We start from the raw sequence: 72,089 nt of genomic DNA, 5'->3' as shown, positions 1-72,089 counted from the left end.
GAACCAGAGGGATGATGCAAAGATCACGAGTCACCTACTAATCGTAATGCAAATAACCACTAAAACTACTGCTGCCATCTTGTTAGCAGAGGCGAATGACATTTTATCATTATACAATGAAGCCATGAACAGCCTTGTCAACGCTATGTTAAATAAATAAATAAATAATTTAGACAAACATAATGTACTAAATCTGTGATAAGTGATGTATAATTTTACAATAAAGTTAATGTTAATCAATTACATTAAACTGACTGTTGACAAATGTCAATATAGGACGTTGAAATTTGTGCTCTGCTGCAAGGTTTGGAGAAGGCGTTTCTCTAAAAGCTGCTTATGACGTCAGAAAGAGAGCAGCCGGTGCAGCAAGCTCTGGGTAACAGAATGCAGCAAGTGAAACATGTATTTTGTGTTAAGTTTCCTTTAAAACCATTATCAAAATATATTATCAGTTCACAAAAAGATCTTCCTCAGACACTTTGCTAGGCTGCAAGTACCATCACTTGATTTAGAAGAAGGGTGTTTGCAGTTGAAAAATGTGTTAACTGTTGTATAAACAAATTACGATAATTGCGGTGTAGAATAAAAGGAAAAGTATTAATACCGTAATTTACCTAAACCGCGGAAAACCGAAAAACCGGTATATCGACCCATCCCTAATGTGAAAAACATTCTCCAGCATCCAGCACTACATTTAAAACAAAGCCGAGCAAGGAATATTTTGATTTTACATATTTGTCAATATCTCTGTCAATAAACAAGCCATATTATAACACGTTGTACATGTTATTGCTTGTGTTTGTTTAGCACTTCCCTTTAATAAGCTGCATGTTGGGATTATAAGTACTGTACAGCATTGTGCAGATATGCTACTGGAGCTGGCTCTTCAGACCAAAAAATAATCTAACTGGGGAGTAAATATACTGACAAATTAAAACATGTTCTCTCTAGGCACATTGGGTGAGATTTATCAAGTTTTCATACTTCAGCATGAAGGACCACTGACTTAACAGACTATCCACAAACTCTCTCTTCAGTTTTCAGCACAGCTACTGACTTGTAGTAGCCTGTAGTAATAAAATGTACTAGAAACCCAACAAACCAAATTGTACTGATTTCAGGTGTCTCTTTCTATTGCTGGTATGGTGTTAATTTGCTATACGCAACTCCCACATGTGTGTGTCTGTGTAAGTGCATGACAAAAGGTCAAGAAGCTATTTTAATGTATTAATGTCAGCTCTCATTCCCGACAGCTTGTTTTCTTCAATGGTATTTATACATTTTAAGGAATCGAGTCATCACTATGTCAGTTATCAAAAGTATATTATTGGCATCCCAGTAAACGTGTCCCTCATGGCTACTTATCTAGTTTGCATTGCATAATTCCACTGCTTTTGAAAAATCACTGCAAAGGAAATTATGAATCTGCACCAGTACTCAACAGTATATGTCTGGCCAACTAAGGCTTTATCCTCTTTCTTACCCTTAATAAAACCTTTTCACTGCCCCCCTAAGATCCGCTTTTGATTTCAAATGTTTTTGTAACTTTTTTTTTTTTTTTTTTTACTTAAATGGAGCAAAACGATAGAGCAGACCTCTCTGTCTTTGCAGGTACCTTATACCCTTTACCTGTCCCAAAGTCACAGTTAATCTCGGAGTAGCGTACAGAATTATGAACCCAGTCCAATAAGCAGACTCTTAAGTAGGCAGTTGCTCAAAGGACACTCAGCAGCACAGAGGCAAAGACAAAAATAGCAAAGATTTTAAAGGAATCATTGCAAAGGGCAATCTGTCTGATTGATCCTTGATGTATTGGTTGTCACTGCGTTTCTAAGGATATTTGTTTTATTAACTAGGAAGGTATAACAGCCACCAATGGGGAATTTGTTGAAGGATCTCGGCTTTTACTTCCTATCCAATATGGGCATAGGTGTAGTTTAGGTGATTAGCAGGGCCGCAAGAGCAATGAAACATGCTATCAGAACGGTGGGTACTGTACTTTGCAGGTAGCAAAAGCATTCAGTAACTAAAACAAAAAAATAATTATAACCAACAAAATAAAAATAATGATGGCAACACCCCCACCCCCCCCCACCAACATTGAGACACCGATATGTAACATCTTTCTTTACCCCATTAAAACTAGAATTTTTTTCAAAAATTTTATATATTAAAAAAAACTATTTAAATGTGATAACTGTCATAAGGATATGTTATTGACAAGACAGCCACACAAAAGTAACAGGCTATATCTGCTGGTGTATTAACCGCGACTGCAGATCTAAAAAATTTATATGAAAGTTACTTTCAGAGTACTCACTTATATCTCCTGAAAATGTTATGATTATGAAACTCGATTCCCATCCAGCTGTTGTCAATGAGTATTTTTGCGGGGCTTATTAATCGCCATGAATTCTTGTATCTGATGAAAATCGAGTTTGAAATATGATTTTATCCTGCAGAAAGGGCAAAGCGGTCAGAATTCTCAGTTAGGAACTGTTGGTTTGAAAATCAACATTCTCAGATCAGAACAAGTGAAGCCTGATTTTTCTGGACCGCTAAACTACATCTATGCCACAATATGACTGCATCTTGAAGAATTTTTATAGTCCAAAATGGCAGATTTATATTTTTATGTTCTTGTGTGGTGAGCTTTCACATGCTGATTTTAGATTTTGAAGATGATCTGATCAAAGGTGGCAACTGGTGGCATTTTTGGCTCTATTTGGCTGACGGGTTCACAGTTTTGTGTCCATGTGTACCAATAAGGTAGGCAGGTGCTGTTTTATAGCGTTTTAACTGAGACATTTCAAAGTGAAGAAAAATCTATTGGAAATTAAAAAGTGAAGCACTAAAATAAGGGTAGCAGTGAAAATAGAACTCAAGCTAATAAAGATTATGAAAATTAATTTTACTTCCAACCAATTAGCAGGGTGTTTCTGGTGCCATGCCGTACAGTATTTATATCATTGTTCCTAATTAAAACCCATTGGTTTTGCACTTTCTGGAAGGTGCAGCTTGGCAACAATTTCCACATGTTGCTATAGCCTAGGCTGTTTTTTGGTTTTCCTGATCTATAGTAAGGATTAATAAAATAAAAGAAAGAACTCTGAACATACCTGTGATTAGTGGTTAATTGAGTCTGTTGGGACTAAGTGCAAAGTATTGTGGCTGTGAAGGCTGTTGCTGTAAACAAAGTAATTGATTAACATACCAATAATATACCAGCTTGTTTACAGGACATTTGAGGTATTATATAATTCATGTTTTTGTAGAAAGTTAAACTTGAACTGTTAGTGGTCATATTTATTAGGAGAATGTGTTGTAAATCTAACATCAAACTCTGGTTCTGAATTGCTTCTGTATAGAGCCATGACAGAACTCCAATGTACAGAAATATCCTCTCCTGCAGGAAATGCAGTGCGCTGATTGGCTAACGGCAACAGTATGATTTATGAAAGTATTTTGCTGCTATGCTGATGTAAAACACCTCATCTGTCTCGGTGGGTTGGCCGACTGCCACCGACCTCTAATTCCCTGGAGAGGAGCGACTAGGGCTCACGGTGATAAATCCTGGTTAAATAGCTAAATAAATAATGATCAGGATAATTCCCTTTTATAGATGGTTACAGCCCCACTACAAAGTTGCAAGGCAAGCATTAAAAGTGTGCAACCTTTTAAGATTAAACAAAAGTGACACAGCAGTTACACTTGATTTCTTATTCTGCTTGATAGGCTTATTTCTGTTCGTTACTCCTACTCTTGTTTTAATAAATTCATCTTTTTAAAAAAAAAACAAGCAAACAAAAAAAAAACACCTAGCTGTTTTCTCTGGGTAAAAGCTAACTGGCAGAAGGAGGGCATTTCTGGACAGTAGCTTATATTGGTTGGATGTTTCCTACAATTGTTTTAAATCTGACCAAAGGTACATAACAGAAAAGGGGCGTTGCCACAAATGACCTTACAAATTTGAAACATTGCTGGACCATAGTTGTAACCTAGCATGTAGTATCTCTTAGATGTGTAAAGCAGAGTTTTGGAGTTCTTTTAGCATGTTCATGTGACAGTTGTTTGTAAGATAACCTTACTCTCAAAATCGTACATACACTTATGAGCGATGCTATAGAAACTGTTATATCTCTAATCAATATCTCTTTCTGCAAATCATACCTTAGAGGCAATAACCTCATTAGCATAAGAACTTTCTTTCAAGTCCTTTCATATTTCTGCTGATGTTTTCATTTTGAATTGGTTGAGTCCTGTTTTTATAATGTAATGACACTGGATTCTCTGCGTATGCAACAGGTTTATGCTTCCTTTGCTGGTCCTAATGAACTTTGCCCGGGGAGCATGTACAAGTCACAATTCTCAATTGCGACACGAAAGTGATCTTGATCGTTTTGTGTTTGGTGCTGTATGTAAGCATTTGAGAAGCAGAGACGCTCACCTGTAGCACTAAATAAATACACATGTGCGCCTGCTGATATCAAACCCCTTATTAAATGACTTCAATAAAGAGAGAATCCATATGGATTTCTCTATTCTGGTCTGCTAATCAGAAAGCAAAGGGGGTAATGAAAGCTATGCAATGACCACACACCCTTGCTGTTAAAGGAATGGTAGTGTGGCTATTGTGGAAGTACTGAATTGGTTATTTTCCTCCCGCTGAGGGGGAGCAGAGGGTATATAATTACTGCTTAACAGGATCGTTAGAGCTTCATGCACAGGCCTGTGAAATCACTAACTCGCTCAGCCCATTTTCCAGCAATCGATCGCAGCCCTGCTCCATTCATTCCTGCAAATATCAGTGCGCTAAATAAAGGCTAGAAATTCCAGGTGTGTGCTGCCCTTTTTTTTCTTATCCGATTTTATAGAGATACAGATGCATTTTTGTGTGATGGGACATCAGTCTAACCTTTTAACTGAGTGCATGTAATACAATCTTTAATAAAATCAGCAGTAAAAAGTGTCCTTCTATTTCATATTGATTGCCACCCTTTCAGGTACTAGATGTATGTATCGACCCAGGGTACTGGAAAACTGAAAATGTTAGCTGCTAATGTGTTTCTACAGTCTGTCCCTAGTCCGAATGACTGCTGTGTATGCTCTCTCTCTCTATCTCTCTCTCTCTCTCTCATATATATATATATATATATATATATATATATATATATATATATATATATATATATATATATATATATATATATATATATATAATATTTTTTTTCAAAATAGCTATTTTTGAAAATGGTGAATGAGTATTCACCATTACTGGTAATCATGATAGAGCAATACTTTAAACTTGCATTTTTAAAGCAATCAGAAACAATGTATTGAGAAACATACAGGACTGAGATATGATTGCATTTTCTTGAAGAGATTTTTGGTCAGTTATAGCGTCTGACTGGTGGCCTTGAGTCCAGGATGAATCTTAATGTATCATCATCTAGAACATTGCTACTCAATTCTGACCTTCAAAATCCATTCCAGTCCAGGTTTTTACTCCCAAGCATGTTCTAAAATAGTCTGCTTAGACTGAATTAACTAATTTTGGACCTGCTTAGAATGAATCTCGAGGGACAGAATTGAGTACCACTGATCTAGAGTAATGCTCATGAGAAGTTCTATTCTCCAAGTGGTCCTCATAATTGTTATTAACAAGGTGCTCCCTTTCAGCTAGTTCAACCAATACACTATAAGATCTAAAGTAAATGCTAGCAGGTTGCATCTGTTTTACAGTTGATCCAATCCTGTTTCGCATTGCAGAACTATTATAGGAACCCTGCAATTCTCATTGCAGGACTGTTAAGTTGGCATAATTCAAATTTTTAATGTACAGTTGGGACCTTCTGCCTAGTTTACAGATAGCTAAGACTAGGGGAATTGGAGGTCACTGTGCTGCTGAGCTAGCATTCTATTGCAGTTCACAGATTGGTAGGTAGTCTGCACTGTTTACCTTACAGCAATAGGGGCTCATATAGGCATCGCCTTATTGTAGTGATTCAATGCCTACGTGTTACTAGTTGACAAGACTAAAAGCTTCTGTTTTTCTTATCATGCTTAAACCTTCCTGCAATTTGTGTTTTTTTTTTTTTTTTTTTTTTTTTTTTTTTTTTCAGCTTCCTTATGAATTACAAGACATGGTTAACAAGCACATGAAGACCAGTCCCCCTGATTCAGGGCAAATCCAGCAAGATTTGTCCCCAAGCCTGGCTCCTACTGACGTGGTACCGACAGCAGTGATTGCCCGGGTGCTGGAGAAGCCAGAGCCTTTGGTGCTGAACTCTGCCCAGTCGAGCAGCAGCGCAGGGCGCCCTATGGCGGAGGACGTTTTTGTGCACGTGGACATGACCGGACAGCAGGCCGACAGGAACAGGCAGAGTCGGGACAACACTGGGCAGGGTTTGGTGAGAGGAACCCACCAGCAGCAACAGAATGGGACCTGCAGCCGGCAGGGCAGCGTAGAGAGTCTGGCAGGAGAGGAAGGAGGGAACGAAGCAATGGCGCCCTCCTTTGAGAAGCTGAACCCGTACCCCACCCCCTCACCCCCCCACCCTCTCTACCCAGGTCGCAAGGTCATTGAGTTCTCCACCGACGACAAGGTGAAGATCCCAAAGAACAGCCCGCTGCCAAACTGTACCTACGCCACCCGGCAGGCCATCTCCCTCAGCCTGGTGCAGGGAGAGGACGAAGAAGAGCGGCAGAGAACGATGCCCAACAGCCCTGCTGTGTCTGAGGGAGGCTGGCAGTCGGGGGCTTCCTCCTCCTCTGGCGTCGGTGGAGGTTGTGGCAGTCACTGCCCTCCACAGCAGGACATGGCTGACCTGCGCTCCAACCAGTCCAGCCCCTTCAGCAGCCCACCACAGGCCCCCAGCGCCCTGGCCAGCTCAGAGGAGGACATTCTGTCCAACTGGCAACGCATGTTTGTGGAGAAGATGGCTCCCACTTCTGAGGGCACTCTGGTCAACCGCACCTCCTTCAGCAGCGAGACTGCCAATGAGCTGCAGAGGAGCTTCCAAGGTAAGACTGTGCCTGGAGATGGGAGGAGGAGGAGGGAGCAGCAGGGCGCCTACTCTGACAAGGAAGAGTCTGTGGCACGCAGCTGGACTGTCAGTCGTGGGTCCAGTCTGGACACAGATAACAGTGTTGCAGAGTCCCGGGTCAAGAAGGGCCACTACAACACTGACTGCTCCCGTGAGGAGAGCGAGAGGCTCCTGATGGCTGTAGACAATCAGGACGATGGTGGCAGCATTGACACCAACATTGCTACCACCCCCGTGACCAAGATCAGCCCTGTGGTGAAGAGGAAAGAATATGTGGACATAGAGTCTGCTGGGAGCTCCACAGAGGAGCAGGATATTCTGCCACAGGAGTTGACAATGGTCACTCCAAGGGCTTTCCCCAGTTTGGAGGAGTTTGGAGAGAAGCCACCGGTACACCATATCACCACAACCTCCTCCAGGCCCCAGAAGAGCCCCAAACGGATGGGGATCCATCACCTGCACCGCAAGGACAGCCTGACCCGGGCACAGGAGCATGGAAACCTTCTGGATTAAACAGGATTAGGGAGCAAGAGTAGGCGATGATCAATCAGCTGATACTCTCTTGGCACCCCTTAGTTTATGAATGAGAGAATCAGTCAGACCAGTTGTGGCGGATTAGGAGAGGTTGTCAGCAGAAGCATGTTGTTTATGTATTGCCTGTCTAGAACAGCCAGCCACACGTGGATTGGTAAATGTTGCTTTTGTAAGCAGGCTTTTCCCCATCAATAAGGTAAATGCTTTGAGAGCATGTCTAGAGAGCACAGATAGCTATTATAAAAAGGTGGACTTTAGCTTTTTGATGCAAGATTATATATATATATATATATATATATATATATATATATATATATATATATATATATATATATACACACACACACACACACAAACACACACACACAGTGCCTTGCAAAAGTATTCAGACCCCTGACCAATTCTCTCATATTACTGAATTACAAATGGTACATTGAAATTTCGTTCTGTTCGATATTTTATTTTAAAACACTGAAACTCAAACTCAGTTATTGTAAGGTGACGTTGGTTTTATGTTGGGAAATATTTTTAAGAAAAATAAAAAACTAAAATCCCTTGCTTGCATAAGTATTCAACCCCCACACATTAATATTTGGTAGAGCCACCTTTCACTGCAATAATAGCTTTAAGTCTTTTGGGGTAAGTATGTACCAGCTTTGCACACAGTGTCGGAGTGATTTTGGCCCATTAGTCCTGACAGATTTGCTCCAGGTTGTTCAGGTTGGTTGGACGACGTTTGTGGACCGCAATTTTCAAATAGTGCCACAGATTTTCAATGGGATTGAGATCAGGACTTTGACTGGGCCACTGTAGGACATTCACCTTTTTGTTCTTGAGCCACGCCGATGTTGCTTTGGCCTTGTGCTTGGGATCATTGTCCTGCTGAAAGGTGAATTTCCTCCCAAGCTTCAGTTTTTTAGCGGACTGAAGCAGATTCTCTTGCAGTATTTTCCTGTATTTTGCTCCATCCATTCTTCCTTCAATTGTAACAAGATGCCCAGTCCCTGCTGATGAGAAGCATGATGCTGCCACCACCATACTTCACTGTAGGGATGGTGTGTCTTGAGGCATGGGCAGTGTTAGGTTTGCGCCACACATAGGTCTTTGAGTTTTGGCCAAAAAGCTCTATCTTGGTCTCATCTGACCACAAAACCTTTTCCCACATCGCAGCTGGGTCACTCTCATGCTTTCTGGCAAACTCCAGACCTGCTTTCAGATGGTACTTTTTGAGTAATGGCTTTTTTCTTGCCACCCTCCCATACAGGCCAGTGTTATGCAGAGCTCTTGATATGGTTGACTGGTGCACCATTACTCCACTCCCAGCCACTGAACTCTGTAGCTCCTTCAAAGTGATTGTTGGCCTCTGTGGCTTTTCTCACAAGTCTTCTTCTTGTTTGAGTTCTGAGTTTTGAGGGACGGCCTTTTCTTGGCAGTGCCTGGGTGGTGTGATGCAGCTTCCACTTCCTGATTATTGATCCAACTGTGCTCACTGGGATATCCAAACACTTGGATATTATTTTGCACCCTTTCCCTAATCTATGCATTTGTATTACTTTATCTCTAACTTCTGTAGAATGCGCTTTGGTCTTCATTTTCCTTGAGATTCACATCCTTACTAATGATCCTTCAACAGTGGGGTTTTTATCCAGAAAATGTGACATGAACTTTAATGGTTCACAGGTGGAGGCCAATGGTAAGGTAATTGTGTCCTCGTTAGGGCAATTTCTTTCATTGGTGCAAACTGGGAACTTCCACAGCACAAGGGTTGAATACTTATGCAAGCAAGATATTTCAGTTTTTTATTTTTCTTAAAAATATTTCCCAACATAAAACCAATGTCACCTTACAATAATTGAGTTTGAGTTTAAATGTTTTAAAATAAAATATCAAACAGAACAAAATTTCAATGTACCATTTGTAATTCATTAATATGGGAGAATTGGTCAGGGGTCTGAATACTTTTGCAAGGCACTATATATATATATATATATATATAATTTTACACACATACATGCCTCAATACTGTACAGGGTTAGATATCTGATCGGACTTCTTTAAACAAACGTAAGCTGCTTTGAAACTCCTCACCATTTTAGAGGCATGCCTCACAATCTTCCGCAATGCACTATTGGAGGCTGTTGGATGCCAATTATTGTTGTGATCCAGGGTGTCACATTGTGCAAAATTAAATTGCCCAAGTACTAGTGCATAGTATTTAAAAGCAACCAAGGAAGATGCTTTCTCTTTCTTGTTTAGCAGTTGCCCGCGGACACTCGAGGGAGTAACTGGTGGGCTGTTGCTTAGCAGATGGGACTTGCAGACGTTTAAGATGCTCCTAGACCACCCGAGACTGGCCACCTGGTGTTAACCGCAGCGTCTCTGGAGTTGCTGTTGCAGGATCCTGCTGCCTTTTACAGAATAGTTTCAGCTGACCCTTTTATTCACTCGCAGTGCCTGTCCGCTTGGTACGGGGTACAGTAAAATCTAAAAGATGTCAGTGTTCCTTGAGGGATTCTGTTTTAATATGAACGTTATCTGTGTATATGTTTCTTTTAAAAGTATGGAATACACTATGTGACCACTGAAGTATAATAGCAAGCCAATGAGGCATAGTTTATTGTAAAGGCTCCCTCTCAATCTTCTAAAGTTTACCAGTGCACTTTCTGTTTTTAGTGATTTGCAGGTTTGAACTTGTGTGTGAATTTGCATTTTGGCGTCTGGTTGTCTGTTTCTGCATACTGTATGTAGAACAGTTTTCATCTTTTGTCTTGTGTGAAAGTACTGCAAACAAAGCTGTATAGACTGAAAATAGACATTAAGGACATGTGACTCTTTGTGTTCATCACAGCAGTGTTTTGTAGGTGTGCAGGAAGTATTTTTATATTTCACTTTTTTCTAGTACAGCTCATTTTACTGACAAAGATCAGAACCCATGTGTTAAACCCAGTGTTCTCTACCTGCATTGTGTATATTCTAATCTGCATTTGCAAAAGCTTTGTACGCTGCTAAAGCACTTCATACCTTCATGCAGTAGCTTGATTTACAAAGGGGCAGTCACATGTAAGCCTATTGATTTCCTGTAGATTTGCTTACGTGCATCTCTGAAAATCAAATCATGTAGTTTTTCCATTTTTTAATCTGTTAAATTGTAACAGAAGTAACTAACTGGTGTATTACCCATGTGAGATATAAGTAAATATAGACTAATGCAGGTGACTGGTGTCTGGGTGCCAGCTAACGTGGGATCACATTTGTCCTGGCAAACTTTGCCCTCTGTAGAACAGGGTCTTCATCCAACCCAGTATTGTGCAAATACTTCTCCTTGTTTGTTAATTTGAATGACCAACAGTGTAATGCTGTACCATTTTAAGATCCAAACATACAAGAGCTCTTAAATCTTACAGCAGTGTACTTTGGTCAGACTGATCCATAACAGTACATGACCCTTTTAATGGAGGAACTGCCCAAATGTCTTGTGGTGGGTGCTTTGGAGAGAGTTGATCCTTTTAAACACGAACATTGGATTTAAAATATCAAGTTTTTTCTCTGGGCTTTGAGAAACAGTCGTTATGACAGGTATCACAGGCCCATCATCAATTCTGATCTTGGACCACCTTGAAGCTGACACCCTAGGATCCTTCAAGATGCTGCTTGATGAGATTCTGGGATCAATAAGCTACTAACAACCAAACGAGCAAGATGGTCCGAATGGCCGCCCCTCGTTTGTAAACTTTCTTATGTTCTTATTTACCTAAGGTAACATTTGGTGGTCCAAGATTGCTAATCTTGTCTGTGGAACCAGCCACCAGAGACCCAGGTTCAACCCCTACTGCCGGCCTGGTCCGTTTGCTCTAACTGGTGCTTCACACGATCACGCTGCAGGTCTTCGACATGCACTGTCATTTTCTTTCAGCGTTGACAAAAAAATAAAATAATAATCCTCTTTACCAATTATTCTGAAAACATGCTGTGTAATTTGAACGAGGTGATGTAATTGCTACTTAAAAGACTGCTTGAGCAGCCCAACGGTTCATTTTATACCAATTGTTGGCTCAGGGGTAAGTTAGTGTCTTTGCAGAAGTGCAAATTTTTTTTTTTCTGAATTCACATGTTGTTTGTTTATTACCTGATCAGGAATGTAATCTTTGTCATGTAGCGATGATCTGATGTTTGTTTGATTTATACTTGTTGTTTTTCCTTTATTATTTTATTTAGTGTTAAGATTTCGTCATGTTTACTGTGCATTGATTTGCGTTAACTCCATCAATGAGATATTCAGAGCAGTCTTTTGACTTCCAGAGTAAATGTACTCCAGATAGTGAATTTATTACTTTGTGTTTTACTTTTAATAAGTTGATGTCTGTAGCAAAATCATAACAACTTCCCAATGAAAAACAAAACTACCCATGTGTTCAATATAAATTAAATGTTGGTGCTGCACTTAAAATAATGGAGCAGCTTTTATGGGTAAATGGTTTGGTTTAATATCACCACTGTCCGGTGGTATCAGCTTAACCACAGGTCCTCATTCCTGTTAGTGCAACACATCATAAAATGTGTATGATAGGAAAGCATTCCTGTAATTTAAGGGTGGCCAATTGTCATCTCTTTCAAAAGTTGTTTTTCGTTATCAAATTTGATTCTTTGCACCATTTTAAGCAGTTTTAACCCACACCACAAAATGTAACAGATGCAAGATTAGGATCAAATGTTAATGCAGTATTTCAGATGTGTTGTCTGTGTGAGAATTAGCAGGGTGCTATAAGTTGTAGTTTCTGGAATTCAATTTTTGAAAATGATGAAGTTGTATTTTAGTTTTGCGCAGTGCATGCTGGGATAATGAAGAAGCCGTGGTTAAGTAGTAATATTCCCATGAGTCAAATGATAGGGAAATTGCGTAGAGAACCTCCATACTTACTGTCTTGTGTATATAGTCTGCTCGCATAACGTGAAGAGTGTTGGCCATTTTTAAGACACCAGTGACACTGGCATTGCAGGCAACAAGTAAAACATTTTAAAGCAGCTTCCCCATCTTTATAGGGTGTGAGTCATAATGTAATGTATGAATGACATTACATTCTACATGGGTCTTCACCACCTGCTATTGCAGCACTCCTCGTCTTTAATTATGCAAATAAATTGGCTTCAGCTTGACAGGACAGTTGTTAGGTCAAGAATATGAGACAGTTGGGGCAGTCTGATGTGCGATATTGTGAATTTCCATTTCATTATACAAAAAGGAGCTTCTTATTGTCATCAATTAATAAACAGAGCTGTCTCCCCAAAATAAATAATGCATCCCCATTATTGCTTCCTAACATATGCTGCCTACTCTCTTAAAGCCAAAAATAGGCCTCTGTCAGTGTTAAAACAGTGTGGAAACATTGGTATGAATATTTCATCGTGTTCTGTGATGTTCCGAAGGTGCACTTCTCACTAGTTTTCATGGGATAATGTGTGGCTACTCATATTTCTCATGCACTTAAGTTGTGAGGCAGATTCAATATGCTTTCCCCACATCTTTAAATTTCATGTAGACTTAAGGTCTCCACACACTGGATGCAATGTGATTTGTCCTGCGATTTAAAATGGTACTTTCGCTGTGACACTTACCTTTCATGCAAGCACATGGATGTGATAGGTGACTCTCCTCTGATTTTGTAACATCAGCTAGAAAATAATCACATATATGATAGTCCTGTTATACAGCTAATAAAATGTAAAATACAAGATGGCTTTTTAGATTACTTATTTCATAAAAGGTAAACGGATCATATACCACAGCGATATCCAGTTCCCTGGAAATGGAAAGCCAGATGTTCTCCCTCATTGCTGTGTATTTATATTTTTTGTGTCCTTTATTGTACAGCGCCGGGTATTTTGATACTGCAAGAATTATTTTCTTCTGCCCTGTTTACTAAATGCGTACAAGGGAAGGTGTTCCTCATAATCGCAAAAATAGACACCAGTCCTGTTTGTTTTTCGCATCGCTTCAGTATCGCCCTTCACATCGCAGGCAGTGTGAAATTAATCAAATTGATCCTGATACTCCTGTCACAAGAATTCAAAGCTATTGATTGATAGACCCAGATGTCCTCTGTTTTTTCTAATGCTTCATTTTTGTAAGGATGGATTGGTTAAGATAGAAACTAACAACATAGCGAGTGTAATTGTAGTTATATACAAAGTATGTCCGCTAATGGGCTTGAGACTTCAATTTCTCGTTTCGGTTGGGGCTATGCACTGATCTGCGTTTACTGGAGGTATATTGCAATGTGATCCTTTTATTGGCCTAAGAAATTGAACTGTTTTTGTCCCATAGCTGGTCATTCCATTCCATTCAATTTTATTTCTCTTTTCCTAAAGTTAATGCTTCCATGGTTTTGTAGTACCCTCTACATTTCATCCTTGAAAAAAAGACTGTTAAACCTGTACTAATTTTATTTTCTGGATTTTTAAACTGAGGTTGTATATTTTAAAACAAATAAACTATTTTAAACTTACTATGTTCTCTTTTTTTTTTTTTTTGTCATCATATGTTCCTTAAAATGCCTTTTTGAATTGCTTGCACTGTAATTCACATAGGGTGGGTGTCTCTATTGGGTAACACCTGGCAGAAACATTTGTCATTTAATTCAAGTTTCTTTTGGTATTTCTCAATTGATAATTGGTAATATTCATGGTTGGTTTTCAGTCCTATGCCTGTATACAGCTATGTTCTTTAGCATTGTATTTTTAATTTTGCTTGGCAGCCCTTAACATTTGTTCTGTGTGAACATGAATTTTGTGTGTGTCGGGGTGTCAAACAACAGGCATATTGTCAGCTAACAATTGACGTTATATTCAAGGCCAAATTTGTCATCTTGATGATCATCCTGTGTGAATTGACATTGATTTGTACCCAATTTCAATTTTTTCACAGTTAAGTGGGATCAGAGTCACAACCCTCTTCCACAACCCAACTCCAATCACAAGACTACACTGCTTCCCTGGTGGAGACATTGTCATTATTGTGTTTTAAAGCCCAGGGGACGCTTGGAGCATATCTGTTTGTTCCTTATTTGCATATGCATGCCACTGCATGTGAATTGATGCAGGAGTGTACAGTAATCCGTTATGACCGCTGTGAAATACCCCATGGAACCTGAAACATTAACTTCACATTTCATTTCCAGCAGCCTGATGAGCTTAGGGGGGTTGGAGCAGAGCCGTCGTTCACAGTAGTCTGTGGTGCTTCTTGACCGAGAATAAATTCTTTACAGTCAAGTTGTTAGTCACACAAAGCTTTACACCTAAAATATTAAAGGTCTGATAGAAACCAAATACTTTGTTGATGCTGTCACCGCACCGGTCTCCTGTGTATCATTCAGTTGCAACCTTCTCTACACTCCTTAACTGCATCCTAAAAAATAAATGTTATAAACGTGCTGTTGGTTGATCTCAGACTCAAATCAACCATCCCAAGTTCTTTGATACAGTTTAGTATTACCCCCACCCTGCTTCATGATGCATATCCATGTACGTCACATTTTTGCGCATAGCAATAGATCTGCATATTTAAAAGCAGTTCAAACTTGTTTGGGACATTCTTTTTACTTTTCTGTACTTTTTTTGGTATATAGTTTTTAAATTATATTAAGTTAGGTGTGTGTGTGTTACAAATTATACACATGTACAGTTTTGTTGTTTTTTTTGGTATTGAGACCTGCTGTGGCATTTTAGTAGTCTGAAAAACCCTACCGTATATAGATTTTATAAATAAAAATGTACACATGAATACAGACTAATTTCCATTTCTGATTTGGCATTGATCTTTTCTCTAGAGTCACACTGCGGCTGTAAACTTCTTAAAGGAGGAACGGGTGTTGTGCCAAATAGTGTCTCATTTGTAGTCAAAACACATGCACAGTCATGCAAATTCTTTTATTCATGCCTAGAATATTTTTTCCTCCATCTTCCTCCAAACTTTCACCTTTCATTTTGAATCAGTACATGAAAATGGAAGAACTGGTTTTAGAAAATATTTATTTATTTTAAACTGAGGGTAAATACCCTACTCATTGTTCCAAGAATCAACAAAAGTTTAACAAGATATGCCGACAAGTTCTCTTTGAAAGGTAGCAAAGTACATTATTGAAAATGTTGTTACAGGACCCACCAGATTAGTCTTCAGTTTTTCTTTATACACCAGATTAGTTGGCTGTTTTTCTTTTAACAGTTTGATACCTAAATGAAAAATTATGCTTCTGTGTCATAAATGTAGAATTGGTAACACCTAGAATAGTTGTAATCTGAATATGATTTGCTCAGACGTACAGGTGTCGTGTTTCTGGTCTCATAATTATTATTTTTTTTTTTAATTATCATTTTCTAGTCTTGCATCGTTGTTCATGTAATTTATAATTTTTCCACCATTAAGAAAATAGTGTGCAAGTAGTATGCAATATTGCTATTACATGAGAGTAGATGTTAAAACTTGCTGATTTTAACTCTGCTCTCGCCAAGATAAGCACCAGCTAAACTACAGCATCCTCCCATGGCACTGTTAACTCTACCAGATGAACAAGGCATGTTGATCCAGACCACAAGGCAATGTCTGGTCGAAGGTTAGTGATGGAAAAATAAGCCATTGACCAACATCTGCCAGCATCTTCCAGCCTCTAGCAGCTTCCAGTTATCCTGGACGAGACTTGGTTTTAACACCTTTTCTTAGTGGTTGCTCTCCTGGATCGAGGAATATTGTCTCGTGTGTGTAATGCTTTGTTGGAACTGGTGGCAACTTATTGGTCAGGTTACGCTTGTCTTCCAATTCTGAGGCCAAACATTGCAGCACCTGGTCATGGCGCCAAGTAAACTGTCCTTGGATAAGACCCACCTTACAGCTTGTCAAAATGTGCCTTAATGTTGCAGGTGATGAACACAAAGGACATGAGGGATCCTCACCCACCCAGATGTTTAGGTTCTGTATCATATGCAATGGGTCTTGTATATTTCTTTAATTGTGTAACTGCAGTGGACTTCTCATTTTGTCTTGTTTGTCGTAAATAGTTTTTTCTTTTTAGAGAAATTGTTTCCAGTTTGTTTGCAAAAAAAGTATAATTCATGGTAACCACATTGTGACGATGTACCACTTTCTAACACTATACCAATAATGAGTGTTTCACTTTCTGCTGTGCTCTTGGTTGTCGCAGGTAACAAAAGTAAAGTTAATTAATTTAGTTATAATATAAACAAACTAAAAGTAGTTGTTAAAAATGGCCTCAGTGTACAAAAAAAAATCCTAAAACAAGGTTTAAAATCATTTTAAAAAAAGCGATACTGAATAGACATCGTTGATAGGGAAACACTTAATTAAGAAGAGGAAAGTACAATCCACACAAACCATCAAATGCAGTTCTGCAAATTTGTACTATTAAGATCATTGACATAAACATGAAGATATCAGATTAACTGAATGCAAGAGCTTCCAATCAAACAGGAAAATGGTTTTAAATGTTGTTTTTAGGATTTGCATACTACATTTGAGAAATTTGAATAGCTCTGTCTATAAATATCTGTAACTAGCTAGCTAAGGAAGTCTACATCTGTAACTTGTATAAGAACCTGTTCCTTGGTATCTCAACATTACTATATCTTTACTTTAGGTCTGTTTTGTTTGTGTGTTTTTAAATAGCTTTATTTTTAAAATGTCAGTGAGAACAACGTTGGCATCCTCGGCACATGATTACACACACTGAAAGCTAAATGTAGACAGTATTCTGCTCAGCTAAAGAAGTAAATATACCAATTAGCAGTACAATGTTCTTTTGATATCCAGAAATAAAGAAAGCAACACAATTAAAATATCAAATGAATATGATGCTTATACAGTCTGTTGCACATGGTTACTTTAGTCAAAATCTACAATGACACACAATTGTGCAGGTGACACTATTTGTCAGGGAGCCCGTATTTCACACTGATAGTGCCAGGTGACACTATTTTGCTTAACAGCAGCTTGCTGGGGCGCCCCCGGGGGCCAGACGAGTGAGATAAAAAAAAAAAAAAATTAACTAAACACAATACGGATGAAAATAAGACTCCTAAGAGCAGTCTCACACATTCCAGGTTTTAGTATGGCTTGATCAGTCCCGGTTTATTGCTAACAAGCTCAGGTATGTCTTACTAAACCTAGAGTAAAACCTAGAAAAAATTAAGAGTTTTCTTTCAATCCCTGTACTTACAATATTGTCAGAATAATCATAGTACATGAAGAATGAATGCAATAGGTGCCTACAGGTAATGACAATATGTACTTAGTTAAAAATGATCTCTTAGCACATGCACCCATGTAAAATGTATATAATCTCAAGTGAAATTGAGGTAGAAACAGTAAGTATGCTAGGTTTAAAAAAAAAAAAAAAAGTTAACCAAAAGATCACACTGAAGGGTTATTTTGTGGATAGATTTTACGGTTTATACCTTTTTCAGTGGCTGCACTTATCAAACTTGCTGAGGCCTTGGGTGTAATGCACAAGCATACTTTTAGTAGAGATTTTAATACCACCCTTTTTTCACCTTATGACTCTGCTATTCATTTCTAGTTCAGGCTAGGGCTAACATTCAACTGCAGGCACTGTTTAGGCTCATTCACAAAACCCTTTTTGCAGTCCATCTGCAACAGTAAATTTAGCAGGCCAAGGTTTGTACACAGTACTAGCTGCACAAACACTATCCAGTACATTTGCATGCTGATTGAGCCATATTGCCTAGCAACATGGAAATTAATCCGGGAAGTCCTATTAATTATAAATTGTGTTTTCTTGAGGTATTTTGGTTTCCAAGGAGCTCCACCTGTTGTAGAATGAGGAGAGGTTTACCTGCCAGTTTTAAATGAATGTCTGCTGGGAGGGTATAGTGCTGTGCTTTTCCCTTTTGATGTTTCAGTATCAGACTTTAAGTCCCCAGAATAATTCTTAGCCAGGCCTCATTCGATCACGTTTAGCACAAAGCACATGGTGACTGAACTGTGCTTAGCCAGTAGCTTAGCTTTATAAACATGTTTTACTGAGGCAGCTCCTGTGGTTAGCTTGAAATATCAAACTAGAGCAGCCATGCCAAGTCTTTTGGAATCAGAATCCCTAATTTTCAGAACTTTTAGTAACCGGTATTTATTTTAAAGGTCACATTTTGTTTATTAACTATTACTTCAGTCTAACAAACTGAGAAAGATTCGACAAGTGGTCCTGTGCCTGTGAATCAAATTAACATACTCTGAAACCCCCAAACACAAGCATCTGTGGAGGAACTAAAGTCATTACTATGTACTTACTCTGAACTCTCAATGGCTGTTTTTGCGCCATTTGATAAATATGTATTTTAAATTCATTGAATTTTTCTTTTTGGAGCGCCCAGTGAGAAACACAAACACATTTATCCATGAACAAAGAACTGGTCTGGATCTGGTACTGCATCTTGTAAATGAACTAAATTAAATCATGAAATGCACCCCCTGCCAACACTACAAGCACGTCCCAGCAGTGCATTATGGGATGGATTGGCTAAGCTGGGAGTAAGCGTTTTTAAAATTCATCTACACATTAACATTTATTTGAAGGGTATTATGAGTCCCTTTCCTTTGATCATCAACACCTGCTGTTTGTCTTGCCTCATTTCTCCTTTCGCTTTAGAAAAAGTTCACATGACAATTTGTTGATCTCCAGGCGTTTTAGTGGCCCCTGGTGTCTATTTTTAGGTACTTCATTTAATCGCTATTCAAAGTTTTACAACCGTTGTAAGCAAACCACTGAGCTGTACAGTATTTATTGACTACAAAGGTGAACATAAATGCTCACTTCCTCTCACGAAGCAAAACTTGCTTTCTGTTATAGCTGTTTTTAAAAAAAAATAACAAATTGTTTGTTTTTCAACTCATCGCACCAACCTTCTTAATTTCTTGTAGTCTTATGATTGAAATTATGATTAATTCATTTTTTTTTCTTTTGCAATACTCCTGTTGCAATGACAGCTTGAAGTGTGGCATAGACAGACACTATAGGGCTGTGTTTCCACTGCCACAAACCTCACTCTGAACACCACTCTGTGAGCACTGCGCTGTTCCAATGTAGCCCTCCTCTCCCTCTGCAAGCAGGTTCATTCAGCTCTAGAATGGGTAGTAAAGCATATTCAGGGCAGGTTGCGAGAGCACACGGGACGACTCAAAACTGGAAAAGACACCATAGCTGCTGCTGCTCAGGACCCGGAACTTCGTTTGCGCATATATATAATTTACTGATTCTTTATACTGTATGTTCAAGTAAACCATAATAATACAGAATCTGAAAAAAAATCTCTTAACCGTGGACCCATCGGAGACAATTTTCTATTCACAGATTTCCAATTAAAAGGCTTGCGCCCTACTGTCGTCAGTGAACAAACCCATCTAAGCATGCACGTGAGAACAGGAACATTGTGTACCGGAAACACAGTGTAGGATGCCTGAAATCTTGTGGGATTGGGGTCCCTTCCTCCAAGAGTACAGACTACAACTGGACAAAGGACCGTGGTCTGAAATGTTTCTTCAGCATTCAGGGCCCCTCTGTAGTGTATCAATTAGTGTGGTTCACATTTACTGACAGCACGGGATAAAGACAAGGCGCAATCAATGTAAAATGTCTTCATTCCAGATAAATATATTGCTGTAAACTAATAGACTGTAGCTATCTGCTAACAATTGCTTGGCTTTGCTGAGGTGAGGGGATTAGCCCTTAATGCAACAGGTAGCATCTGTTTGGGCCCTAGCAGGATCAACCTTCCAGTGTCAAAAATACAAAGCGGATGGTGCACTGCGGGGGAGTGCAGGATGTGCCCTATAGTCTGGAGCTCACAAGTTTGAATCCAGACTATGTCACAGACGACCATGACCGGGGTTCCTAAGGGGTGGCGCACAATTAGCCGAGCGCTGCATGGGTAGGGAGGGCTTAGGTCACGTCAGCGACCCCTGTGGCCGATAGGGCACCTGTGATTTTGCAGTGGAGCCACCAGATCTGTGTTGTCCTCCGGCACTATAGGTCTGGCGGCATTGCTGTGGATCCGCAGTGTGTAAAATGATGGATTGGCAGGAGCGCGCTTCGGACCACGCATGTTCTAGCCGCCGTTTCCGGAGTCAGCGGGGGAGTTGCGAGGGGTGAGCCGAGGACAGATAATAATTGGGCACACTAAATTGGGGAGAAAACCGGGGTAAAAAATTGGCGACAATTAAATTTAAAAATAAATAAATAAATAAAAATACAAAGCGAGCTGCCAACTGGCAAAAGCAGCACCTGGACAGACGACGGATGCGCTCCAGTATTCCAATGAACACTAACATACTGATGGTTTTGCTTTGAAATAATCACACAAAAAATGTTTCTTAAGGTGTAAATATGTTTATTCAGACTCCGTTTTACCTTCACCACCTTGTTAATCACAAAAATACACAGTATACACTGTATGTCTGTATTTCAGACAAAGTTTGTCCCCCCCTTTTTTTTTTTTTTTTTTTTTTTTTTTTTTACATCCAGTATAAACAGGGGCAAAGTGCACTTCCTTTACAGCATTATTAATGGAGTTTAATATAACCCCATTACACAGCTTTCTATTTTAATAGCCTGTGCATCTTTCAAATAAATAGTTAACTTTTAACTAAGTTCACTAAACTAGAACGCAGGTTACTACAAATCTTTAACAGACTAAGTAGCTCAAGATAGTCCCAGCTGTGTATTAAAATGTTCTCAATTGCAACAAACTCAAAGTAACTGATGCTGCCCTCTAGAGGATACTAAAAACACATTACTAAGTTAGCCCAGCAATTTCTGTAGACTAAAGACGTGTGTAGGTGCGTAGCTAGGAATAGATTTTTACTGAGGCAATTTTTTTTTGTAAATCTGCATATCCTGTATAATATATGTTACAAAGGTGAAAGTTATCATCTTATAAAGCCTGGAGACTATCAATGCAAACGTCAAAGCAATAGAAGTCGCAAACTCTTTTTACCCAGCGACTCGCCTTGGATTTGGATTTCGTGACCCATTTCATGATAAAAACAACTGCCGACTACTAATAAAAAACAAACAAACAAACAAACAAACATTGACTTATTAAAACGTATTGCAGCGAAACATCACACAGGTCTGTCAGCAGAAACACTAAATTTAATATAAGAAATACAATCACTAAGCATTCTTACCTAGAGTTGGCTTCTGAAATAAATCCGTTAAGATTGGTTTCTTCGTTTAATCTTTGAATATGTACAGTACCGAATCATCCATTAATAATATTCAGTACTGGACTACCCGCTGCTCCAGGGGCTGTACTACGGGATCTGATCCGAATTCACTGGAGTCGGATCATAAGAAGGTGTTATACTAAGCAGATCTAGATCAAGTGCCACTGAAACGTAATCTTGATCCAATTCTGGAGCTACACACGGCGTAACTAGGGAAACTGACCAATGAGAAGCGAACGTGTCTGTGTGTAGCGAAGTTTCAATACCCTGGTAGTCCAATATGTATAGGCCTACAGCCTGAGATCACAGTAATGTTACAAAGAAATGGCAAATAATGCCCAAAAGAAATGGCAAATAATATACACACACAATATGCCACTGTAAACATGTGTGTGTAATATGAACTTAGATACCTATTATATATATATATATATATATATATATATATATATATATATATATATATATATATATATATATATATATATATATATATATGGATGCTCTTATTAAGAAAAAAAGACACGTAATTAAACATTTCGTTTGTTTATCTTCATTTTAAAGCTGAGGGAACACAGCCACTTTGTTGCTTGGAACTTGGTTTCAGGAGACTAGGCGTCAAGCCACTGCATGGTGCACCAATGGAGACTTGAGGAGACTAGTGGCGTCAGATCAGCCAATCAAACGCCTGCTTTTGAAATGGGAGAAAATAATTACTGAATAAAAAGATGAACAAATTCCAACATTATTTCTCAGTTTGTGTTATTGCGTACATCTGAAATCATACAAAATAATACAGACAGTTCTCACTTACAAATTGGGGGGGGGGGGGGGGGGGGTGGAGTAATTTATTTAAAATGAATAACTTTAGCAAAAGGTGACACATTCAATAAGATTTTCCTGTGTGATTGTCAGGCAAATCAGTGCATTTTTGGCAGTGACACGAAAAAATAAAAAAAATACTAATACTGATTGGTTTATATACGGGGACACCGTCCATTGGGATAGTGTTAATCACATGATTTGAATTGATGGATAATATGATTCGGAAGGATTCCCTAAAATAGTCAGGGAGCACACTACCTGTTTGTAGAAAACAAATTCATTATTTCAGAAGTATAGTTTAATAACAATTATGTATATATTAGTTTCTTTTTTTTAATTGAAACTAATGGGTAGAAACTTTGAACTTAAAACGTAAACAAATCAAGTGCAGAGACAACATCGTATTCGTTCAGTAATTGTGTTTCTTCGTATTCGTATAAGTTTTACCGAGCTTAAAAGTTGGATGGAAAAAGGACTACAATCATGGCTGTAACGAGCTAACAGACACTGAGCTTGTGTTCTAGGTTGGGTTTTTTCGCATTATAAATGCTGATGCTCATGTAAAAATTCTGGTAAAGTATTTTCTCTGTTAGTTTGCCGTGTAACATAGATTTGGAGGTTGAATAGTAAATATCAATCAGTCTTACACAGTATATATAAAGAATGGCAGCTCTGGTTATATGGCCCTGTCTACAATACACCTTTGGTCCAATAAACGAATACATTTAGTTTAGGTTGCCCTCCAATGCAGCTTAATTAATTTTAGTGGTGTTTTAGGAAAGTTTGATTTATACATGTGAATTTGGTTTAAGAAAATGGGAAAATATTTTTATGCAATTCAGACTTAGCATTTACTTTCGTGCGTAAATACATTTCCATACATAATTCTTAAGTTCAACATTTTTTAATTAAAAAAAATAAAAGATCTTCGGTTTCTTAAAAAAAAAAAAAAAAAAAAGATTTTGATCTTAACAAAAAAATAACACTGAAAATATATTTAGCTGGAACCAATCACTCAAATTTTGAGCTCCCCCTTCAGTTCCTGTTTGGTAGCACAATACAATAAAGAACTTACTACTGAGCTCTGCACTAAAGCTGGGGATCAGCTAGTCCCCAGCTTTGTTCCTCATCTTCTTTCATTGCAAGTTAGTACACAGCTGGGGATGATCCAGAGAGAGTACCATATTAGCTAGTCTGCAACTTAGTCCGCAGCTCCATACTAAATCTACAAGTTTGTTGCAATTGATCCTGTGTGTTCAATCAAAACCTGTGCCTTTTTATAACGTTTGTCTAACTCTATATACAAGTGCTAAAAGACCATGCAAAGTGATTGGTTGTTCACCATCAGCTGACTGCATCCTGTGACAGGCTACGCTGCAGTAGGGAGAGAGGATTCCAGGGTTACATCTCCGTTTCGGCCAATAGGTTGTCTCCGAGTCCTGACGTCACCAAGACCAAGTGTGAACTTGAATCTGGGAGAGAAGATAGTTTAAAAAAAAAAAAGTGATAAGATTTCACAGATCATCCAGTAGTACAGCTGCCCAGGATTTATCACAATACACCACCCTGCCTAACCCCTGCGCCAAAAAATGTGTCTGACTTCCCATTGCACAGTGAGAAGATGAGGTTGAAGAACCATGCAGGCCTGGTTCCTTACTGTTTTGGGAGACCCAGATGGTCTTCTCCCTCTCCCTGCTCCCAGCACCCCCCAGCGCCTCCTCCTCCTTGTCGTCGTCCTCCTCCCCCTCGGACAGCAGGTCTGAGATCTGCTGCTGCAGCTCTGTGCTGATGTTGTTCTCAGCCAGGATCAGCATCCGCAGGCACGTTGGGTAGTTCTGCACCATGTCCAGGAAGATCTGAGGAAAACAAACATCTGTTCACTGTTATTTTTTAATTTTTTTTTTTTTATTTAGAGTGCCCAATTATTTTACTCCCGATTTTCTCCCCAATTTAGAATGTCCAATAATTTTCCCCTCATCGCTGCAATTCCCCACATAGCTCAGGAGAACTGAAGATTCAGTGGGCGTCCTCCGATCCCACAACCAAGCCAGCTTCCACTTCCTCACCCAGGAACTTGAGAGTGGATGTCAGTGAGCTACCAGCGTTTGGATGAGAAAGGCCAGCCCTGCAGGTGTCAGCCTGAGTTCACTAGGTGCCAAAGCCAATCCCTTGCTCTCTCCGGAATCTCGAGCAAAGACCGGCGACTTCGCACAGCCAGGACGCGAACCTGCGCTCCCCTGACTGTATGACTCACCCAGCACACCACACGGCTGTGCTTTTACCAGGTGAGCCACTTGGAGACCCCTGTGAATTGTTATTCTGAGGCTCCACTCGTCTACTGGTGGAAACCTCAGTTTCCGATTTCCTAGTCCTACTGTCCCTCTGCTTCCACTGTGCATTGGGCCGATTAAAAAAACCCAGTAAAACACACTGTGTTATCGATACAAACCCTGGTAGGATAGCTGCCAGTGGTTTTGACAGAGATGACATTGTATTGTCGAAGTGCCGTGGCTCTAGACAGGGGAACTCTGCTCACAAACTCATTTGTTTCTGCCAGGTAAAAATATTCCTGCAGTGTTGGGACAGACTGTTCTGACAACAGACCAGGTAGCACCAATAAACCCGGCAATCTGACAACGTGCAAGTGTGTTACACAGGTTCAAACTTTCTAAAACGAACATCCAGATTTATGAAAATTGTACTCCAATGAAGAAAAACTGAAACTGCCAGGATTTCCAAGTAAAAACAGTCACGGGGACCTCACTCGCCCACACACAATGCTGGATCAGGATTAGACTTAATTCTTGGATGCCCCCCTGCGAAGTGCACACAGCCCAAAACAAGGTCTGTGGAAATTATTTGAAAATAAAGCCCACAGCACCATCTTCTGGTAGCAACTTGGTTAATTCCAAAGAAGGTGTTACACTAACTTGTTTTGAATATACACACTATTAATCTGTTACACCTAGACAGGCCACTAACCCAGACAGTAAAAGCCACAGTAGTGCTGACCTGTGCAGACTGGTTGGTGAGACCTGTTCCCTCAAGATCTAAAACCTCCAGTGTCCGGCTTGACGCCACGGCAACAGCCAGCATCCCGGCCATCTGGTCTCCTATAGAGCAACATGAACAGGAAACCCTTGGCATATTGTACCATACAATATTCAGTTATGTTATACTGCAGACCTGGATCTTATCCCTTTTTAAAACACACTTTCCAATTAAACCTAGAACTGTGTGCCTGATGGCGTTTACTGCTGCTTCAGACTCTAAACGGTTACCCATTTTAGTATATCACTAATTACTGCAGGTACCGTGGTGTTTCTCGCTGTGCTGAATTTCACTACTGCATACACAGTATTCTGCAATATAGTTACATTTTCAAGTAGACTTTCTAATACAGACAGGAAAGGCAAACCTGTTCTTAACTCTGCAGCATCCCCATATTGGCTTTTACACACAAAAAAACTAAAACGTCATTGGTGTCTACTTAGTCTTCCATAGTTTATCATGAAGGTTATGGGTTTTTTTTTTTATTTGCATGCTCTCTCATGTAACCTACCCTGTAAGACAGATTTGCACTCTTCTGATTCTACATGTAGCAGCAAATCAATGATTTTTTTTGAAGCTCTCTCACAGCTCAGAAGGTGTACAGTGTTTGTATGCTGGTATTTACAATTTAAGTATGTAAATATATTTTAAAAACCCAGGAAGCTAGCTCGCTAATATGACTTCGGCTTTGCAAAACAAATCATCAATCTAAGGAACACATAATGCTGGTATGCTGCTTTCTGTGACTACACTGAGAGGTAAATCGATTCACAGAGCAGTGATCATTAAAGACCTACAGCGCTAACATCGCTCTCTTTGATGTAACACAGAACCCGGTGTCATGGAAACTGATTAAGATGGCTCTTTCAATTGCAGCGTTACTGCTGCAAGGTCTCGTACAGTCAGGGTATTTCCACACAGCATGCTGGGAAGATGCATCTGCACTGCACTCTGCATCTTAACCTGGCAAATGAAGCAAAGTCACTTCCAAAGTGAACACAGTGCTGACACAGGCATGTCTGTGTGGCAAGGGTTAAACGTCAAACATGAAAATGCCTTCTTGAGTCTACAGAGGGATCAAAATCTTAATTACAATGGGAATTACAGTACAACACAAATAACAGATCGTTAAACTATTATACTTTTTGTTTTTAATTAATGTTTTTACATCAATATTAAATTACAGTGGTTTACAATGCACGATTAATGATAACAAAATAAAAATAAAGCGCAAATCACGTTATGATCCCTATAATACAGTGCATTTATTACTAAACATTTTGTAAATCACGGAGCTGTTTGTGTTCCCTTCCCGCTCTGTATTTCCCGCCACTTGTTTTGTTTACCTCGTCTGTGTCTGTAATCCTGGCCTGCACGTGGGCATGGTCTGTGTCTTCCCTGTGATTGGTCTTGTCTGCGAGTCACTGTGTGTGTGTGCGCGCGCGCCCGCGCATGTGCTCTGTGTGTTCCCATTGGCCTGAAGTGTGCGGCTGAGGACCAACGAGATGTGTAAGCTCCTGTACCCTACTAGAATAAACGGGCGGAACTAAAGTTATACGAAGGCACTGCCCCACCATTTTAGGGTTGTTCTGGTTCTGGTTGCCATGGTTCCTGTGTGTGTAACCTGAGAACCTGACAGAGTTGTGTGGAGATATAGGTGCCGAATAAAGCTTTGAAAAGGAGTAAGTGTCTCTCCTGTTTTCTGCCTTTCTTGCTGAAACGCTACAATATTAATATGATAATTACAGACACAAAATTAAGTCAACTTGTGAAAATGTATATAGTTTAAATGGTAAACAACCCTTTAAAGAAAATGTAACATAGACTGACAACCTTAAGTGCAATACATCAGATAAGCCTATGCTAAATTTAGAAGTTGCAAAAAACGAGTGCCCTACTTCAATGTGTGAGAGTAGATGCATGCTCCAAGAGAATTCTGAAGCTAGCAGCTGTTTTCCCATTCTTTTTAGATAACCGGTAATACAACACACAGTTTGACATCATGCTAGAACTGCGTTACTGCTGTGAAAATCCTAGAACCATGGGCTTTCTGTCCTAAGGCCTGGTGTGTGTAATATATATATAAAATGTATATTAATAATGTAATATACATTGCATCTCAATTGAAAATGCAGAAGCAAAGAGCTTAGACAGTTTATTTTTCTGCCAAAGGGACAGTATGAAGGTAGCACTAACACAACAAATTTGTTTTATTCCTCATTTAATTTTGGTTTGATAAGTTAATATAATTAATTCACTTGTAAAACAAATACCGTCTTTATTTCTGCTGTGTACCTTTTGTGGAATAACTTAGCATGTGTTAAAGCTCTCTCATATAAACACTCACAACTAATATAGCACAACATACAGGATAAGCTGTATTAGCAATGTATGTATTTATACTATAGCTCAGTCATGATAATGATTTTAGAGATAACTGCTACAAAATCTAGAAAAAGGGAGATTGCTCTGAGTTGTCAGAGCTTATTAACCCCAAATGTTCTCCTTGGCTCCACTCACCACAGGCTAAGCCCCCACCAGTACTTATTTCTAGAGCTGCCCCTCAGTCTAACTTTCAGTAATTTAATATAACTTCACTCTAGGGTGTGGGAATACATACTGGTGAGCTTGTGTTTCAAGATGAAAATGCTACTTGTTTTTTCCTTCACAGAAATACTACAGTTTATATATTTTAGGGGCATCAATCTACACAGAACAATCCATTCTACGCAGCTCTTTTTAAAAGCTTTTGTATGAATAATGGAATAGATTGTAAATGTATGGGTACATTCACCTTTTAAAACAGCAAACAGGGGTTGTTTTCTGTTACTGTTTGCATGGAAACCAAAAGCCTACGGTTTAGAGCTACTGTACATAAATAGCTTTTAAATAGTCAGATGTGTTGGTGGCTTATTTGTTTGCGTGTCCAGCTTAAAACTGTCACGCATCAGCATATTCCTATTGGTACTGTGGTCTTTATTCCATCACACACCCTTCTTTACTTTACAGGGATGGTTTAATATGGTGTGTGTGTCATTTTCACAGTTTGTTGTGTTACAACCTGAAATCTTGATGCATTTAAATGAGATTTTTTTTTTCCCTTTGATTTACACAATCTACTGAACACTTTATCGTGAAACAAGTGTTTATGAAAAAAAAATAAAAAAGGTTAGGTAAGTATTCACCCTCCTGAGTCAATACTTGGTAGAACCACCTTTGGCAGCAATTACAGCCGTGAGTCTTTTGGGGCAAGTCTCTACCAGGTTTGCACATCCTGATCGTGTAATATTCACCCATTCTTCTTTGCAAAATTGTTCAAGCTCTGTCAAGTTGAATGGGGATCATTGGTGGACAGCAATCTTCAAGTCTTGCCACAGATTCTCAATAGGATTCAAGTCCGTGCTTTGACTGGGCCACTCTAGGACATTCACTTTCTTGTTTTTAAGCCACCCCAGTGTCGCTTTGGCTGTGTGCTTGGGGTCATTATCCTGCTGAAAGGTTAATCTCCATCCCACTCTTAGGTCTTTTGCAGACTAAAGCAGGTTTTCCTCAAGGATTTGCCTGTATTTAGCTCCATCCATTTTACCCTCTACCCTGACAAGCTTCCCAGTCCCTGCCGATGAAAAGCATCCCCATGGCATGATGCTGCCACCACCATGCTTCACAGTGGGGATGGTGTTACCTGGGTGATGTGCTGTGTTGGGTTTTCACCATATAAAACGCTTTGCATTTAGGCCAGATAGTTCAATTTTTGTTTCATCGCACCACAGAATCTTCTGCCACATCTTTTCAGCGTCTCCCACATGCCTTTTTGATAAACCATGATGCAGTTAAAAAAAAAATGTAGAGCATCTGTATGCACTGCTCAACTCAGAAACAAGGAAGTAATCTGTTAATCCACGCACAGGATGAAGATTAATTCCCACATTAGTGTACTGCCATCTTTCAGCTCTCCTCCTTTTAGAAGGATAAATATTAAAGTACTTCGCTGGCCTAAAATCTGTGATACCTGTCCACATTCTTCATCATTACTGTCTGCAGCTCTTATTAGACCTGTCCCTGCTTGGATAAATTAGATGTCCAAGTAAGGGGGCGGATTTGATCCCTGGTCTATGCTGTAAATGAAGGACTTTTTGAACGTTAGCACGAGGATATAGTGGGGTAAAGAAGTAGCCAACAGCTAGTAGTTCCTGAAGAGAATCTGTGAGAATTGACTATAAACCCACAAATCTAGTCCAGGTAGGGGATATTCAGCAATGTATATAGAAAACAGGTGTATACAGGAACACATGGACACACTCATTTCCAGTATGCATAATCGAGGCCAGGCCTGGGCGATTGCACACATATTGGCATAAGGAAGGGTTAAAATCAGGACCCCCTTTCCCAGCATACACTGTCAGATGTTCGCATACTACTCCACACACTGCACCCATTTTACATTAAAATGACTCAAGCTTTATTATTTCGATACCGGATTTTGGGAATGTATAATGCTTACGCCAAACATACCTGAATATCTCTTAATAGTCCTACAATAATCATGAGAATGTTACTGCCCGACAACGTACCCTACGAGTGTGATGGTGTTTTTTGGAAGTGAACACCTGTCCACTCCCAGTGTTGGTGGATTCAAACTGGTAACCAAGCACCCAGTGTTGGTGGATTCAAACTGGTAACCAAGCTTTATATGCTCACTGCTCACGATTCATTGCCATACCTCTGAGCAAGTCATTCTCCCAGCTGCCAGCCCATAGTGTGTGTGTGGTGCAGGACTACCCGTTAGCTTGTTACTAGAGATCACAGTCTGCAGAAGGAAGCTCTCCTGTGTCATCCTCTTACCTAAGGGGTTGTAGTCCAGGTTTAAAACCCGCAGCTGGGAGCTGTGGGCTACAGCAATGGCCAGCCGAGCCCAGCCTTTGGAAGTGACGGCAGGGTTTGCGCTCAGGGTCAACTCCTTCAGTCCTACGGAAGAGATAGAATGGTGTCCTCACTCTTAGCAACAGTTTGGCCAGAATTGGTCCTATGGCAATATGATGAGTACTGCAGCTCTGGAGAGCTAAACTCAGACAGTCCTTACCAAAAAAATGTGAAAAACACTGCGCAACCTTATTAATACCAGTGCTAGACCCTGAATGAACCCTTGTAGAACCACTGAAGGATCACAGCAATGACACTACGACCAACACCTCGAGCTGATCAAATATGGCACAGTGGTACTGTCTTTGTACATGGCTGAGGATTTCATCTTCCGATAAGATGCCCTGTCCAAAACTCCTGTCATGGAGTTTGAAACAACACTACTTTTACAGTACTTTATTTGAAACGATATGTTCTCCTCCCCCATTTTGTAAGATGAAAGCCTACTGTAAAATAAGATGGTTCCTCATGCCGCTCAAGCCAGAGCCTCCTGCTGTGTGTGTGCAGCATCCTCTCATTGACTTTCATCGGTTTCTTTAAAAATCCCATAAAGACCCACATGAAAAGCGACGCAGGGAGCTCATATCGTCAGACTGACTTTTTCTTTCAATTTAATGAGCCTGTTAGACCAGGCTCGACAAGACACCACAGGGCTGAGATGTTTGAGATTTCTAATGCTCTTATTATTGAACTTTTTTGTAATTCCCTGTTCAGATTCATTCACGTTGACAGCAATCTTATTATGCACATAAGTTATGTAATACATAGCAGGGCCCTTTACTAATTGAATTCCCTCAGCAATAATGAGAGGGCACAATGCATACACATTACAGTATTTTTAACCACTTATTTCATACACGTGTAGCTGGTGGGACGAAACATACACGCACCTGAAGGTAATAGAACACTAATTAGTGTTCATTGATTAATTAATTCTCGGACCAAATAAAAGCCACTCACTTCAGCTGTGTTGGACAAGCTTTCCTTTAGGGTCTGTGTGTTTTGTTTCTTGTAGGCAGCCATGACTTATTTGTCTTTTATGTGTGTGTGTGTGTGTGTGTATATATATATATATATATATATATATATATATATATATATATTTTTTTCTGTTTTGAAGTATATTCTTTATTTGTTTAATTGTTGTAAGAAACAGTGGTTGGCACAACACGTTGGGAAAGAACCAGGACCATTGCTTAGATTCTACAAGCAACGGGCCTGGTTTGCAATCAAGAGATAATCCACAAGGGGAATAGATATATTTTGTTTGTATTTTAACTGTTTTCTTTTTACAGACGAATGGACCGTATCGAGTTTACACCGGGAAGGGAAAGCTTGGTTGCTGGTGCCTCTCCCTCAGTAGTTTTAGATGTCTAACGACATGGAGTTTGAGTGAACAGTTGCAGTTAATGAGAGTAGAAAATGACAGGTTGGCTAATGATGTTGGGGCTGCAGCAGCCCTTGAAAGCAGTGTACGGTCGTCCAGTAGAGCGTATAGTGTATACTCTGCCCCTAGAGTGAGATAGTGTCCTAAGTTTTCAGGACTGCCGTCCTCTGGTTCCCTGTCTGTAGAAGACTGGGATGAGGAGACACGTGCCAGTGTCGGCATGAGGCATGTGTCTGTTTGTGAACAAGCCCTATTTATCTATGACCATTTAGAGGGGGAAGCTCACTCTGAAATCAAATTTAGGCCCAAACGGGACAGAGAGAACCCAGATAAGATTTTTGAAATTTCATTAGAGCTATATGGGTGCTCACAGTCATAGGTGGGTCTCCGAGACAGTTTTTTGAAAGGAAGCATTGTGAGGGAGAAACTTTAACCCATTGCGGTCCTACGTCAGACCAGGTCCAACATTACAATTTTCCCTTTCCAGTCCGATGTCGGACCCTTTCCGACATCATCAAAAAGATGTCAAGTACGTCTCTAGTTGTTTTTCCTCCGGAAAAAGCTGAGAAAACCTTTTAATGGCCAAGTGAGACCGATAGGAGCTGAATTAAGCCGAAAAAAAAAAAGAGTCGTATATTTGAGCAATACACATAGCCCCTGCACCACAGAGATAACATGGACACAAACAAAGGAGATAGCTGCTTCCGCATCCAGTGCTCAAAGAATATCAGACATTTGCAGATTTTTTTCAGATGTTATAGTAATAAAAATAATGACTTGGATCATATTATTGAGAAGTTTGGTGATAAAACGAGCGATCAGGAGAGGATTTATGAGTATGCAGGTCTATAAAAGAGGTATGTGAAATATATATGAACAAGGGGTGGGGCTTGGCTGGAGATGTAGTATTGTGTCCTTTTGCTATAGAAGGGACTTTTAAACCTGTTTTACTTTAAAAAAATATTTTAAACAGCGCATGTAAAATAAACAGCGCGTGTGAAAATAAATTGGACCTGACACGCCTGGCAAGCAATGAAATAAATGGACCACTAAGGGTTAAGAGAATTCTCCCATGCATTAATGTCTCTAATGGAGGTAACTGTTCGCACAAATTTAGCTGGTATGCCTAATTCAGAAACTGTTTTGAGAGATCAGTTTGCGGAAAATGTACGAGGAAGGTGAATATGGGCGTGTGACAGAAATACAATGAATCTTCTTTGGACTGGCTGGCTTGACAGTTCTTTCCCCGGGTCAGGAAGTCAATCAGTCTGGAAGGCGGAGAGACTCCGTTGCAAGAACGTATTGACCCGGAAGGGAAACAACGTAGCAGCTGACTGCAGATTGTAAAGGCAGCTACACTTGATTACCAAGGGGTAATGCACGACAGCATATAAGGGGGATGGAGAATCATAATCTGTTCCTTCGCTTTGGTTACCCCTGCAGTAATTGTGAAATATCGTGAGTGTTTGTTTGTCTTGTCTAGCTGTTACTTGTGTTTTCATACACGGTTAATACGTTCCGGAGCTGTCGCTAAAGGCCAGCATCAAAACACGAAACAGCACTACACTATTGTCACACATTAAACTATATCACCCACCACGAGCTCTACAGCACGCACCCAGGACTGGTGACAGTGTTTGTATACTGTGGGAGAGATACCTGTATTTGTTTGGGACTGCAAAGCCATTATTATTTACCCCGTGCATTACACGTTGCTGTGTATTGCCAGGGATCATTGTTTTGATCACCAGACCTGGATTAAAAATAAAGAAAGCACTTTTCTATACCAGATTACAATCTCTGTCTGTTTTATTCCTGCACTGCATCACCTCTGCACCTGTACACAATAAACCACTTTGCCACAGGGCGTCAGAAATCAAGAAGGGTAGCCCCTCGTTCTTGCAAATCTGAAGCCAGTGTAATTAGTGTGGCTGCGACTGTCTCCCAGTCTAGCCGACCAGAGCTTGGCGAGATAAGAGAACTGTTCATTAAACAACAGACCCAATTGGATTCATTAGTTCGGAGATTGGAAGTAGAGGCCTAGACTAGTACCAGTATACCGCTAGCGGGCAACCCATATGTATGCGATGTAAGAAGGTGGGTCATATCGCCCGGCATTGTAGGCAGAGCCCGACAGCACCACCAAGTAATAATAACGAGAACGCTGACACAGTGAAGGGTGGGTTAAATGCACCACCACAGCCGGCGGAAAACTAGCACCCTCTGACATTATGACCAATATGTCAGGAGGGGTAATTTAGGCTCTGGCACTGCCGCTCCTGTGTGCCCCACAGTAGTGCAGAGGTTGGTGGCTCTGTGTTCCGTAGACCAGAGGAAAGCTGAAAGTTCAAGGGCAGGAGCCAGTGCCCATTGCGGCAGGTACCCTATTAACAGTGCCAGTCACATGCCCACAGGTTGAGTCAGTGTTTCCTGTGGATTTCTTTTTAGAACCACAGCTGGTTTACTAGTTTCTCCAGAATTGGTTAAAATAGAGAGGACTAGTTTATGTGCATGTAATCAATGTGGGTACTTGTGAGGCTTGGCTGCCCCAACGTACAGTGGTGTGAACTTTGCATTTGGTTTGTACCCTTAGTGTTGGAGACCCAAACATTGTGATTAGTAGCAAGGTTACCGAACAGGGATATTTAACCCATGTATAAGTCTATGGTGTGAGCTTAGTACCTAATGATACTGGAAGCCTTTTAATAAATATTCTTTGTATTTTTATATCTTATACCTGCCTCTTGGTTTTCATTTATTTGAGAAGGGCTTAAGTAGAGAACCTTGCTTTATCTCTTTGGGGGATCTACCTTTCTGCATTGAACTTAATTGTTAACAGTGCAGTTACCATTATGAAATTGGTACTTCGGGACTCCTCTTGCTCCTGGCAAATTTAAGATGTGGCGTGGTCGAGCTTTTGGTTTACTTAGCGAATAACAATAAGCCCCCGCCACACACGGTTTTCTTGATAATACTTCTATAGAATAAAAACAAAGCATTCAGATGGGTGTTCCACGGACATGGTATTCGGGTTGGTACCAAATTTACCGTCTGCATTTGTTTCAGCACTCAGATTTCAGACTGCTTCGCATTGCAGCTGTGAAACCTAATCAGTCCAAGGTGTCTTGGAAACACAATGCTGTGTGATACAGTACAACACAAGCATATCCGCTATCTGCAAAATCGCAATGCTGACATCATTTTCTCTCATTCTTCACTTACTATCCACTTTTGACAGTATTTTTTTTTTCAGCAAAAATGAGCAAAATGAGCAAAAATGAGCAATGAAAATCCATTTTCTTTTTTTTCATAATGAGCAAAAAAGGGCTTGTATAGCGAGATCCTTTCCTGTCACACAGGCTACAAGTCGGTAGCTTAACAGTTTGCTATTCGGTTTTAACATGTTCTATTGGAAAATCTGCAAAAACAAGACATTTGGCAACAAGCAGCACATTACACAAAGAAACATGAAGACCCCGACTTCCTGGCATAACATTTGGCTCAGATTCTAAGTTTTTTATTCACCCTGCTACACTCTGTATAGTATGATGAAACATTTAAAGTTATGGATTAGTAACACTACACAACCAAACTTCTTGTTAACCCGGGGGAAATCAACTCTAAATTGGTCTCATCAATGACCCTCATGTGTCTGTTTTACCCGGATCTCAATGAAAAGTGACCAGAGTGCTTTTCTGTCCGTGCTCGTGAGAGGTGTTCCCCCATTTACCTGATTTGGCTCCATCTGGTGGCAGCATCCCGCAGATGAGCTGGAGCCCTTCATCCCCCAGCATGCAGTCTCCGAGGTCCAGTGAGACAAGGGAGGGGTGAGTGGACAGCGACGGGTTCAGACAGGCCAGCCCCTCGTCAGTCAGGGGGCTTCCATGAAGACTGCAGTGGAAACACAAACTTCCACCTTTAAATCTTTATCTGTTGTACTTGCACTGCCCCTGTCCTCAATGTGCTTTGTTTAAAGAAAGATTCATAAAAAAAAAAAAACCATGAACAAATGAATAACAAACTGTCAACTTTCCAAAACCATAATAATGAAAAAAAAATTATTTATATATATATATAAAAGATTACAAACTAATTTGTAGCTCAGCGTGACCTCAAGAATACTAACATGATGCCAGACTGCACCCAGACTGACAATTAGGCAAATCAAGACATTAGGGATAGGCCATTCATACTCTATATGATTAATTTATAGTCGAATCCTCTCGTTTGTCCTTCATTTGTATCTGGACATTCTCTATCCTCAACTACCTAAAGCTTGTGGGCTCCATACACAAAATGTTTATTTCTAAAGCTTAAGATTACAAAGTGTTCACCTTTGCACAATTGAGTCAAATTCAGTCCCAGTAGCTTTTTATGCATTTCCCTTTTTTTCTAGTTCTTGAATAAGCGTTTTTGTTTTAATTTGTTTACATTTTGCTATTTTATCTGTATAATACATTTTACTGTTTGTTTATAAGGCACAGTAACTTTAACAATGACATGTATTTGGTTATTTGTTCTACATACATTGCAAACTTTAACTGCTTATATATATACTATAGCTCATATATTACTGTTTATAATACAAAACAAATAGTAAGGTTGTTTTACAGTATTGGTATATCTTAATTTCACTGTATATTTTAGTTTTTTTTCATGTTTAATTTCTTTTAAAATAAAAAATAGAATAGGAAATAAAAAGGCTACATTGAAAATGTAATTGTACAGAATAAACCATGTCATAACACTTGAATCATATAAATGTGTCCTCAAACAAGTTTTAAACAGTCAATTAAATATAGCTAGGTAACACAATGTAAAAAAGGATGACACAATAATGAAATACATTAATAAATAAATGACCAACGGTGTTAGTTCATTAATAAATCGCATGACGTACCTGCATTGATTATTTATTTTATTTGTTTAAATGCAGTAAACTCACAATAAAGCGTGGACCGATCTGTTGGAGGTCAGCGCCTCGGCGAGCTGTTTGACCCTGCTGATGTTGGAGACAACCCCCAGATTGAGGTTCAGTTGAGCCAGCGTGTGGCACTCTGCTACGCCGCTGCACACCCGTCCGAAATCTCCATCAGAAAGCTGGCAACCCCGCACCGACAGGAGCCTCACGCTGTTTTCCTTCAAACTATCGCATATATCTTTAATCTCAGCTCCAGAAAGGGCTTCACCTGTGATCTGAATTGAGCCTGGCAGCATGTTTCACTGTCCTATATTAAATGAGGAAATGAAGTAAAGAGCGATCGGTAAAAGCACCCATCCAAAGATCAACTGCGCACAGCCTCCTAAATCTTAATTAATTAATTAATTAATTAATTAATGCAGCAGAGCCTCGTTAATCCCTATATATATAATTGGGCAATACTGTTTATATCGCTATTAGTACGCGTCAATTTTTATAGGCTATCTATAAGCTTAAATTGGGAATTAATTAGATATTTATTAATAATTATTAATAATTCGTTTTAAAATAGTTAAAAGGCCACCGCGCTGGAATTCTAGATGTTCATTTACATACATGAATACAAATAAATGCGATTATTTTCCTAATTGCGATCAATACAAAAAATACAACTGCTGCATCAACTGTTCTGGAATATTTCGTGAAATAAACGCATTTCAGAGGTTGCAAACTACTGCAACTTAACATTATCTATCTCTAAATCATGTTTCTGTTATTATTATAATTGAAACGTATCAATATACACCGTTGTCTTAATAATACGCGTCTTCTTTCGTTCTGCAGTGTCCCTATCTTATTTATTTGCCGTCCCGACATCTTTACCAGAAATACAGTAAACATTTAGCATTCATGTCATGTTTTAGTTTGCTGGCTCCGGTTTTACAGCATTGAAAGCTTTGCAGAATAAGCCAATGTTTGTTTGCATCCTCTGCAGGTGCCAGTTACTATGGACACAGCAGCGTCAGTGTCACTCTTATTTTTCTAGCAGCACACAGCATTTAAAAAATAATAATAATAATAATAAATAATAATAATAATAATAATAATAATAATTCTCACAGCCACGAAATCTTCATCAGCAGCAGGTGATCTGCACCGAAACTATAGACTGCACGATTACCCTTTCATCAGCGGCTGCCTTAAGCATATAGATTATTATCCAGTATATTACAGGTGTCAGGTCTAGCTATGTATGCGAGTTTGGCTCGTTCCAGCGCTGCCTGTCTGCCTGCCTGAAAAAGGATGATCTGCAAGTCAGAGCAATAGATCGAACAAGTGCACCAAGGGAGCAAGTCGTGCTTTGAAGCAATCAGGCGCGATTAGTTTAGTCTGTTTTAGCAGTAACTTGACTTACAGTAAGTAGCAGACCAGCTAAGACTAGAGTGTTGGAGACATACCTTTAACTGGATGTGTTGTATATTGTATGTTTGATTAGCCCCTTTGCTAACTGCCAAATACAGGTATGCACACGACATAATTCTAAAAAAATAAACCTGGCATTGATTTGATTATAGCAATCTGTCTGTACCCCAAGTGTGAAATATTGTAGTGTATGTAACCAGTTATTATTGCTTGTACTGTTGTATTATTGCTTATTGCTTATACTGTAACGACAAGGCGGTGTGTGGGGGCGACGACAATTGCTTCGAACATTCTCTCACACGCATAGCCTGCCCAGCTTATTAAATCCCAGGGTTCCCTTCGCGCAGAATGGGACTGCAGCTAATCACAGACATGCATTTGCAGGAGAGCGCCCTTGGGGATTGATGGACTGTGTGGGTGCTCAGAGATAATTGGTGGTGGGACAGGGATGCATGCCTGTGATTGGGGGAGCAAATATGAGAGGGGTATGTTAGCCTGGTAGAGGGAGGGGCTGTGTGTAGAGTGTGAGTTTGGAGCTGTGAAAGATAACTTGTTTTGTTTTTACTGAGTCAGATGCACGGAGACTGTTCGCTTTGTGTGTGTTAAGTTTTACGCCATCTTGAGACAAGTATACATGTATGTGAATAGCACCTCGAGACACGCCTTTAGTTATGTCTGACGAATATTTTACTATAAATGATCAAGGGTTTTACCACAATATCCTTCTATATCACCATAAAAACTACACTCATATTTAAGTGGAATCAAATGTTACACTGTATATATGAATATGTATTATACAGTAATCATAGAATTCTGACTATAAATATGATTCATGTGACATATGACTTAGTGGGAGATGTAAAGTGATTTGTGGGCGCAAAACCCCCATAATGCTGCCGTAAATCGTGTTTAGCTGCAGTAAAGTCTGATTTTACCCATGTAAAGAATGCTGCTCACCTGGTGTTCTGCACTTGCTTTCATTAATCCATTACAAATATATTTAAATGCATTAAAATGAAGAAAAGAACATGGAATTAGTCAGGATCTGGATACTAAGCGGGCGGAAACTTTATGAGGTAATGCAAGCATTTTGCCTTTCACCTAGGCAATTGCTGACCCTCCAAAAATTTTACACCTCTTCTTACATTGTAGAAGCGAATAACTAAGAGCTGTATAAAAGCACACACCAGCAGAGACCTGTCACTGGCTTCAGGATGGCTTCTGTGGTTCACTTCCTGATGCAGTGATTCGTGGCTCTTGTTGAGGAGAGACAGGAACAAGTTCGGAGGACAAGGGCAAAATGAAGAAGACCCTGCATATTCAAAACCAGGGTCAGTTTGTTTGGGATACCGTAGGATGCGATGCTAAAGCATTATCATTTCCGTCCGCAGGTCCTCCTAGACCGAATATCTGAATTGTGGGATTAGCTAGAACCCAGCGTCAATTTAGGGACCGCTATCCCTGCACATGTGAAAGTGCTGTGTTCTCTGCACTTAGCCTCTGGTTCCTTTCAGACCACTTTTGGAATGTCTGGAGGGATAGCCCAATCCACCTTTTCCAGAGTGCTAGGGAAATTTCTGGATGTCATGCTAGAAAGGGCAGGCCAATACATATAATTTCCTAAGGATAGTAGCATAATTGATGTTGGCTGATGCTTTTCCATACGTTTCATGCTGAGTGACCTCAGCTGTAAGGACGCTCAGCTCCTTCTCAGAAAACTTTTCTGTGCACCAAGAGGACTTTGCTGCCCTTCCTGACATGTTTGTTTGGCTTGTATTTTCGTGCGCCACAAACATCATACGACTACAGCTCTCTGTACTCCTAATTCTGCAAGTGCAGCCGCTAAATAGACAGATGCGCTCATTGAGTCCCTCATTATCTTAATTGCGAATGAGTAATTTGCATTGTAAAATGATTGCCTGGCCGCAATGCAATTTGAATTTTGCATCCACAATTATTTCCACTACGCCTATACTTACATCTACCCCTTTTGACAACATTTAATATTCAGCTTTGGTTTAATTCAATGTTAACATGCAAAAACAAAACAGACAACTCTTGTTGGAAGTAAAAATACTTCCCTGTATTTCCCTTTCTTCAAATGTAACGACTATCAGCTTGACAAAATAGCTTGATTTTTGTTTCATCACTCCACAAAACCTTTGAACAGAACTCATATCCATCATTCAAATGCCGTTTTGCAAATGTGACATTTTCTTAAAAGAGTGGCTTTTTCTTTGGCCTGTGACCATTGAGACCTTCACCGTGCAATACTCGACCTATGGTTGAAATGGAAACCCCAATCCCACTCTGATTATCTTTCAATCTCAGATTGTTATTAACCTTCCTCACAATTCTTCTACTTGTTCTTGGTGAAAGAACCTTTTTTCTTCCAGACCGAGGGAGCGTTGTGACAGTACCATGAGTCTTGTACTTCTTGAAATTGGGATACTCAAATGCTTGTAAATCTTGTATCTTTCTCCAGCTTTATGACAATAAATAATTTTCTGCCAAAGGTCCTGAGATAGATCTTTACTTTTTCCCATATTGACTTATTGGTAATGACAGCAATTGTCCTATGCCTAACCCTTTTATACTCTATGAATGTTCATCTACAATCCAGCATTTTCTAGACTTTTCTAGAATTAGGTTCTGCATTATCATATTGATATATCTAGCACCTTGTAAACAATACTATCATCATAACATTAAAGGGTATGAATACTTTTGAATTAGCATTTTTGGAGTTTTGCAAAAACACTGCTGAAATAAATCATTGTAGACATCTATTTCTTGTACCTTTTTTTTCCCCCTCATCCACAAAAGCAAAACTTTTTCTACAAAAGACTTTTCCTAAAATTCTTTGTTTTCAAGAAATTTCTAGTAATTATAATTTTCTGTCGGGGGTGTGTAAATGTTTGACTATAATTGTACAAGCCAAGGGACCACTATATAGTGTAAGGCAGCACAGTGTGAAGGTTTGCTTCATGTTAACATTTATTTTTTATTTTTAAGTAATATCATTTTTTATGCTTTAACCTTAGATGGAAAATAAGTAAAGCTGTAATTTCCATTGTGCTAAACTCCACTCTTAGCTTTTTACTTCCATTATTTTTTTATTACAAATATTGACATTGAATAAGTAACATTACAAGCCACTAAAAGACAGTTGTTTATGTGGTGAAAAACACACACACACTCTAATGACAATTGGGAGCAAATGTCTAAGAATCTAGCCTAAGAACTCCCAAGTAGTTTGATTCTCATTTTATAAAAAAAACATTGTTATTTCTCCTTTAAAAAAATTACACTTAAGACTGGAGTAAAAGCTTTGAAGACCCTTTGTGTCAGGATATAAATGCATCAAGCAGCAGAAAGTAACAATAAAGAAATTTGTATTCAAACTTCTTGAATATTGTATTTTTTATTTTCTGTACAATAACTATAATACATAAGAAAGTAAACCCATGATAAAGGAACATTAATGTACAATCCAATATTAACATAACCCCATTCCCAAGCTATGAACGAAGACCCAATTCAACAGGGAATCCACATGCAATTACAGGGAAGTAACTGGAGATTGCTGCACCATAGGTGCAGCCTAGTTGCCATTAATACACTGCAGTTCAATGGAAGATGCTGGGAGCCACCGAGGCGTGACACTGACTTGATCTTTGTACATCAACGCCATAAAAAGAAGTTAGATCTAGATCCTGAAGTCTTTTCTTCTCTTACCTAGATGCCACAAAGCATTTTTTTGTTTGCCTAACAAATCAAATTTAATAACAGACCCATAATACTTTTTTTTTTTTTTTTTTTTTTTTTTTTAATACAGGAAAAAAATTTAATAAAATGACATAATGGACCTGGGAATGGCGTGAGATTACATTATCATATATGTGTCTTGCTTGCTCTCTAATGACCCACTGTCAAGCCCTGGGTTAAGGCTCTGATGCAAAGCTACCAATGTGTAACTGTACAGAAATATAGAATTAAGCAACCCGTTGCATGAATTTAGGAAAAGCTTATTATTTCAATTATATATATATATATGTCTGCTGGTTTATTAAGTTTTTTTTTTTTTACCTCTTACACTGCACTAAAACACCCTTACACAAGTTATTTTGAAATATAAAATGAAGACATTGCTTATTCGATGTTACCAAAAAGAGGTTACCCATTAAAAACAACATGAAATAAAAGTCAAGGTTGAAAATAAGAACAAAAACAACTATAAACTGAACTCGGCCCTTTGCCAAAGATGGACTATTAATCATTGCTTGTGCAGTTTCAAGAGTTCGTTTCGTTATTAATGGGACTGCAGAGTGATGCCAACCATCTTTACTGTGGCATTCACCAGGGCCACTGAAACTTCAGGGATGTCCCGGGCAACTCGCTGAATCGGGGGCACATTGGGGCCTTCCAGGGTGTCCAAAATACCTTTAGAAATAAATATTACATTAGTAATTTACCCTTATCAATTTTGTCTTTCAGTAAAGCTCTTATGAAAGACTGACAAAGTATAAATCAAAGGCAAGTTTTAAAAGGGGGCCCTATAATGAGATAATACCATGTAGACTTTCATCATACGTTGCTTACATATCTTGCTCGGTGGACAATAAACCTCCAATGGCATGAGACATTGGACGCTATACAGCCTATTGATACCATGTACATGGATCTCAAATTAAATAAACCCAACAGCACCTCACCTTCGACAATCTTGTGATAGGCAAAGTGCAGGTAAAGCAAAAAGAGCATGTGCAGAGCGGCGACTGTCCCACACAGGATGAGGCGTGGTGTATGCCCCACAGTGCGGGAAATCAGAGCAGCAACCTACACCACCAAGGGGAGAAGAGAGAAAAAAAAATTAAATAAGCTAACCCAAGACGCAAATTTGCAATATTCCAGTAATCCAGCTAGATGGTGGTGTTTTAAAATAAATCCTCAGATAGGCTTGGAAAAATATTTAAAATAATACATTGTGTGTGTGTGTAACACACACACACACACACACACACACACACACACACACACACACACACACAATGAAAATAGTGTGCAGATACGTTTGTTGAGTGTTTAAAAAGTACTGTTCCTTGGGTTAAAATTGCCAAAATGATTAAGAATCTGTACAAATTACATGATTTTAATTAACACAAGAACAGCGATTACAATTGCACGACTTCAGGAAAACAATGTTGTGGTCTTACTGTGGCCAGATTTTTCTCCTGACTTGAGTCCAATACAACATCTATGGGAGCAAATCAGCAGTGCCATACACAAGAGACAACCACGACCAGCCAACCTTTGCCAGCTGACTGCAGCTGCACAGAAGAGCGGCGGAACATCCCACAGCAGTCTATCCAGAGTCTGATCAGGTCTATGCGTCAACGCTGCCAGGATTGTGTTAATGCTCAGGGAGGTCATATCCAATACTAACTTTGTAATGTTTTCATTTTGACAGTGTGTCACTTTTCATACTGAAAACGTATCATGATTCTTTGATATGTATTTGTGTTCACATTTTCTGTGATTTTGTTTGATATCTATGCTTAAAATAGTTGATTAAATCCATCAATGTGCAGAGATGCAAGAGACTATGCTATTATTATATACTATGATATTATTATAATAATATCATAGAAACTATGATATTATTATTATTATTATTATTATTATTAATCTACACACCACAACTTCCAAGTGAAAAAAATATTCTAGAAATTTGTAGAAAGGTAATTAAAAATAAAAACTGAAATAACTTGGTTGGATAAGTGTCCACCCCCCTTGTAATAGGAATCCTAAATTAGCTCAGGTGTAACCAATCGCCTTCAAAAATCACACACCAAGTTAGCAGCCTCCACCTATGTTAAATTGTAGTAATTAACATGATTTCAGGATAAATTCAGGAGTTCCTGTAGGTTCCCTCTCCTGGGTAGTACATTTCAAAGCAAAGACTCAACCATGAGCACCAAGGCACTTTCAAAAGAACTTCTTGTTGAAAGTTGTTGAAAGACACAGATCAGGGGATAGGTATAAAAAAAAATATCAAAGGTCTTGAATATCCCTTGGAGCACGGTCAAGTCGATTATTAAGAAGTGGAAGGTGTATGGCACCACCAAGACCCTGCCTAGATCAGGCCGTCCCTCCAAACTGGATGACCGAGCAAGAAGGAGTCTGATCAGAGAGGCTACCAAGAGGCCAATGACAACTTTGCAAGAGCTACAGGCTTTTATGGCCAAGATTGGTCAAAGTGTGCATGTGACAACAATATCCCAAACACTCCACAAACCTGACCTGTATAGTAGGGTGGCAAGAAAGAAGCCATTACTCAAGAAAGCCCACCTTGAATCCCGTTTGAAGTATGCAAAAAAATACTCAGAAGATTCTGTAGCCATGTGGCAAAAAGTTTTGTGGTCTGACGAAACGAAAACTGAACTTTTTGGCCTAAATGCAAAATGTTATCTTTGGCGCAAACCCAATACAGCGCATCACCCAAAGAACACCATCCCTACTGTGAAGCATGGTGGTGGCAGCATCATGTTATGGGGATGTTTCCCATCGGCAGGGACTGGAGCACTAGTCAGGATAGCAGGGAAAATAAATGGAGAAAAGTCCTTGAGGAAAACCTGCTGCCCTCTGCAAGAAAGCTGAAACTGGGACAGAAGTTCACCTTTCAGCATGACAATGACCCAAAGCACACAGCCAAAGCTACACTGGAGTGGCTAAGGAACAAAAAGGTGTCCTTGAGTGGCCCAGTCAGAGCCCTGACCTAAATCCAGTCGAAAATTTGCGGCATGATTTGAAGATTGCTGTCCATCAACGCTCCCCAAGGAACTTGACAGAGCTTGAACAGTTTTGTAAAGAAGAATGGTCAAATATTGCCAAATCTAGGTGTGCAAAGTTGGTAGAGACCTATCCAACAGACTCACAGAGGGGGGTGGAGACTTATCCAATTAAGATCTTTCAGTTTCTCAATAAAAACTTTTTTCCCCACTTAACAGTGTGGAGTATGGTGTGTAGATAAGTGGAAAAAATTATCATTTAAATGCATGAAACGCTGAGACACTGACACAACAAAATGTGAAAAAAGTTCAAGGGGGTGTAGACTTTCTATAGGCACTGCATATATATATATATATATACACACACACACACACACACACACACACACACACACATATATATATATATATATATATATATATATATATATATATATATATATATATACACACATACATTTTTTTTCAGAATATATGCAGTTTAATGAAAATTATAATTGTGGCAAAATAAACTTTTAAGTGGTATGAACTCAACTGGCTGATTTCTTTTATAAAATGCAATTTATAAAAGACTCTAAACAATTCAAGGAACTAAAGCTTAACCTAAGACAGACGGAATTAACTTCCTGTATACAGGACTGTCAAACATAACTTGTAACTGTGTGTTATGAGGCAGATATATACATTCAACAGAATTGTACCGGTTTTTTTTTTTAGCCCTCACCATACGTAATGTTGAGAGTCCTCCAATGACCAACCACAGGATGTAGAACAGAGAATGGAAGTGAACACTGTAGGTCACGAAGAGAACAACACAGTGTCCAAACAGACCATAACCCTGTAAAACAACATGCGCATACTGTATATTAGAAAAGGACTATTTATTAACTAGGTTCAGGAAAGTACAGATTTGATATGTGGCTTTAAGGCAGTTTTGCAATATCGATATAAAAATAAAAAAATAGTGTTCTGGTTCCTAGTGTTCAGGAACAACACTGGGAATCAAAGTAAACCTGGCAAACCTGTGGCTATGATAGTTATGTAAAACACAAATGTACTTTAGGTAGAAACTTAGAATACAAAAACAAACTGTCAGTATAAGTAAATAATAGACAGGTGTGTATTTAACCGTAGCATGGTCCTTTAGCACTTACCAGAAGTGACAACATCTGCAGCATGGTGATCTGAGCATTGCACAAGTACGCCAGGAAATAGATAAAGGAGGAGACGCCAATCCAGTATCCGAAACAGGTGCCTATAGCCGTGCCCATCAATGTGCCTTCTCTCTGCGGGGAGATGCAAGGGAGTCTGAACTGTGAGGTGTGGCAACAATCAAGCAGCTATGAAGGGTTTATTAAAATGATTTTTCTTATGCATGTGTGATGTAAAGCGGTTTCTCTAATGGTATTATTCAGTTTGTTTTTTATTTTAAAAATAGATGTTTTTTTTTTTTTTTAAACAGAAAGATCATATTGTTCTTAGGTCTATCAATAGGGATTACACAATTTTTTAGACTACATTCTAAACAGAGTCCACTTGCTTCCCAATACTTCAGAACACTCTTGCAAAAAAGGGTCTGAGGCAGTTCCTTACGATGACAGTTCCAGACGTCTTCATTCCATGCAGGAGAATGGCAACCAATGTAAAAACAAGCATCAGGGGCCCATAAAGTTCTCCAGCAATTTTCTAGGGGTAAAAAACATTACTGTATATTTTAGTTTATGATTGTGTAATATCAAATGTTACATCTACAGTTTAAAGCTACCAGTGCTTTGAATTAGAAAACAATTACGATTACTGTCAGTTTCATATGACACACCATTTACTTCAACTTAAAGTAAAGTGCTTTAATAATTTGCAGTCAATTATATCTTCAATCCCTAAAAGAAGTTAGGTTTCAAAAGATCCTGATCCAGACGAAGGATAGATACCTGGAATGTATGGGTTCTGGTCACCTGAACAGGCTTTTAGTCAGAACTTAAACCACAAGCATGTTTTTAAATAGATTTGTTTTAAAGTCCAAATAGTGCATGCATGGCTGTAATGCTATGAAGACACTAAGGCTACCTACACACACACTGCAGTGGGCTCAACAATCGTATTTACAAACAGCACTCGCTGCGGTTGTGTGTTGTACACACACACACACACACACACACACACACACACACACACACACCTTTCATTACTGAAGTGAGTGCACTCCCTGTTTAAACAAACCACTGAACTCGGGCCATCATTACATGCCCATCATGAGGTTTTGTGTGAGAACATGGAGGCTGTGTTTTTGTTTATGCTTTTGGAAGAAAATACTGTACGTAATCAATCGAGAGCTCGTCAAGCACAGCAAAAAAGCAAAAAAAAAAATATATATATATATATATATATATATATATATATATATATATATATATATTTTGTTGAAAATATCATACAACTGTACTTTGATTACTTTAAATAAAAAAGTATATTATATGTATGCACTATTTACTGGTTCCATTGTTACGAATTTACTATTCATCAATATTACAAAGTCAACTTGAGCTCATCAGGCACGTGTTTATTTTGTGTGTGTGTGTGTATATATATATATATGTATATATATATATATATATATATATATATATATATATATATATATATATATATATATATATATATATACACACACACACACATATATACATATATATATATACACACACACACACACACACACACACATATATATATATATATATATATATATATATATATATATATATATATATATATATAGCCATGTTTATCACACGGAAATGTCTGACAAACAATGACATCATTAGTTGTGCAGAAATCCACTGAGCTCCAACTGCGGTTGTATTACACACACACAGTTAGTGCACATTAACTAACCAAACTGAATTAATAACCGCACTCAATACTTGCTCTGAAAAGGATTAACTGGTGCGGTTGTCGCTGCCCTTTTTAATCGAACTGTGTGTGTATACAAACCATATTAAGAGCAAAAGATGAACTCACAACCGCATTTAGCCTGTGTGTGTACGTAGCCTAAAGGTCGTGACCACCGGTTGTTTTTTTGGGGCATCAATGCTGATGCTCATGTAAAAATTCTGGTAAAGTACAAAAGACTCCTTAATTTTCTCTGCTGATTTGCCCTGTAACATAGATTTGGAGGTTGAATAGTAAATACCGATCAGTAATATAAATAATGCCAGCTATAGCATGAAACCTAAATTTGACCTCGGTAGAATGTCAGCTCTGGTTATGGGCCTGAGTGCTTGGTTTTAAATCAGATCTAAAAACCACAATCACCTGTGGGAAGTTAATTATTCGGATGGGTATCAGAGACTCCAATAACCTGCAAGAAAGCAAAAACATCAGCTTATATACACACGTGACTCTGCCAATAGCGAACGTGTCACTCCAGGGTTTTATGAACTTCTAAATCATTTCTTTTTTTTTTTTTTTTTTTGTACTGTCATTGAAGTGGACAAAAGTGTACTCTGCTGGGCTCTTTACCCTTTAGATCAGGGGTTTTAAAACACATTTTTAAATCTGTACCCCTTCTGTCGGGAGGTTTCAGCTAAAGTACCCTTTACAATTTTCGCTCTACTGAATGGTACCACAGTTGCAATAAAAGGTAGAATAATCTGGTTAACATTTTTTTTCCTGTTTATTTAATATATAATTTTCCACAACAGTTTGGGACTGACAGACTGCTAGTTTAGACTACCAAACAGTAGGCTTCATTCTTAAAACTCAATTACACATCTTTGGGTGCACAGAATTAAAATACAGTATTTAGAAATCTCTTTGGAGACACTGGTATTTGCTTTCTATTTAGCAAAGTTATTATAAATAATATAAAATAGTCTGCATTGTAAATATTATAAAGTTACCATTTACTTCCCATCTCGGCATAATTCTGTGAGCCATTTAAAATGTTTACAATTTCAAAAACATCAACCAAGATAAAACTATAATTAACTAACATTGACAACCTTTTTTTTTTTTTTTTTTTTTAAGTCAAAGAAAAAAATCCAAAGTGACTGAAATCTTAGTGCCTGAATTGAAATGAATACCTACATAAGGCAAAGGCATACAACTATTCCACTTTATTACTTGGTAGAATGATATACTGTGATATAGTGCTCCTTGTAATTGCTTTTAAAAAGGACAAATATCACAACAGAAAAACAACCATGACATGCTTCACAATCACATTCTCTCTTGGCCCCTGTGGTTCTTATTGTACTGTTGTAGGCGGCTGTTGGCAGCAGCCAATACTTTGTAAACAGGTCAAAAGGTCCATCATAAAAATAAAAAAGGAAAAATACAACAAAGTGGTATTGCAACGTTATTCATACACGGCACATTATCAAATCAACCTGAATTTCTAAAGCAATTGATGCTGATATTGTAATAGAATCGCCTTTCGCTATTTGTGTACACTTTCCTGCAGATTTGTTGAACTAGTCACAACAGGTAACTTTCTTGATCTCCATTTTTCCTTTGGCAATGAAAGATGTCATTGAGGAGCTAGTTTTCTGAGCGTCACTGGCTTTTTGGTGTTTTTGTGGCCTCTTGTGCTTACCACAAACACCATTCTTGACAACAAAAAACATGTCCCTCAATGTCATATCCGGCTGTCATTTAAAATCAGTCCTGCATAGTTTACAGAAACTATGCCTTATATCAACGTTGTTTAAGGTTATATGAGAATATGTTGTTGTCCAAGAAGCTTGAAATTTGCATTAATATTTGTGTTTTTTTGTTTTGTTTTTTTACTGGGAGGGCTTATCGCACGCAAAGCCCTCGTAGATGGTCAAGCACGTAAGCTTGCCTTGTGCACTGAATGCATCCCTGCCACAGGGCTCCCCTGGGTCCTAAACCCTACTAGGTACATAAGGGGATTGCAGTAACCACAAACTGTACATTTCTTTTGTTGAAAGTAATGGTTTGTTGACATAAAGGGGTTTAACAGTAGCATTTCACTTGCACTTTCATTAGACTTGTGTTTTCTTCCTTTGTTTTTGTTTTGCAAGAAATGGATCCATTTCAAACATTAAAAACAAATTCAGCCAGACGCTATTGCTAATAAATAAAACAAAAACTGTAAGAGTATTGTGATTATTATTTATGTTTACCAGAGCATTTATACTTCTAAAAAATGCATAAACACTGTTCTTCACTGATACGACAAGTTGAAAACAGCAAAGATCATGAGCAGCTGAAAAAGCTCTCCACAAGGAACAATTGCCATCTTTACCCACCAGTAAATATATATCAGAGTGAAAATCCGCTCAATCAAAATCATGCACGCGTACAGGTGGAAAGTGCTAATGTGATAGATTCCGTGGGTTTTTTCCCTCCTCATCTGCAGTTCACTTTGAACTATTAAACAAAAATGAAATATTTATGCACAGTGGTTTAGAGATAATATATAATACCATTAACAAATCAATTCAAGATCATTATTTTCTTTTACTTTTGTGCATTTGTGAGTTGTTCTGCTTAACCCCTATGACCGTTAGAAGTACCTTACCTGTTCCTGACCTGGATAGGCTCAACATCAAAGTAGGGTCTGAGGATGTCGATGTTGGCATACAGGTTAAAAGCCTTCGATGCCTGCCTCTTACCAGCCTGCCACACCTAGGAGTCAAAATAAAAAAAAAAACAGAATAAATCGCAGGGCTGTTAATATCTACTAATACCTTCTTTAGATAGCTTCCTGTTGTTCTGTCTTTATTTAAATCCATGTCTTACAAGTACGGTAACATGTAAAATAAAATAAATAAATAAAAACGGGAATTTATAAGATGAACTTAAAGATCCTAATTGGGATCTCTGTAAATGATCTAATCCATGGGCTGAAACCGTCTATTCTTCACTGCCAACCTGGTCTCACCTCATCGGCAACCTGCCGACCGAGCTGCCCCTTGACCCCCTTCATGCCTAAGAACTCTCCGTCATCCCCTTCCTCTGTCGCCGCAGCCTCCTCCGACACCTCCTCTTCCTCTTTCATTCGCTGATGCATCTCCCCCATGTCCTCGAAACTTGACCCCGAGGTGTCGTCCATGTTCTCCATGTCGATCACCGCAGAGCCGCCACCCTGCAGTGGACAAATCAAGCTTTGCTCAACTGAATTATCCAACAGTGCTGCATCTACAGTGTCTCCCAATTCAAAGTAGTGTGAAAGTCTACACAATGTCTCTTGTACACTGTAGTACAATTCAAATATCATTTGATTCCGAAGTATCAAAAAAAATATATACCAAAGCACAGGGGTGGAAAGAAGACTCCAATGTTTATTGGTTTGATCCATTCCTGGTTTTACTATGATTTTAATGAGACACAACTGAGCTTTTTTTTTTTTAAATCTATATACTGTAGCTAACCAAGCTCATATTAAAACCTGGAATGGGACTATGCAATAGGAGTCTTCTTTCCATCTCTTTAGTACCATATTACAGTAAAGACACCAACTGACTCCTTACTGCCCGACAACTATTTAAGGCTGTGTCTTGAGAAATACGTTTTTGGTTATAATGAAACTCTATGCATGGTTTTGCAGATCACAGTGGCCATCTGACAGCTCTTACTTCGTCGTTTTTAACCTAAGATAAATACCTAAACAAACTTACTAGCAAATATTAACAAACTAATCTGTCAATGAACAACAAAAAATAAGTGTAGGGTTACAGTTAAGGTTTGTACTGATTTCAATCTAATGCATTTTTATAACCGTGCAGTACTGCACATCTTAGGTGACGGTTTCGTTTTTAGTATCATTTACCAGGAATGGCCCTTATTAGCAGGCTACTATGCTATTGCTGTACACATTTTTATCCCACAGAACTGTTGAATTTCATCTTGGTATTTTTAAATTATATATATATATATATATATATATATATATATATATATATATATATATATATACACACACACACACACACACACACACCTGAATCGGGTTGTCATCGAAGCCTCCCCACGACTCTGTGCTGTTTGTATTCTTGTTTCCTTCTGTTGTTGACATCTTCGTGGATGCTCAGATTCTTATTTTTCAAGACAGTTTTCACTGACGCTTAACTACTAACACGTAAAGATGTTTATTTATCGAACAAAGGACGGAGGCAACGGTGTCTCCGAGTTCCAAACGTATTTTATTCACAAACACACACAAAAGCAAAATATATAAACAGTCCAGTGTATGTTGAAGCCTGAAGACGTGGAGATCCCGGGAGCTCTCGCGCAAATTGTGTCAAGTCCTTTTCATACTCGCGAGAATCGTGTTGGCCTTTTCCGGGAAGCTATCTTATTAGTGACATATATAAAAATAAATTCTGTATCTACACAATATTCTAGTTCTAATGCCCCACTCTGTATGCTGGTGGTTTACCTTCAGTTGGTCGTGCTGGTTGAGAAACCGATTCAGCTGGTTCATGAAAAAATATGTCCACTGAAATTTAATTTTCTGTATATATTTCTAAAGTCAATTATTTGTTGTCTACACCGATAAATAATTCAATTTACTGTAAACTTTGTCTCGGATTTCATATACCAGCTGGGTGCCAGAGTCCAGTAAATACTGGTTCCAAGTCTCCCAACACTTGCTGAAATCTGGGGGCTCCATATCCCAATGCACAAATACAGATGTTTCACTCTTTTAAAAGTAATGGCTCTTGGGTCATTTTGGGTCATAGTGGAGGACTACGAATATATATATATATATATATATATATATATGTATATATGTGTGTGTGTGTGTGTGTATTTTTGGTGTCATATATATATATATCTATAGATATATATATATATATATATATATATATTATATATTATATATATTATATATAAATGGTATTACTTATACCAACAAAGCAATACTATCAGTAATAGAATATCAGAAGAGGATTAAATGTTAAAACGGCTTTCCATACCTAAGAGTTGGTCATTATCAGTGAAATGGGGCAAAGTTGTAAAAGGATTATCACGTACTTTACACTGTGTAGTATTTATTTGATGTACTAATTTTTAACACAGATGTTATACCTAGATATATTATTGTGACAGAATGAATACAGATGTATTCAGCTCTTCACTGCGCCTTTAAATGACAACCGGATATGACATAGAGGGACACTTTTTTGTTGTCAATAGTCTCACAGAAATGGCGGCGCCCAACAGCAACGTGGAAGAGATCCGAAATCGTGTAATTCTTGGGGAATATGGCGTGCGGAATGTGAGTGTTCCAATGTGAATAAGCTGGGGATGTCAGGGGAGGGCAAATTATAATGTTGGTAAAGCTGGGCAAGCGGAGAGTGTACATTTCTAGTGTGCATCCTTGCTAATACCTTATCACGCCTGTTGTTGGGTAGAGTGCTGTAATGATTTTAGTATTATTGGGAGGTGTCACTGTTAGGATTTTTGCTGGCATTAAGGCACCTGATTTCGCTGCTGCACAAAACAAACTCGTAATATAAGCACCCATTTCATGTTCTCTAAACTGAGTCAACAAAGAAGTATTTCGTTTTTTTCAGACCTGATGTCAAACTCGCCAGCAGTCTGTTGGGGACTTTGTCATACTGGCAGTAGAATTTGTACTGGTAATAGGAAACCCCTTCAAAAGACTGATGATGGCCGTAACTTGTGCGCCCACGTGTATATTTTGCTAAGGTTATTTTACTAGTTATATTTTTATGTGCAGGTCCATACCACTGACTTCCCAGGAAACTACCGTGGCTACGATGACACATGGGACCAGAAGAAATTTGAAGAGGTATAACACATTTAGGTCATTGTATTGCAGCACTTAGTTCAGTATAAATTGGAGGTATGATGCCAACTGGCCACCTGCACAGGGGGGGTGGCTGGGTAGGCTTAAGCCCCTGCCTTCCTGCCCTTATGCCCCAAAAGTGCCCTTTTTCTCAGTCATGCGATGCTTGAAAAGTGCCCTTTTTTCTCAATGACCTCCTGCCCTTTTAATATCCTCTGCAAGTAACTGATGCCAACCTCAGTGAAAACACGTGCAGTCTCTTTTGCTTTGACTTGACGTTATTACAACAGAACTGTACTTTTCTTTGTAGAATTTTCGAGTTGACATAATTCAAATGGATGAAAGTACAGGTACATTGGAGTTCGACATGGTTGGGATTGACGCTGCTATCGCTAATGCTTTCCGACGTATTCTATTAGCAGAGGTGAGAAGTATTGTTCATAATGTCTATTACATAAGTACGTAATTATGCAAGAGATATCATTTTAAAACTGGAGTCTAATTGAAACATACATAGCAGTACTTGTTATTACTAAGAGTGCTTATAACTATGCAATGTTAGTTATTGTACTGTGTTTTTGTTGATAGGTAAATATACTTTGTATTCTCACTAAGTAAAATAATACTAGAAAAAAAAATAACTAGTAATATTTAAAATAAATAATACATAACTTAGGCTGTAGAGTTATGTGAGGTATAACATGCATAATAGACTGTTAGTTGAAAACAAAATTACCTTTCTTAACAAACCTTTGCAGCTTGATAAGTAACTTTATGAATCCGTTCCGCAGTAATAATTAGATACAGAAGCTGTATCAAATACTACCCCAGTAACACAGAGCCACAATAAGGCGCCATGCTTTCTATAGGCATTACATTTGGCAGTCCTGCTTAGGGGATAAAACCTTCCCTCTTTGTTTTTTAGTTGCTACAGATACTAGGCTATAGAAAAGAATAAGGGTCCAGTTGCACTAAAAGCTTAATACATCTTGGAGGTGTGTGTTGGAACTGTATTATGGGCTCCAGTTAAAGCTGGTCATTGTTGTCAATTCCTATGCACTCTGATTCACTCATATGTTTTCTGTGAAGGTGCCAACGATGGCAGTAGAGAAGGTGTTTATATACAACAACACATCCATTGTCCAGGATGAGATTCTGGCACATAGACTAGGGCTGATTCCAATCAAGGCCGACCCCCGGCTCTTTGAATACCGAAGCGCAGGTAAGATGATGTTCCATTGTCTTGAATACCCCAAAACTCAAGGGATCCAAGTACATTCTATATAAGTTTTACTCTCTGTGTTGCGGGTTAGTGAATATGGGATGGGTATTTAAACCATGGTCTAAGTGAAGATAAGTAGGTTCTGCATTTAGTTTTTATTTATTTATTTTATTTATTTGTAAGGCAGAGCATTCTGTAACAAGGACTAGAATGTGTTTCTTTCAGTTCATAGTAATAGTCTCAAAGTTTGTTTGTGTGTGCAAGATATTAAAGATGTTGTGTCCCGTGTTTCTCACAGGAGATGAAGAAGGCACAGAGATTGACACAATTCAATTTCAATTAAACATAAAGTGCTCCAAGAACCCAAGAGCCACCAAAGACTCTACAGACCCCAGCGAGCTCTACCTCAACCACATGGGTATGCTTTCTTGCTGTTTCTGTTATTTGAGATGTGAGGACCCAGCGATTGCATTTAATATGGAATGGTATTTAAACCATTATTTATATTGTCATACGTCATGTGTCCAACAAAAAGAAAAACTGCTGTTGCCAAAACATTAATTCTCTCTCTCTCTCTCTCTCTCTCTCTCTCTCGCTCTCTCTCGCTCTCTGTCTCTCTCTCTCGATATATATAGATATATGTAGATGTGTATAGATATATATGTGTGTGTGCATATATATATATATATATATATATATATATATATATATATATATATATATATATATATATATACACACACACACACACACAGAGTACTGTGCAAACGTTTTAGGCAGGTGTGAAAAAATGCTGTAAAGTAAGAATGCTTTCAAAAATAGACATCTTAATAGTTTATATTTATCAATTTACAAAATGCAAAGTGAGTGAACAGAAGAAAAATCTACATCAAATCAATATTTGGTGTGACCACCCTTTGCCTTCAAAACAGCATCAATTCTTCTAGTTACACTTGCACACAGTTTTTGAAGGAACTCGGCAGGTAGGTTGGCCCAAACATCTTGGAGAACTAACCACAGTTCTTTTGTGGATTTAGGCATCCTCAGTTGCTTCTCTCTCTTCATGTAATCCCAGACAGACTCGATGATGTTGAGATCAGGGCTCTGTGGGGGCCATACCATCACTTCCAGGACTCCTTGTTCTTCTTTACGCTGAAGATAGTTCTAATGACTTTCGTTGTATGTTTGGGGTCATTGTCATGCTGCAAAATAAATTTAGGGCCAATCAGTTGCCTCCCTGATGGTATTGAATGATGGATAAGTATATACCTTTACTTCGCAGCATTGAGGAGACCATTAATTCTGACCAAATCCCCAACTCCATTTGCAGAAATGCAGCCCCAAACTTGCAAGGAACCTCCACCATGCTTCACTATTGCCTGCAGACGCTCATTCTTGTACCGCTCTCCAGCCCTTCAGCAAACAAACTGCCTTCTGCTCTAGCCAAATATTTCAAATTTTGACTCATCATTCCAGAGCACCTGCTGCCATTTTTCTGCATCCCAGTTCCTGTGTTTTCGTGCATAGTTGAGTCGCTTGGCCTTGTTTCCACATCGGAGGTATGGCTTTTTGGCCGCAAGTCTTCCATGAAGGCCACTTCTGACCAGACTTCTCCGGACAGTAGATTGGTGTACCAGGGTCCCACTGTTTTCTGCCAATTCTGAGCTGATGGCATTGCTGGACATCTTCCGATTGCGAAGGGAAGTAAGCATGATGTGTCTCATCTGCTTCAGTAAGTTTCCTTGGCCGACCACTGCGTCTACGGACCTCAACGTTGCCCGTTTCTTTGTGCTTCTTCAAAAGAGCTTGGACAGCACATCTGGAAACCCCTGTCTGTCTTGAAATTTCTGCCTGGGAGAGACCTTGCTGATGCAGTATAACTACCTTGTGTCTTGTTGCTGTGCTCAGTCTTGCCGTTGTGTATGACTTTTGACTGTAAACTGTCTTCAGCAACCTCACCTTGTTAGCTGAGTTTGGCTGTTCCTCACCCAGTTTTATTCCTCCTACACAGCTGTTTCTGTTTCAGTTAATGATTGTGTTTCAACCTACATATTGAATTGATGATCATTAGCACCTGTTTGGTAATTGTTTAATCATACACCTGACTATATGCCTACAAAATCCCTGACTTTGTGCAAGTGTACCTAGAAGAATTGATGCTGTTTTGAAGGCAAAGTGTGGTCACATCAAATATGGATTTGATTTAGATTTTTCTTCTGTTCACTCACTTTGCATTTAGTTAATTGATAAACCTATTAACATGTCTATATTTGAAAGCATTCTTACTTTACAGCATTTTTTCACACCTGCCTAAAACTTTTGCACAGTACTGTATATATATATATATATATATATATATATATATATATATATATATATATATATATATATATATATATATATATATGTGTGTGTGTGTGTGTGTGTGTGTGTGTGTATATATATATATATATATATATATTATAATTATAGTTTACATTAGTATAATAACTATGTATTATACAGTTATGCTGTGATATTTATGAAATTAATAATTATATCTGCTGTAATAATTCAACTATATACACTTTACAATGAGTGTCCAATATTTTGGCAACAGTAGTTCCTTTTCTCACAGTTTATTTAGAGAAAATATAGTCTTTTCTTGTCAGCCTTATGGCTGGTAGTGCACTGTCTGGGACTGATGTTTTTTTCCCTGCTTCCCGTAGTTTACACCAAGCACATGAAGTGGATTCCGATTGGGAACCAGGCAGACCTGTTCTCTGAAGCAGATATCTGCCCAGTTCACGATGACATTCTGATCGCCAAGCTTCGCCCAGGGCAGGAGCTAGACATCATCATGCACTGTGTGAAGGGAATTGGTAAGGCCTGGTGCACGGTACCGCAGCTAGCACCTGCAGATAGCATACAGTGTGTACGCACTGCAGTTAAACCTTCTCTTTATATGTTGCATTGTAGGCATCTGTGCGTGTGCTTTGTTTTTCAATTTCATTTTCAAATGCAGACCATCCCTACACTGTATTTCTCACTGTATTTCTTTTCTCAAATACAGGAATGTTCTGCCGGGATGCAACATAGTTTTAGTTCACATTTTAGAATTTGTTAATTAAGCAAGTTAGGCTTAAAGCTTCATGTTTTTTGTTCAGTGTAAAAATGGTACCCCTTTTAATACCTGTATTCCATGCAAATTAAAAAAATCTGATATGACATATGGGCATATTCAGTTTTGTACATGTCATGTCTTGAGGCCAGGGTTTCAGTTCGGTTCAGATCACAAGTTAAATGGTGTTCTCAGTCCAGTGGACATTGGACTATTGTACCAACACAATCTACAGTTAGCAGACTGAGTGTCCGAGGTTTGTGCTGTCTGAAACACAGTGCCTAAGGGGTTGCCAGAAAGCTTAGCATGGTCCTTTAATCCCAGGAATCTTGGGGCAGGTTGTTTTAATTGTATGATTTATTTATTTATTTATCTATTAATTTATTATTCGCTGGCATAGGGAAGCTAGGTGTCTGGTAGAGAGGTCACATGCTGTAGACTTTTCTGTAAATCATCTGCGAATAAAAGACCAGTTTTGGGGATCTCTCTTTTTTTTTTTTTTTTTTTTTTTTTTAAGGTCAAGACCATGCCAAGTTTTCTCCGGTGGCCACGGCAAGTTACCGCCTCCTTCCTGAAATCTCACTGATGCAGGTGGTGGAGGGGGATCTGGCAGAGAAACTGAAACTCTGCTTTTCAAAGGGCGTCATCGAGATTGAAAATGTCAATGGTAAGCAGGTTTTGATATCGTGGTACTTTCACTAAGTGGGCTGGATTCAGTAAGCGTATGGCCTTTCTAAAAGGACAAAGTGTGCGTCTATATATATTGTTGTGCTGGGATTCAATTACAGAACAGAAAATAAAAATTATTCACTTGACATCCCAGCACGTGAATTAATAAAGTGCAATTCCCTGTGCTCACATAGCAGATACGTTATTATTATTTTACTTGCACGTGAAGTGCTGTGCAATCCTTGTGCCTAAATACACATATACATTTTAAACACTCGTGTTGCACAGACCCGTTTATATCCTGTGTACCAGTGACTATACACCAACATTTAAACACACCACACGCAACACATAACAGATAATATACACAGGGGCGGGCACTTTGTCACACTTTATACAGCAGTTTCTTGCTAGGTGTGTTTTTCAATTTTTAAAACAAAACTAGCATCCTGTATATATATTAAAATCCGTTTAGTCGAGGCCGACTTTCGGTCACTTTATGGGTCATCATTCTCCACGCATTTCTGTCTTTGACCGCTTCTTTCAGATCTTTCATGTGCATGTTTGTGTAGGCCTTGATTGTGTCCAGCCAGCGGGTTCTCTGACGCCCTCTTCTTCTTGACCCACTGACTGTGCCGAGCATTAATGCTGTTTCTAGGGAATTAGCTCGCATGATGTGTCCAAAATATGAGAGCCGCTGTTTTGTGATTTTTCCCTCTAACGATGTTTGTGGTTTGACACGTTCAAGGATCGTCTTGTTTGTGACCATTGCCATCCATGGTGTTCGCAGCAATCGTCTCCAACACCAAAGTTCAAAAGCATCGATCCTCCTTCTGTCGGCCTTCTTGAGCGTCCAGCTTTCGCATGCGTATGTGGAAATCGGAAAAACGATTGCATTGATTATGCGAGTCTTTGTTGCTATGCTGATGTCATTGCTCTTCCATATTTTTGCCATTCCCTGCATTGCGCTGCGCCCAAGTGCGATTCTGCGTTTGATTTCTGGTCCCGATTCGCCACCTCGGTCGATCTTGGATCCAAGGAAGAGGAAATCTTGGACTGATTCGATTTCTTCATTGTCAATTGTCAAGTGGAGTGTACCATTGCCTGCTGTTGTCATTACCTTTGTTTTCTTGATGTTGAGGTACAAACCCATGCGCTCGCTTTCTTCTTTGACCTTTCGGACCAGATATTCTAGGTCTTTTTCACTCTCTGCGAGCAAAGTCGTGTCGTCGGCGTATCGAAGATTGTTGATGTTCCTCTCTCCAATTTTCACTCCGATCGGTGATTCTTCCAGATTACATCGTCTCATGATTGTTTCGGCATATAGGTTGAACAGGGCCGGTGATAGAATGCAGCCTTGTCTAACGCCTTTTCCGATCTCAAACCAGTCCGTGTTGCTGAATGCTGTCCTGACCGTGGCTTCTTGATTCTTTTAGAGCGATCTTATCAGTTGTTCTAGATGTTCTGGGACGCCCATTTGCTTCAGACATTTCCATAACTTGCCATGGTCAACGCAATCGAATGCTTTGCTGTAATCGATGAAACACATATACACGTTCTTTTGATATTCGCGAGTCTTCTCCATGATCCACCGCAAGTTTGAAATTTGATCTCTGGTTCCACGTCCTTTTCGAAATCCAGCTTGCACATCAGGGAGTTCCCTCTCGATAGATGAGGCCATGCGTTTTTGAATAATCTTTAGCAGGATTTTGCTTACGTGCGGTATAAGTGCGATGGTCCGATAGTTGCAACATTCTTGCGTGTCGCCCTTTTTTGGAAGCGGGACATGGACTGATCTTTTCCACTCTTTGGGCCACGATTTGGTCTTCCAGATCAGTTGGCAAAGCGCTGTGAGTATCGGGATCGGTATTGGCTTGAGTAGTTCGGCTGGTATGCAGTCGATGCCCGGGGCTTTCCTGCTTGGGAGTTCTTTCAGTGCCCAGGCTACCTCCTCCTTCAGAATATCTGGTTCTTGCTCGATCGAATCTTCCTGACTGGCTGATGGACTCGGTCCGTTTCCTGCATATAATTCCGCTGTGTACTCTTGCCACCTCCTCTTAATTTGGTCTTCATTCTGTAGTACTTTGCCATTCCGATCTTTGATGGTCGTTGCTTTTCGGGGTGCGAAAGGTGCCCGTGCCTGCTTCACATGGGCAAAAAGCTCACGGGTATGTCCTTGTTTGCTTGCAGCTTCCAGTTTTGCGCACCGTTCGTTCCAGTAACGCTCCTTATCCCTCCTCGCTTCTCTCTGAAATTCCGCATTTAGCAAACTGAATTCGAGCCTCTTGCCAGTGGCTTTGGCTGTTCGTCTTTTGTTGGCGATTTCGATCGTCGCATCCGAGAGCTATTGTGGTCCTTTCACTGGCTTTTTGTGCGGGATCAGTTGTTCCGCTGTGTCCATTATGATCGATTTCATTTCTTCCCACAATTCATCCGGGGCTTTTTCAGTTGTGCTGAGTGCCTCAAATCTGTTGTGTACCTCAACCGCATATTTTGCTGGGATGTTGCAGGTGTCAAAACGTAGCTGTGCTGGTTGCCTTTTGATGGTGTTGAAGCGGAGTTTGACTTTCGCGACCAACAGCTGATGGTCGGATCCACAATCTGCACCGGGTAGCGTTTTGACTGCTTGCACTGAGCTCTTCCAGTGTTGTTGGCAGAGGAGGTAGTCGATCTGGTTGCGATATTGTCCATTCGGTGCTATCCACGTGTATGCGCGGCGTTTAGGCTGCTCAAACCACGTGTTTGCGATCAGTAATCGATTTTCTTGGCAGCACTGAACCAAACGGTCGCCAGCCTCGTTTCGTTCACCTAGTCCGAATTTGCCTACGACTGGTGGTTCTCCTCCAGCGCCGACTTTTTGCATTGAAATCCCCGCCAATAAGGATGATGTCTTTGGCCGGGACTTGATCGATTGCTTGTTGGAGATCCGAATAAAATTTTTCGATATCCTCTTCTTTCGCTTCGGTGGTCGGCGCGTACACCTGCAGGATTGTGAGCGAGCGAGGCTTCCCGTGAAAGCGGGCGGTCATGATTCTGTCGTTGACAGCGTTGAAACATTGAACGGTCTTTGCAATTTTCTTGTTTGCAATGATGGCTACTCCATTGCGTCTGATGTTGTCATTCCCGGAGTAGTATACCGTATAATCATCGCTGTTGAAATAGCCGCTTCCTGTCCAGTGGAGCTCGCTGATACCAAGTATGTCGATGTTGAGTCGTTCCATTTCGGTTTTTATGATGTCCAATTTGCCCGTATTCATGCCACGGACATTCCAAGTTCCGATGTTGTGAACCTTCGTGAGACGCAGACGAGTTCTTTCACATGGGTCTGCATCAGCCGACTGGTGTCCTGGTGGATTTGTCCCGTCCGCGTCATAATTGCCTGAGCTATTCGAACTTCGTCCTTATCCTTCCCTGGTCGCTTGTTGGGTGCCTTCCGGCCCAGGGGGCCCACCTTCCAGCACCATGTTTGAAGACGTTTCGTTGTGATCCATAAAGTATTTCGGCAGAAATAGTGGGGTAGTTTGCCATTGCTTTCCCCACCCCTCCCCATTTTTCCGGGCTTGGGACCGGCGTGTAGCTGCTGCCAGTTACACGGCTGGGTGCATCCTGTGCATTGGAGTAAATGCTGTGTGTGTGCTTTGTCTACACCATTCATTTGGATAAAGTGTCATGGTGTGTCTTCTGTCTGCTTAGAGCCGATTGATCAAGATTTTTATTGTGAAAGGAAAATGTAACATTTTAATGTTGTAAAAACCAACAACAAAGAACAATGAAATGCTCAGCGGTTTTATGCTAACTGTTTTAATTCCGTTTTACTAAGGGAGGGGTTGTGGCCTCGGCTCATCACGCACCAGCAACCCCTCTAGACTGGCTGGGCGCTTGCGGATTTGCCTGTAAGCTGCCCAGAGCTGCATTGTCCTCCGATGCTGTAGCTCTGAGGTGGCTGCATGGTGGGTCTGCAGTGTGAAAAAAAGTGGTCGGCTGACAGTGCGTGTGTGTGTGTTCGTCTTCGCCCTCCCAAGTCAGTGTAGGGGTGGTAGCAGTGAGCTGAGCCTAAAAATAATTGTCTTATTCAAAAAATTTGGAGAAAATGATAAACAGTTAGCGACAACTAAATTAAAAATATATATCAAAATAGTTTAGTTATAATAAGTAAATGCAACCCTTGGGCCAGTGTTCTCTCTGACATGGGGTACAATTCAATTCACATAACCTGCAGAATGTGGAGCAGTATTTATATGTATTAAATTTCATTTTTATTCATAATGTTTTCTGGAAATGTCATGTGCTGCTAAAAGTAAACAAACTAGGGGCAGAATATGTGTCTCTAACTTTCTAAAATAGGCTAAATAAAGAATGCACATTTAACGTTGTAGTCACAAAGTGTTTTACCCCAGTGATGGTTCATTTTAAGCTTAGAAATATCAATATTTTTTAAATGGTAAAAATGTAAAAGTGGGGTAAATATTGTGTGAATATGCCCCAGGAGATTAACAGCTGGACTAACTATTGCCATTTCAGGTTAGGCAGTCCAGAAATGGTGTCGTAAGAGTTTGTGTGTATGTGTATGTGTCCTGCCTGCATCACCAAATCCTTCTTTTTCATTTAGGGAGGAAGTTTGCTAAGGTGGTGAATTCTCGACTAGATACCTGCAGTAGAGAAGTCCTCCGGTACGAGGAACTGAAAAACAAGGTGAAGCTTGCCAGAGTCCGAGATCACTTTATCTGTAAGTTCACATTACTGGTGGCTTTTTTTTTTTTTAAGTTGTCTTTGCTTTGGCAGATCCAAACACCACCACTCTAAAATGCAAAATGAAAGTTGCTTGCTTCTATTCTGTCACACTCGCATGGGTGAAAGTGGATAATAATCATTCTGACTGAAACTCCTGGTGCAAAACCAATCTTTTGGCTTTAGGCCCCCAAAACTCTGGGGTTGTACATGATCTCTGATGCATTCTGAGGCATTTTGGACCACTTTCAGAAGCACATTTGAACTTGACTTTGTAGAAAAAGAAATTCAAAACGATTTCTTACAGCTTGTCATTTTACCATATGGATCAACCTGACAACTCACAAACCTTTTACATGTGTGCCCATTTCACATAATATTCATTTTATAAAACCTCAGCTGCCAAAATCATGTACAAGCTTGTACAGTTTTTCCAATACAAATTCCAAGGGCCTTCAAGGACCTTTTGGACAATTTCCAAGACCTAATTTTAAGGAGTTTGATATAAACAGACAAAGAGAAGCAAGTACTATTCTTTTGAAGGTAATTGTTCCCTAAGTAAGGCAGTTCAAAATACTTGTCAGAAGCACTGGTTTTAATTTATATTAAAAAAGACTTAATTCTGAAGCAAATGTAAATATTATGTATTTGTTGCTGAATTAAAAATTAACAGTATGATTTTATAACAGCATAAACTTAGTTACATGAAGGACCAGTCAAGAGTTGTTTTCTGTTTTATAACATTAAAATTGTCTTATCCCGCTAAGAAATTGTGTCTTTTGCTTTTGTGCTTGCTTCTAAGTATAGTCCATTTTGTTAGAGGGCAATTTTGCCCATAAGAAAATAACACAAAACAATAATGTGACGCTGCTACTACAACCAAGTCATTTCTTGCTAGTGTTTTAATATTTATATTTTTTTCTGTAAATGATGGGGCAAGTTTTGCACTTTCATTGGATCCGTTACTTTATTTTATATCATTAACAAGGGCTGACAGTGCGCAGAATGACGGGGACAGTATAAGCAACATTTTTAAAATTACCTTACGATTTCAGGTGCAGTAGGTGCCTTTTAAAGTAAGATGACACTGGCTGTGAAAGAAGGACTGGGACTCTATTGTATTTTTTAATGCAGAAATAAGACGACTTGAAAAACATCTTAAGCAAATTCCTATTTGGTTTGATTGAAAATTAATTTCAATAAAGAACAAGTTTTTTCTAAAAAAACAAAAAACAAACAAAAACACATTCTAGCCTACTTCACTACAGTAAAAACGGGCTTCTGTTATTTTGCAATATCACTGCTTCAGATTATTACCGGTGCTTAATAACAGGAACAGCATTTTATTTAGTTGGTGTTGAACTTAAACCCGTTCATGGCCCCAAAGCAACGTGAACCTACTAACTTCCTTATTTTAAAAAAACAAATTAATAAATAAAAAAAAGTTTCTCTCTTGCTTTTTTTTTCAATGGTTATAATTTAATTAATAGAGAAGGAAAACAAACTCAACTAACAACTACCTAGCCTATATATCATTAAGTATTTTTTGTAGTCTCCACAAACTGCCCAGCATCATCTTCTTATGACATTTTAAACCAGTGGTGCACAACTCGGTCCTGGAGGGCCGGTGTCCCTGCAGGTTTTTATTAAGGTTTTATAAGTGCACCCTAAATTACTTTATTGGACCTTATTAGAAGCTTAATTGGTCTAATTAACTAATTTAGGGTATGGTTAGAACAGAAACCAGGAGGGACACCGGCCCTCCATGACCTGAGTTGTGCACCAGTGTTTTAAACAGTTTAAAGGGAAAACCTTAACAAAACATAGAATAGTAGTGTGTACACTGAGCAGAAAAAAGTAGAGGGGCACAAGATATGTAGTTTGCCTCCTCTGTGCATTATGGGTTTGGTGCCTATGGTCTCAATCAAGTTACAGTTCAAGAGGAGAAAAATAAAACTCTGAAAGGTCACAAAAATCAAGTACGTGCAAACATATTTTACAGTTTTCCACGATAAATATATAGACTATGTTTAAACTTTTTTTTATGTATTTATTTTGTACAGTCTCTGTGGAGTCGACAGGAATCCTTCCCCCAGACGTTCTGGTGAGCGAGGCGATCAAAGTCCTGATGTCAAAGTGTCGGAGATTTCTGGATGAACTAGACTCTTCTCAGGTGGAATAACTGAAGAATGTGAAGATCTGCCTGGACTTTCCCATTTTGGAAATTATTTTTGTTCTGGTCAGAGATTAACCAATGTGTAAACCCCCCCCCAAGTCTGGGTTATATCTGGACAAGTTCTCTTTACAGTTCGATATTGAGCAGCTGATTTGTAAAGATGGCTTTCCTTCTATGTTAAGCTGCAGTATAGAAGTATAGTTTGCCACAAGTTATTTCAAGATTTACAGTTTGGTTATACAGATCTGTGCTGAAAACCAAGACTGGTTTTTACTGTGTTTTGTTTCTTATGGATCTCCCACCCCATGTGATTTTACTGTTGTAAGCAGTTCAAATCAGCGCTGTACAATAAACATGAAAAACTAACATCTGGATTGGTCATTACTACTAGGGTGACATAAATCAGATCTTCCTGCCTGTTTTCTCACACTTGAGGAATATTTGCTGTTCAGATTTATACTCTGCTGTTGTCCACACCAGTTATTGTCTGTGTGTCCTACCAAAGGATACGCTAGTAATGAAAGTTATAAGCCAGTACACTACGTGGCTGCTGCGTCTTCTGAATGATTTGTCTTGGGTGATTCCTTCTCTTTTGGTCTGCTTTATTATGTTTTGTGTTTCAGTTTGTTTTAGATAAGTTCATATCATTTTGTTTCGTGTGAGAGGTGTTGAATGTACTTCAGCAGTCAATGCCGCCAAACCGCATGCAATTTGAGTTTGGAATGTAAACGTTTTAAACACTATTTTGCCACCACGTTCCAGATACATTCTAGCATTAACATCTTCTGCAGGACTTTGTTTCTTTGCATTACACTGCTTCCTGCACGGGATCCTGTAGGCAAGTTGTAACTATTGAGATTCCACGATAGCAGTGAGCTTTATTTTCTTTAGTAAACTGTAAGATTATTTTATAATAAGCGTAAACTGCACAATAAAGGGTTTATATAAAAACCTGTAAGCGTGGAGGATAGCTGTATCAATTTCTGTCTTTTCTTAAATGTGTGTGTCAGGGGTAAGTGCAGTTTTGACATACTGCTGGAATCAATCCAAGAGTGTACCCAAACAGAATGCATTGTATGACTGCCCCAGTAGCTGTGGGGTTTATGATCTGAAAATATACAATACAAACAAATCTGGAGAATTGTATTGAATTTAAGAAATTATTCCTTAATTATGTCCTGTTCAAATGTGTACATTGGCTAGTACAGTACTGGGTGAAGATCATCATTCGTTAATCCCAGTTGCTAACTGGAGATTTCACAGGGATGGAAATAAGACTCCTATTGCATAGTAATTTCCAGTTTTTACTATGAACTTGATAAACCACAGTGTATAGGTAACAAGTCTCATTAAACTCATTGTAAAACCAGGAATGGATCAAACTGCTATGCAACGGGAGCATTATTGCCATCCTTGTTTCATTATACCAACTGCAGCCTCTTAGCACACTCAAGGCTTCATAAAGATTGATATGTAAAGAAGCTAATTTAATGTCTGCAAATGAGTGCGCGGAATATCAATTTCTATGTCAGTAAGTTTGCATTTATTGATTCCAATATTCAAAAGTTACACACATACAGCTTAAACATTTATCAAGTTTAGATCTCTTTGTGTCAACAGTGTTCCAGCTAAGGTCAGCTCTTTGTTTTGAGGTGAAAAGCATCTCTCTGATGATAACAGCATACCTTGCAGCTGTGCTCAGCAGTGTGCTTATTATTGTTTAACCTTCATTAACCCCTACAGATTTAGCTGCCTAACTCTAGATCACCATGTTTTTGTTTTATTATAATGGAATAAAGGAGAGGCTGAATAACTAAAACCAACGAATGAAAAAAATAAAGCGAAACTTGATATAAAATATATCTCTCGGAAGTATTGTAAATGATTTGCTGGTAAAGTTTCCCAATACAAAATCTGCTTACCATCATAAAATAATGAAAAATGAGTATATTAAATATAGGAAAGTCTCCAAATAAGCTAGACTAAATGCGAGCCTGGCAAAACTTTTCAGAGGATAGTGATTTCTCCAGATCAGCTTCATTAAACCCCAAAGCCAAGAATAACATAGTGAAGTTCATAATGCACCAGGATAAACACATAGGCCATTGAAGATTCAAATAAACATGCTGTGCCTCTTCAGTACTGTATTATCATTAACCAGGATTATTGAAAAAACTTGTTCCTGACTGTCCATTGACATTAATTACTGTACTAAAATGAATGTTTCTGACAAATTTCAATACTTTTTAACTGACATAATTGTTGTGTGACCAGACTGTAATGCATCCAGTCAAAAAGTTCTGATCTGTGTGACCTTTTATACCGTCTCCACACAAACTACATGGTGCTCATCAATAACCAAATATATCGAGAAAGACTTCCAGGCTTGTCCTTGAATTTATTAACTTTCCTTCAGTAATTCCAAACCTACATAATGCATGAACGACACAGGTTGAAACCACGCGATGCCATTAAATTAATTCATTTTTCATTTGCAGTAGGTAGTGTGAATAGAGTATAAAAGAAAAGCCATTCCAAGTAAGACGAAGGGATTGACTTCTTCCCCATTTTAGATATTAGAATTACCTTGTGACAGGTGTAACTAAAATGATCTGGTGTCAACATTTTTTAGAGTATTGTGTTGTCTGTGCTGAACTGACTAGCTTTTACAGGAGTTTCCCAACTTGTTTGAAGTCTCTCGTGACTCTTTTTTTTTGTGTTTTCCTTTTTTTTTAAAAAAATAAATAAATTGGAAACCACAAATTCCAATTGTGTTATAAAATTATTAAACAAAGCAACGAGCTAGTAAAGTGGACGACATTTCCCCAAACAATCAATACCCATTACTTTAATTCCTTCGTTTCAGTCTCACACACACACACTAAAGTTAAACGAAAAAAACACGTTTGCCAGTAAAAATGATGGCCGCGGCAAAGCCTTTCTAATGCAAGGTTCCAGATTGGAAGCATTTCCTCCATTAGTTTGGCTCCATACCATACGTCACTTCACATATTCCTTAGTAGACAAAGATGGCGGCTGTGGAAGAGGGAGTAGACGGCGGTGTTGGAGCGCTTGAATCTGGATCAGTTTCCCCGAGACTCTGCACTCCGCCGCCGGACCACGCTCACCAGAACAACCCACTCCTGGGGCTCCCTATCGTGGTCATAGACACCATTCTAAATTGCCTCACTTATGATGAAACCAGCCTTCTCCGCCTGGTGAGACGGAACAAAAACAAACACAAAAATGCATATCGGCACTATAGAGAGCGATTTAGTGTTTGTTTTAGTGTTGCGGTATTTTACGATGACACAATGCAAAAGTTAAGCCCACGTCAGTATATTATAGTTAAACAATATTACGTTATTACAAACTGAGTAAAATATCATTGCATGTTTGCGATGGGTGTGTTGTTAATTAATGCAGCAGCCCGAAGAACAGCTTGCTTGTCAGGTTGTTTAAGCTCTTTAGAAAATACGTCGGTATAGTGTAATTTATTTAAAATTTAAAAAAAAAAAAATCTGAAACTCGGGACATTCCGGCTGCAGCACTACAGCAAATGAGTATATTTTAATTCTAGTTGGGTGCCGTTATTACTTGTTCATACTACTGTATATTTCATATTAATGTTTGACGAGATTGACATTCAGTAACTTTATTCGTTCTCGTGGTGTGAGTTTTGTGTATTCGAGGGTTACATGTAAGATTGTAAGTTAGTAATGAGGGAAAAAGAGCAATAAAACAGGGTCCTGTCGTTCTACCCTAAAACAGGAATATGATACTGAACTAAAGTGGTCACGACCGAATTTATTTTTATGTTTATTTTTTTTTTACACCCTATTTGGGTTTCTATAAATAAGCACATGGTTGACTCACGCTATAGGTCATATTATTTATCAACTACCTAGTTCTCCTAGGAGGTTGAGACGAACTTGTAAATAGTGCATAAAACCAATGCAAACCGGTTTGTTCAGGGCAAACTGCTTTCTGTGAATTTATTCCCAAGTCTTGTTTTTTGTAGGGTTCTGGGCTTTAAAGTAAGTTAAGAAAATGTAATGTTCACTAGATGCATTTTAGCTTGAGTGGTGGAGTGAGACTAATTAGATGGCTTTGTACATTTCTTAAATTATGTTCTTTGGCTTTTAAAAAGGAGAATCAAGAGTGTTCCAATTTTTCCTGGTTCTTTGCTTGTTCTCTGTACTATAAGTCAGATTCACTCCAGTGACCCAACAGTGTAGCAGTCGGAGCGTATGACCTTTAGCACCAAAAGTCATTATGTGCCAAGAAGCGGCAATTTAAGTTAAGCGTTATTCCAAGTCTTACCTTTGGTTCTGCTTTGGGGACAAACCACTAATGCATGGTCATACTATTGATCACAGTTGTTGCGTATCCCCAAACAGTTTGTAATATCATTAGGATTTCCTGCCTGATGGTCTCCTTGCCTCTGCCTTGGCAGGTGTGTAAGCGGATGGACGTGATCTGCCAGCGAATGCTAAACCAAGGGTTCCTGAGGGTGGAGCGGTACCACAACCTCTGCCAGAAACAGGTCAAAGCACAGCTGCCCAGGTAAGTACCACCTGTACTGTGTTAGAAATGCATAATTCTCTCTGGGTTGGCAATATTACTATTCCGTCATGTTGGCTGGCACTAGTGGACCTGAGGGACGCATACTTCCATGTGCCAATCTGGGACCCACATCAACAGTACCTTAAGAGGGTAACATTTTAAATTCCATGTGCACCCATTTGGAAACTCAACAGCTCCCAGGGTCATCACAAAGCTGATTTCAATAGCTGCTACTTATCATATAATTGTGCACAGCAAATCCTCCAGTACTTTTTTTTTTTAGGCAGGTCCTTGACTTAAGAGTTAACTTTATATAATTAAAAAATGTTTACCAGTGTGTTAGGAAAATGCTTTAATGGCACACAGCCGCTCAAATTTCAGTGCCAGGGCACAGATGAAGCGGTCTCTTTTCCTTGTTGTGCCAAGGCATTAATAAGCTGTCGGTAAATCAAATATTTTTTTTCTGCACCTTCAAGCAATGTTGCCAATTTAGCGAATTTCATCCAATGCGTCCTTTGCTTATCAATGGGCTCAACAACCACGAGCCTGTACCCAGGGGAGACGAGATTTTGCGTGACACCGCACCGGCATGATCATCGCGTTCCTGTACTTCCAGATTTAGGACTACACCACTGCTCTGCAACATCAACAATAAGTTTTGTAGAACAAGAAACAGTGATCTAAGATGTTGAACTTTTTTATGGTTAAAAAAAAAAAAAATAGTAGTATAAAATGTAATTGTGCACTGTTTCTGCCACCCCCTTCAATTTTCCACCCTAGGCGTCCTCCTGTTCTGCCTATATGGTTATGCCGGCCCTGTTAGGAAGTGTACTATGTACTGCAGCCTACTTGATTGCAGTAAAAAAAAAAAAACGCCATTTACTAAATTTAGCTCTCAGATTGTTCTAATGAAAATATGACAATATGCTTGCTGTGGTGTATTTAATATCGTAAATATAGCAGAACAAACTCACTGCAATTTAAACTTTTTACAGAAGAATAAACGGTATGTAAATCATAAGAGCTGTCTGTTACATGCTGTCAGATTAGAATTTCACTAACATTGATTATGACAGCTGCATTATGCTGTTTCCATATTACTGTACACAAAGGTGCGGTCACCAATTCCATACACAACACTTGCAAAATATTAAATATAAACATTAAATATGAACCCTTTTGCAGTCCATTTATTCTTTGCCTGTCAGACGCGTCAGGTCCATTTTATTTTCATACGCACTGTTTATTTTTGTCCACCCCTTGTTTTCTGTATAAATCATCTCCTGATCACTCGTGTTATCACCGAACTCCTCAATAATGCGATCCAAGTCATTATGTTTATCTCAAAATACTTGGCAATTGTCCGTGATATTCTTTGAGCGCTGGATGCGGAAGCAGCTATCTTTGTTTATGTCCGTGTTATGTCTGTAGTGCACGGGCTATGTGTATTGCTGAGATCCGCCCATTTTTTCTTTTTTTTTTTCCTGCTTCTCCTATCTGTCCCACTCGGACATTGAAAGGTTTTCTCAGCATTTTCTGGAGAAAAGACGACTAGAGACCTCTGCTTGACATCTTTCAGACCGACATCGGACCGGAAAGGGAAAACTGTAATGTCGGATGTGGTCCGACATAGGGCCTCAAAGGGTTGAAGATTAACCATTCAGCAGAATCAGGCAACAAACAAGCGAGTACAGACAT

General features: G+C 39.1%; 5 protein-coding genes across 12 annotated transcripts in view; 3 read left to right on the top strand and 2 right to left on the bottom strand.

Moving 5' to 3' along the window:
- The window catches only part of LOC121315685 (tight junction-associated protein 1-like), a 72,773-nt gene extending 64,848 nt beyond the window's left edge, over positions 1-7,925 (top strand). For all 4 annotated transcript variants that reach the window (XM_041249997.1, XM_041249994.1, XM_041249995.1 and 1 more), the window contains one exon: positions 6,123-7,925. In XM_041249997.1, the coding sequence (XP_041105931.1) occupies positions 6,123-7,559 (1,437 nt within the window). In that variant the 3' untranslated portion in view covers positions 7,560-7,925. The remainder of the gene's footprint in view (positions 1-6,122) is intronic.
- A 14,403-nt stretch (positions 7,926-22,328) lies between these two features.
- Positions 22,329-38,296, bottom strand: LOC121315684 (leucine-rich repeat-containing protein 73-like). Of its 5 annotated transcripts, XR_005950303.1 has the most exons (8): positions 38,049-38,293; positions 36,954-37,236; positions 35,739-35,899; positions 30,544-30,666; positions 25,663-25,763; positions 24,308-24,506; positions 23,993-24,122; positions 22,329-22,513 (listed from the first exon to the last, which is right to left on the bottom strand). XR_005950303.1 is itself a non-coding variant. In XM_041249989.1 (7 exons), the coding sequence occupies exons 2-7, from the start codon at positions 37,223-37,225 to the stop codon at positions 24,052-24,054; spliced, it is 927 nt and encodes a 308-aa protein (XP_041105923.1). In that variant the 5' UTR covers positions 37,226-37,236; positions 38,049-38,293; the 3' UTR covers positions 22,637-24,051. The 5 variants fall into 5 exon arrangements, 4 of the variants coding, with proteins under 4 accessions (XP_041105923.1, XP_041105927.1, XP_041105926.1 ...); XM_041249989.1 differs by lacking the exon at positions 22,329-22,513 and having other exon boundaries at positions 22,637-24,122; XM_041249993.1 differs by lacking the exons at positions 22,329-22,513; positions 36,954-37,236 and having other exon boundaries at positions 22,637-24,122; positions 38,049-38,296.
- Positions 38,297-41,759: 3,463 nt separating this feature from the next.
- On the bottom strand, positions 41,760-52,410 carry LOC121315683 (protein YIPF3). The gene is made up of 9 exons (XM_041249988.1): positions 52,116-52,410; positions 51,057-51,260; positions 50,694-50,800; positions 48,461-48,506; positions 46,739-46,831; positions 46,300-46,431; positions 45,870-45,983; positions 43,070-43,193; positions 41,760-42,797 (listed from the first exon to the last, which is right to left on the bottom strand). The coding sequence occupies exons 1-9, from the start codon at positions 52,188-52,190 to the stop codon at positions 42,667-42,669; spliced, it is 1,026 nt and encodes a 341-aa protein (XP_041105922.1). The 5' UTR covers positions 52,191-52,410; the 3' UTR covers positions 41,760-42,666.
- Positions 52,411-53,302: 892 nt separating this feature from the next.
- polr1c (RNA polymerase I and III subunit C) lies at positions 53,303-66,191 on the top strand. The gene is made up of 9 exons (XM_041249987.1): positions 53,303-53,396; positions 53,862-53,933; positions 54,241-54,354; positions 55,020-55,152; positions 55,451-55,570; positions 57,861-58,013; positions 58,770-58,919; positions 63,531-63,647; positions 65,713-66,191. The coding sequence occupies exons 1-9, from the start codon at positions 53,325-53,327 to the stop codon at positions 65,829-65,831; spliced, it is 1,050 nt and encodes a 349-aa protein (XP_041105921.1). The 5' UTR covers positions 53,303-53,324; the 3' UTR covers positions 65,832-66,191.
- Positions 66,192-68,854: 2,663 nt separating this feature from the next.
- Positions 68,855-72,089, top strand: part of LOC121315680 (F-box only protein 28-like) — an 8,879-nt gene continuing 5,644 nt past the window's right edge. Inside the window, exons 1-2 of the mRNA XM_041249986.1 lie at positions 68,855-69,043; positions 70,282-70,391. Of these exons, the coding sequence (XP_041105920.1) occupies positions 68,855-69,043; positions 70,282-70,391 (299 nt within the window). The remainder of the gene's footprint in view (positions 69,044-70,281; positions 70,392-72,089) is intronic.

Source organism: Polyodon spathula, chromosome 5, assembly GCF_017654505.1.
Source record: "Polyodon spathula isolate WHYD16114869_AA chromosome 5, ASM1765450v1, whole genome shotgun sequence".
NCBI lineage: Eukaryota > Metazoa > Chordata > Actinopteri > Acipenseriformes > Polyodontidae > Polyodon > Polyodon spathula.
The sequence above is the reverse complement of the archived record's forward strand: the minus strand, read 5'-3'. Positions and strand labels throughout refer to the sequence as shown.

Excerpts from the sequence above, each read along its gene's own strand:
- LOC121315684 (XM_041249989.1), bottom strand. The coding sequence starts at position 37,225 with ATGCTGCCAGGCTCAATTCAGATCACAGGTGAAGCCCTTTCTGGAGCT. Across the intron at positions 25,764-30,543 it reads CCTGGACTACAACCCCTTAG|GAGACCAGATGGCCGGGATG; the intron begins GTAAGAGGATGA and ends GTTGCTCTATAG. Across the intron at positions 24,507-25,662 it reads TCACCAACCAGTCTGCACAG|ATCTTCCTGGACATGGTGCA; the intron begins GTCAGCACTACT and ends TGTTTTCCTCAG.
- LOC121315683 (XM_041249988.1), bottom strand. The coding sequence starts at position 52,190 with ATGTCAACAACAGAAGGAAACAAGAATACAAACAGCACAGAGTCGTGG. Across the intron at positions 45,984-46,299 it reads TGCAGATGTTGTCACTTCTG|GGTTATGGTCTGTTTGGACA; the intron begins GTAAGTGCTAAA and ends GTTGTTTTACAG. Across the intron at positions 42,798-43,069 it reads CTATCACAAGATTGTCGAAG|GTATTTTGGACACCCTGGAA; the intron begins GTGAGGTGCTGT and ends TTATTTCTAAAG.
- polr1c (XM_041249987.1), top strand. The coding sequence starts at position 53,325 with ATGGCGGCGCCCAACAGCAACGTGGAAGAGATCCGAAATCGTGTAATT. Across the intron at positions 53,934-54,240 it reads ACCAGAAGAAATTTGAAGAG|AATTTTCGAGTTGACATAAT; the intron begins GTATAACACATT and ends TTTTCTTTGTAG. Across the intron at positions 55,571-57,860 it reads GCTCTACCTCAACCACATGG|TTTACACCAAGCACATGAAG; the intron begins GTATGCTTTCTT and ends TGCTTCCCGTAG.